Source organism: Chenopodium quinoa, unplaced genomic scaffold (genome assembly GCF_001683475.1).
Source record: "Chenopodium quinoa cultivar QQ74 unplaced genomic scaffold, ASM168347v1, whole genome shotgun sequence".
Lineage (NCBI taxonomy): Eukaryota > Viridiplantae > Streptophyta > Magnoliopsida > Caryophyllales > Amaranthaceae > Chenopodium > Chenopodium quinoa.
This window is the reverse complement of record NW_018742987.1, coordinates 818,499-872,272: the sequence shown is the minus strand read 5'-3', so window position 1 is coordinate 872,272 and position 53,774 is coordinate 818,499. Positions and strand designations below refer to the sequence as shown.

At 34.4% G+C, this 53,774-nt stretch overlaps 8 protein-coding genes across 10 annotated transcripts; 4 read left to right on the top strand and 4 right to left on the bottom strand.

Moving 5' to 3' along the window:
• Positions 1 to 6,138: 6,138 nt before the first annotated feature.
• On the top strand, positions 6,139 to 11,389 carry LOC110729591 (probable polygalacturonase). Its single transcript, XM_021909340.1, has 6 exons — positions 6,139 to 6,408; positions 6,495 to 6,836; positions 9,177 to 9,297; positions 9,931 to 10,105; positions 10,244 to 10,314; positions 10,555 to 11,389. The coding sequence occupies exons 1-6, from the start codon at positions 6,388 to 6,390 to the stop codon at positions 11,253 to 11,255; spliced, it is 1,431 nt and encodes a 476-aa protein (XP_021765032.1). The 5' UTR covers positions 6,139 to 6,387; the 3' UTR covers positions 11,256 to 11,389.
• A 555-nt stretch (positions 11,390 to 11,944) lies between these two features.
• LOC110729479 (protein ALP1-like) lies at positions 11,945 to 13,327 on the bottom strand. Its single transcript, XM_021909213.1, has one exon. It carries the CDS (start codon positions 13,325 to 13,327, stop codon positions 11,945 to 11,947), a length of 1,383 nt encoding a protein of 460 aa, XP_021764905.1.
• A 7,131-nt stretch (positions 13,328 to 20,458) lies between these two features.
• On the top strand, positions 20,459 to 23,531 carry LOC110729589 (probable polygalacturonase). 2 transcript variants are annotated; one of them, XM_021909337.1, is made up of 6 exons: positions 20,459 to 20,582; positions 21,036 to 21,365; positions 21,938 to 22,058; positions 22,165 to 22,339; positions 22,423 to 22,493; positions 22,589 to 23,531. In XM_021909337.1, exons 1-6 carry the CDS (start codon positions 20,550 to 20,552, stop codon positions 23,302 to 23,304), a joined length of 1,446 nt encoding a protein of 481 aa, XP_021765029.1. In that variant the 5' UTR covers positions 20,459 to 20,549; the 3' UTR covers positions 23,305 to 23,531. The 2 variants fall into 2 exon arrangements, with proteins under 2 accessions (XP_021765029.1, XP_021765028.1); XM_021909336.1 differs by having other exon boundaries at positions 22,126 to 22,339.
• Positions 23,532 to 23,676: 145 nt separating this feature from the next.
• Positions 23,677 to 28,043, bottom strand: LOC110729590 (tail-anchored protein insertion receptor WRB-like). Of its 2 annotated transcripts, XM_021909339.1 has the most exons (8): positions 27,779 to 28,043; positions 27,196 to 27,372; positions 26,655 to 26,737; positions 26,346 to 26,416; positions 25,902 to 25,972; positions 25,738 to 25,819; positions 25,468 to 25,517; positions 23,677 to 24,139 (listed from the first exon to the last, which is right to left on the bottom strand). In XM_021909339.1, exons 2-8 carry the CDS (start codon positions 27,289 to 27,291, stop codon positions 24,071 to 24,073), a joined length of 522 nt encoding a protein of 173 aa, XP_021765031.1. In that variant the 5' UTR covers positions 27,292 to 27,372; positions 27,779 to 28,043; the 3' UTR covers positions 23,677 to 24,070. The 2 variants fall into 2 exon arrangements, with proteins under 2 accessions (XP_021765031.1, XP_021765030.1); XM_021909338.1 differs by lacking the exons at positions 27,196 to 27,372; positions 27,779 to 28,043 and having other exon boundaries at positions 26,655 to 27,184.
• An 860-nt stretch (positions 28,044 to 28,903) lies between these two features.
• LOC110729588 (glutaminyl-peptide cyclotransferase-like) lies at positions 28,904 to 36,598 on the bottom strand. Its single transcript, XM_021909335.1, has 11 exons — positions 36,235 to 36,598; positions 35,426 to 35,482; positions 34,840 to 34,875; positions 34,114 to 34,178; positions 33,369 to 33,432; positions 32,038 to 32,155; positions 31,419 to 31,516; positions 30,687 to 30,757; positions 30,568 to 30,595; positions 30,244 to 30,298; positions 28,904 to 29,491 (listed from the first exon to the last, which is right to left on the bottom strand). Exons 1-11 carry the CDS (start codon positions 36,511 to 36,513, stop codon positions 29,388 to 29,390), a joined length of 975 nt encoding a protein of 324 aa, XP_021765027.1. The 5' UTR covers positions 36,514 to 36,598; the 3' UTR covers positions 28,904 to 29,387.
• A 2,949-nt stretch (positions 36,599 to 39,547) lies between these two features.
• LOC110729587 (heat shock protein 83-like) lies at positions 39,548 to 43,005 on the top strand. The gene is made up of 4 exons (XM_021909333.1): positions 39,548 to 39,847; positions 39,950 to 40,091; positions 40,706 to 40,986; positions 41,212 to 43,005. The coding sequence occupies exons 1-4, from the start codon at positions 39,710 to 39,712 to the stop codon at positions 42,760 to 42,762; spliced, it is 2,112 nt and encodes a 703-aa protein (XP_021765025.1). The 5' UTR covers positions 39,548 to 39,709; the 3' UTR covers positions 42,763 to 43,005.
• A 1,430-nt stretch (positions 43,006 to 44,435) lies between these two features.
• LOC110729585 lies at positions 44,436 to 51,638 on the top strand. The gene is made up of 10 exons (XM_021909331.1): positions 44,436 to 44,951; positions 45,045 to 45,143; positions 46,279 to 46,433; positions 47,393 to 47,616; positions 47,761 to 47,869; positions 48,139 to 48,311; positions 48,807 to 48,965; positions 49,981 to 50,056; positions 50,179 to 51,030; positions 51,115 to 51,638. The coding sequence occupies exons 1-10, from the start codon at positions 44,878 to 44,880 to the stop codon at positions 51,246 to 51,248; spliced, it is 2,055 nt and encodes a 684-aa protein (XP_021765023.1). The 5' UTR covers positions 44,436 to 44,877; the 3' UTR covers positions 51,249 to 51,638.
• A 189-nt stretch (positions 51,639 to 51,827) lies between these two features.
• Positions 51,828 to 52,881, bottom strand: LOC110729586 (heavy metal-associated isoprenylated plant protein 39-like). The gene is made up of 3 exons (XM_021909332.1): positions 52,736 to 52,881; positions 52,528 to 52,603; positions 51,828 to 52,416 (listed from the first exon to the last, which is right to left on the bottom strand). Exons 1-3 carry the CDS (start codon positions 52,739 to 52,741, stop codon positions 52,103 to 52,105), a joined length of 396 nt encoding a protein of 131 aa, XP_021765024.1. The 5' UTR covers positions 52,742 to 52,881; the 3' UTR covers positions 51,828 to 52,102.
• Positions 52,882 to 53,774: the final 893 nt, after the last annotated feature.

The window sequence follows — 53,774 nt, the reverse complement described above, 5'->3', positions numbered from 1 at the left end:
ATACTTCAATATATTTGAGAAATCAGTGATCAATTTTATAAGTTGCGTGAATTGATAAATGAAAGAGTTATAAAAGTCGACATTACAAGGAAATAAAGAAAAGGTAATAATAATTCATAGATCAATTTATATAAAACTTTATATATTTATATTTGGGTGTACATAAAGGTAGGTGCGTGATTGTGCACCATATCTTATGTTATGATTTAACAAAATGTTAAATATTTAGTTAAAAGAGAGTTCATTTCACAAATCCAAAGGATGCTCCATCCTAAAATCATTTGGCGATAGAAGGAGTAGCCTTAAAAGTGTTTTAACTTTTTCTTATATTCTCAATGTGGAACACTTACCTGTGTTATTTGGTAGAATATAATGCAACACTTGATGATCGTTTATTTTAGTTAGGTTAAATAGAATAATATCTAAGACTGAAATCAAATATCGTCTACGACATTATTTGTCTTCTTGACGCTCTTTACACCAACCAAAAAAAAAAATTGGTTTGAGTATAAGGAAACGAAAGAGAAGATGAAACTGCCACGTTGGGCAATTATGGGATGTTATTATAGTTGAGAGTTTGCGACATGAGTCAAATTTGAGTGGAAGGTGAGACCAGAAAATTCAGTTCACATTTTTTGGTTACAAGGATTCGATGTTAGGACCTCCACCAATAATAACAATATAACATGCACCTTCAACTTCTTTTCCACCTCCACCACTCTCTATAGTCCTATACGCCTTGTTTGTATAAAACGGTTTCTACGACCCCTACACCTCCACGTGTCCATTCTACACTACACTAAAGTAATGCCTATCCCATTGTCACTACCCATTGGCCCTCTCGGCCACCCCCACCATTTTATTTGCTCACATGAAATTCTAATCAATACCCGATTTGATTAAACTTTGACCATATTTATATTTTACGAGTACGCTGTATTTTGTAACAAGTAGTAAGAAAAAATTATTATTAAGGGTTTGTACTAATTTATTAAATTGAACCAATCTGAAATAAATTATTTATGAGAGAAGGAAAGTAAAAACTGAACTTAATAAAATTTTGTCGAATTATCTTTGTTTCTGGAAACAGAATACTCCTCGGGGCTAAGGTAATCAAAATGTCCTAGAAGTATGTCCAAAGTATGTCCGAATTTCCCTCCGCTATGCCTTGCTGTCCGAGAGCTAGGCCTGCAAAAGAGAAAGAAGGTTAACTGCCCCGGGGGTGTGACCCGGAAAAGCCCCTCCGATGCTTAAGTCAATGAATACACTTTCTAGAGATAAAAAGTAGAGAGAGAAAGAGTTCTTTAGAGAGAGAAAGTAGAGAGAGAAGGTTAGAGAATTAGGAAAAAGTTACCATCATTAATGATTAATGATTGGAGAGCTATTTATAGATGTACTTTCAGGTGGCAGAAGTTGTACTTGTTTGGACAGATTAGGGGTAAATCCGTACTTTACTCTGATTAATGATGAGCTGGATCATGGAGGGGTATTTTCGTAATTTCAAGTCAATGGGCTTAGGACAATGGACTTGGCCCAAACATTCTTATTTTGATGTTTAATGTATCGTTAAGTTTTAAGTATTTGATATGAGATAATAAGCAAAGGTTAATAAAATATTGGGTATGATGGTGATTAATGGGCAAATAAGAGGCCAATACATTGAACCACCTATAAGGAATTAAGGATCAACATAATAATAATCATTTTAATTAATTAATAGTTTTTTTAAACCTAATTGGATGTTCCCCAAAGTCGCGCACAGGAGTTTGATGTGTAAGTTTCGATGGCAAAGGTTTTATTTTAATATATATAATAAGGTTACAGATAGCTATTGGCTACTAGAAATTGGATTAAAATTAAGATTTGGGGTGACAAAAGGATGAATTGATTTTGCAATAAACATTACCTAATTCTCTCGGAATTTCGACCTACTATAATTATGTCAAAATTGTCAAATGTCAACACTACTTTTTAACTTTAAATGAGAATTAAAGTGTATATTTTGTTGGTGAAAAAAATTTGGGGTAACGATAACAAATTTGTATGTAATTCCATTAATAAAGGCTAGTGTCAATGTCCTTGATAACGATGCTATATCTTCAAATGTCATACCTAATCTTGTGTATTTCATTTTAGATTTCCAAAGATTTAAATAATTAGGAATTTCCAATTTGATATACCAAATACGTACTGTAGTATTGGTCATCTTTAACCCTATTCACATACACTTTGATTGTGTTGGTCATCTACAAAACATATCAAACAAATTGGTGCAAATTAGTAAGGAAACAATGAATACCGGAGTATAAATTAGTTTTCTGAATAATTATTAGATGGTACCTAGAACTAGCAAGCAAAAAATTATTTTAATTATTTAAAAATAATTAATATTATCAATAATTTTTTTACATAATTAAATCAACATACATATGGCATATAATATGGAATATTACGTTAATAAAACTAATACTTTCACCAAAAAATAAAAATAATACGAAGTACTTTTCTCTCCTAAGTCCTACCGTAAAAATACATACAAGTAGTCTAATAAAATAAGAGTAGCCACCTCAAGTGTATGTACGTTTTTTTTTTGGTTCCATCCGGTTCACCCTTTGGGCTAATTCGGATTCAAGAATCAGTTCTGAATACTTAAGTTTCATTGCTCTCTCAATTATTGTTCTGAGGGATCGAACGCATAATCTTCTCTACCAAGTGCAGTCCCACTCACCACTACACTAATAGTCAATTGGTTGTACGATTCATTTTACGTACAGACATACAGTACATAGTTACGTATAAGATATACTCTTAGCTTACATTCGAATTGGTAAAATTTAATAATGCTCCTTTGTACCCCTACCATAGTACCATAGTATCCTTTTAGATTGGCATGCATGGTCTGTGCAGGCGGATGCACGATCCACATGGTGCATCTTTTCCAAAAAAAAAGAGGAAAAAACATTGCATAGAAATATAAAGAACATTTAGTTTAAGTGAAAAGAACATATTATAGAATTGTAAAGAACATTGTATAGAAATGTAAAGAACATTCAGTTAAAGTGCAAAGAACTTGTTATAAAATTGTAATGAACATAATGTGCAGTTAAATAATGTTCTTTATTATCTTCATGTTCTTTGATTGTAGAATAATGTACTTTTATTTGTGACATATGTTAATTGTTTATTTTGAAATATTCTTTGAAATTTGTCTTTAGATTATGGTGGTTGAATAAAAATAATGTTTATTACAATTATCATTAGAGATGATAAAAAATTCGGGTCTGGCTGGGCCTTAACATAATATCTCGTGTCAAACCGGGAAAATGTAGTGGGCTTTTCGGGCCGAGTTTGGATTTTTTTTAACTAAAAATGCACTTTTAGGCTTTGTCTAAACCCACCCTATTTTCGGGCCGGGTCGGGCCAAAGTTGATCACCTCTAATTATGTTTTTAATTAATATTACGGATGTTCTTTAGATATACATATAAAGAATATGAAGTTGGATGTTTTTTTTTTACAAAATAGGTATATGTTCTTTATAAAACAACTATATGTTTTCTACAATACAACTATATGTGATGTTTTTTATGAAATAGCTATATGTTCTTTATAAAACAAATGTATGTTCTTTACTGAACAACAGAATGTTCATTCCGCGTTTTTAAAGAGAAAATGGATGCACGGAGCATCGTGCATCCGCCTCCATAGAAAAAATTTCATTTAGATTGCCTTGGTGTGGACCAATCCATATAATGAGCAAAGTATAGCATGGACTTCATGTCTTCATATGAATAATGGTTCAATTGTGGAAATAGACATCACTTACCCTCAAATTTTGTGTAGGATTGTGCCTAAATGTGCATGTCTAAGGTTTGCATGTGGAGAATTGTGGCTCGATGCATTTTGTCAACAGTCCTACGCAAGCAAAATTTTCACAACAATTGACACTATAATACTATATACGAAGTATCAATTTACTCTGTATATCATAGATCACAGATTGACAGCTGAAATAGTTTCATACAAATCTATTTTCATCATTTTTCGGGATATCCTTCGGTTTACCCTTTCGGGCTTAGATCCGACACCCTAATTTATTTTTGGTGTAGGATATCTTTAATTCTTTATAACCCTAGCTCTTTAAATATCCAATGATGTGGGATAATTTATATTTTTAGTTTTCTTAATGCTTTCCTAGATCTTGGACGTCAATATAATACAAAGTACAAAGCAATCCAAATTCATAACTATAGGTCTAAATTTCATACATTCGAGTATTTAATTTGTTCATCATTTACAAGTGACATATTATGATTGCATTCATGATGAGTGAGTATTGGTTGCATGACTTGCATCCAAATCTCATACTACAAAGGTATGTTAGTATTAGGTCATCTTATGAAATTAATATTTTTTCGTCATAATAAGAATTCATATGGTACTCCGGAGTGCTTTTACATGGGGATTTGTGATTTAATCACAAAATGTGCATTTCTTTGATTTTTTTTTTCTTGTTTGTAACACAAATAAAATAAGAGCATGTTTTGATTTACTAAACTGAGCTGAAGTGATTAGAACTAAACTGAATTATTTATGAGAGAAAGAATTTAGAAACTGAATTGAATTGAACTGAGCTGAACTGAAATTAAGCTAAAGAGAATAGGTCTTAAGGGGTGGACAAACATTACTAGTAGAGCATTAACCTTGATTTCATGATACAAAATTTTCTACAAACTCATTATATATATAAAAACGTGGTTTGAGATGATATCTTAATACTTCTTCCGTTTTTTTTTTAATAGTTGGACTTTTACACTATGTATGTGTTCCATTTTAAGTAGATTTGATGATTTATAACTATGCAAAAATATAATTGTGTAGTATTTTATTAGATTCGTCTCGATTTACATTATTTTAATATCAAATGTTAATAATTTTTTTACACATTGGTAATTAAAGATACTAACGATTGAAATCATACATCGACAAGTGTGAAAAGAAGTGTTGCAATTACAAAGAAACAACGGAAGTATATATAATTCAAATTTACGGAGTACAAAATTATGCAGTTATGACTATCATGATTTATGAGTGAATAGAGTGATGGATTCACTTCATGTCTTAAGTCACATGTTGAAGAATGCTGGAGATGGACCATACAATTTGAAAACGGGAAGCTAAAGTGGGCCTATACTCTGATTTTGGACTGCGATCCGAACTATAAATATGCGGCCCATATTATTATAAATTTTATTTGGGCTAAATATACTTTTCATTTCTCACACACAGTACTTAACAAACTACGTGGTCTTTTTATTTTGTGGAGCTTGGCTTGAAGTCTTGAACAATAGACCAACTCTGCCAAAATTTGAAGTCAAATGAAATTACAATTGTTTGTGTTTTCAATCGAAATTCATGATGGTAGATAATACTTGAAAGATGTGATTATAGCTTGATCTTGCGGTGAGGGGTTCAACTTTCATACCCTCTTGCCTAAGTCATCTAACTTTCAAGACAGTTTCGAAATTATAACTGCTGAAAGATTGGTCGCATAACCTCCCAAAAACGATTAGTTGGTCTTTCTTAATCCCTTATATATTACTTGTAATAATATATTTCGCTAGTCTTGATTCCAAATATAGTTGTCACTTAAGGCTTGTTCAGTTAATTTCAGTTCACCTCTAATCAGTTTAGCTTAGTTCCTAATTCCTTCTCTCATAAACAATTCATTTCAGCTCTATTCAGTTCAGCCCAATCAGTTCAGGTCAGTTCAATTGTTTTCAATAAATCAGAATATAAGCCTTTAGTTTTGAATGGCCTAATGAGAATATAATACTGTTATAGATTTGATGCAAAAAGTGTCACAAATTTACAACAGGTGTATTTTACACCATCAACTATAATGTTAGGTATAATGATGCATGTAATGATATACTATGACTAGTATCTGACATTATTAATTGTATATTCCTCATTATCTTGTACATAGTAATTTTTTTTTCCAAAGGATCCTTTTGTTTATTATCACATCTCTCTTCATTTTTTTTTCCCAAACTTTTTAATTTTTTAAAATCTTCGTTGATATAAAAGCAGCAATATTTTTGAATAATTTTGAAAAATAATTGGTACCACATTCGTTCCCAATCTATCAAAAACAGTATACACCTGCTTCTAGACTTTAATCACTTGGGCCCTCCAGTCTCCACTGCCTCTATCTAAAATTACTCCATAAATTCACCCTTCTCTTCATCTTTCTTTCTTCATTCTACTCGACTTCACTCCAAACCAAACAAAAAAACACCACAATCCAATTACTTTTTTTTCTTGTTTTTGTTTTTTTTGTTGTTTTTAAATAAAGCCGAAATTTTTATTCAGTGACATCAAAATCATGTCACCCAAATATCCTCTTGTAAGTTTCCTTACTCTCTTATTTATTTTATTTTTCAAAAAAAAATTACAATCTAATTTTAATTTTTATTTTTTGGAAAAAAACAGGTGAAAGCAGGGTTGCTATACAATGTAGCAATTTGGGTGGTTTTGATGAGCACAATAAGAGGAAGTGAGGGCAAATTGGTAAAAAGACATCCAACAATATCATACAGAGCAGTAAACTGCAGAAAACACAGTGCATTTATAACTGAATTTGGTGCCAAAGGAGATGGAAAGACTCTGAATACCAAATCATTTAAATCAGCAATTAATCATCTTTCCAAATTTGCCCCTGATGGTGGAGCCCAGTTGATCATCCCTCCTGGAAGATGGTTAACTGGCAGTTTCTCTCTTATCAGCCATTTTACTCTTTACCTTCACAAAGATGCTGTTCTTCTTGCTTCTCAGGTTTCTTTCTCTTTACTTTTTTTTAGCTGTTTATGATGATCACTATCTATGTGTCAAATTGTATGCTTTATTGCGTTACGTTTTGTTTCAATTTATTCTCGTTACCATCATTTATTAGTGCCCGACATAAGGGTAAGGGCTGAATGAGTTTTTGTGAATGTATGAAACGAAATAGAAAAGAAACAAATAAGAAAACCACGGTACTCCTTTCGTCCCATTAAAATTGTCCCATGACTATTTTTGTGAGACTTGTTTTGGGTTAAATGGGGCTATTAAGATATAGATTCTATATATCAAATTATGGATTGATTGAGGGTGGTAACATTTGTAAGCTTGGGAAGGGAATGGTATAACATAGGAAATGAAGTTTGTTATTCATGGTCGAAGTGTTGACTCTTTAATCGAGATATTTAAAATGAGACAATATTTTAGGAGCGAAAGGAGTGCAAAATAATGGTTTGTAATAGACTCCGCATGTACCTACAAGGTGCTATTAAGTAATAGTGTGATAAAGATTTGTTCCTAATAATTGTTATTGTAAATTCAAGCAGTTAGTTGAGGTCTTTTGACCCACAAATTAAATCTTAGGTAGAAGTAGTAGACTAGATATACTAAACTCTACTGTTGCTTAATTGCTCATCCCAACAGTACTAGGACTTAGGAGTGTTCATTTGTTGAAAAAAGGGGTCCATTGACCATTGCATCTACTCTTTAAGACTTTAATTCCTTTCTTAATCAACCTATAAAGTGAAAGAAATTGAAATAGTTTCCTTAATTTGCTCCATTAACAAAGGGATACAAATTCTAGTAAAGAAAGAAAGGTATCCCCTGCCTCTTTTTCTTTTCTTTTTTCTCCAAGAGGATTTGGACATTCGTGTTACATCCACGACTACACATACGTGCCTACGTGTAGTCGTGTAGTGTTGTACACATATTAATACATGTGAGTGTGCACCACGCCAACATATTATATGTTTTTTCACACACATTAATGTAATGTACGCGTCTTTACTATACTCCAAAGTGCGCCTCATAATAAGAACTATAGAGGATCATACTAAAACCTTATACCTAGATCAAATCCAGTTGATAAACATAATATAAACTTTTAGATTATTGAAAAATACTTTAGCATCGTAAGCTGCTGGGATAATGGTACACATTGGATATGGTACCAAGGAATCCTAGTCAAAAAGGAAAGAAAACAACACTCTTTTTGACTTCAAGTATAAAACAAGCAGGAAATAAAGGAAAGATGCCACAACTTTGGGAGTTGGGGAAGTTTTGCATCTTAGATCAGCAGTATGGATGACCCCTATACTGATGATGGGCAAAAGGGACAAATTACAGAAAACGTTAAGCATTTCAAACACAAGGCTTAAGGTTGAATCTAGCTGCCTGATTTCCTGTTCTAGACCGGTGCAATATCGATGAAGTTTGTTATTTTCGATTAATTTTTGCTGGCTTAGTTATGATGTTCCAAAATAATCACTAAATAGACCATATTTAATTCATCAATCGATAATTGTCATATTGTTCCAACCTCTTATATATACACGTACCTTAATACTTCGTGTATGAGATTTTTAATAATGCTCAACATCAATGTATCATTATCCAGATTATGTTGATAGAGTTATGATGAAGCATGTCTCCAATCAAGAAAGGTTTCATTATTGTTACTGACTTTTGCTGCTCATTTATCTCCAAAAATGAGCATGTTGGGCATGAGTCTCATGACTCATGGGTAAGTTGGTCCCAAGGGCCTACATAATTTATGTTTTTGTCTCTAAATTTGTTTTATCCTTGAAGTTGTACCATATTTTTGTAATAATTAGACATCCTTTATTCAATGAATAACTGAATGACAAAAACACTTGTATAATTACTTGGAAAGAAGTTGAAATTAATAACAATTTACTAGGAATGCCTTGCTTTGAACACCTAAGTCTTGCTTAAAAAAATTGTTGTAGCTCTCATCCTGGATAGTTGAAGAGTAATGTTTAGCCCAGCATAACCCTGCTACGTTTTTTTTTTTCTTTTCGAAAATGCACTATGTTGGACTAATCGTGGCTCGATGGCTCAATGCCTATTGCCTTGAGTGTCCTGAGCTTGGTTGTGGATGGGATCATGTCACTAACTTGTCTCAAGATTCGTTTGTCTTACCCCCTTATCTCTTGTATGTTGTACTACCTCGTATTCTTTACATTGTAAAATATCGTTTGTCAATTCACTTGCATTGTTGGTTCAATAATTTGTAGAATATGAGAAAAAAGCAAATATGACATGATTAAGAAAAGTAAATCTGATGATTAAGGTGTATCTATCTGATTATGGCAGGATGAGAAGGACTGGCCGATACTTCCACCATTGCCGTCTTATGGTAAAGGAAGAGACGCCCCTGCTGGTCGTTACCAAGCCCTTATCACAGGAACCAACCTTACTGACGTAGTTATTACAGGTAACTTTTGCAACCCATATTTAAATTTGAAACTTGATCATATTCTCTTACAAACTTACATGAGTAGTCTTAGGTGAGACCATCTTGGATTAAATATAACATAGAACTCATAGTATTACAACGCGTGCCCTCATCTTTGGGACCATCGCGTGCTCTCATCTTTCTTCAACATCCAAAGGCAAAAAGGCGAAACTTCTTAACAAGTCCCCTGTATCATCAGCTAAAAATTTCCTAATAAGTTTTATTCATTTATTGCATTTGAAATTTCTATTGGTTGCCAAATTATTTTTATGTCTCTCTGCTTATGTAACCATAGTAGTTAATCCTTATCATAATTGGTTTCACAATTCAAAATTGATCATTATAATGTACAACAATTGGAAAGATGATTTGCCAGTATAAAATTTTCTTAAGTAGTCATTTTACATCTTGATCGTTGCATTTAGTCTGCATTGAGTGAATAAGTGAGATTTAGAAATTAACTATACAACCTTGTCCTTCCTAATCAACTGGGGAAAAAAAATCAGCATTCAAAATTATATCAAGTTAACCATGCTATAATACTATGTTATAATTGTTTTCTTAGTGATGCCTTAGCAAGTTTATTTCAAATGATCCTATGATTGGTTACAGGCACAAATGGAACAATTGACGGCCAAGGTGAAGCATGGTGGACGAAATTTAGGAGCAACAAGTTAACTGAGACAAGGCCTCACATGATAGAACTCATGTACTCTAATGGAGTCCAAATCTCTGATATCACCTTGCTAAACGCTCCTTTTTGGAACGTTCACCCTGTTTATTGCAGGTACATTCTTGACTCTTTCCTAATTTAATTTGCTTGTAAATTAAAAGATAAAAATGAAAGTACAAAAAATTGGATGATTTCATAATTAGTGAATAATGATGAGTAGGTGATTAAATACTTAATTTTTAAACATTGCAGAGATGTGATTATTAGTGGATTGACCATCCTTGCACCAACTCATTCTCCTAACACTGATGGTATTGATCCAGGTAATTTCTAATTCACCGATCCATTTATTCAATTTGTAAATACTTCGCATATTTTTTTTGGGTGTAAAGAGAACCACAAATGACAAATGGTGTAGACGAAAAATTGATCACAAGTCTTGAGTTTAACCAGTTAAACTAGTTGACATTCACAGTCTTTTGCGTACTTTTTAAAAAATAGTCCCAAGGTTCTTAGGAAAAGTTGTTGCTTAACTAAATGAGCTTTGTATTGTTGTTATACAGATTCTTGTTCAAATGTTAGGATAGAAAACAACTACATAGTCTCAGGAGATGATTGCATAGCAATCAAAAGTGGGTGGGATGAGTATGGAAACCGGTTCAACATGCCAACGCAACACGTGATCATCCGCTACCTCACGTGCATTTCTCCAACAAGCGCCACCATTGCACTCGGGAGTGAGATGTCGGGTGGTATCCGCAATGTACGGGCTGAGCACATCACTGCCATAGACACGGAGTCAGGGATCCGAATCAAGAGCTCCCCGGGCAGGGGAGCCTACGTCAAAGACATCTTTGTAAGGAAAATGACAATGAAAACCATGAAATATGTTTTTTGGATGACAGGTTATTATGGGGCGCACCCTGACCCGTATTTCAACCCGCGGGCCCTACCGACCATCAAGAATATTAACTATATGGATATGGTAGCAGAGAATGTGAGCATGCCAGGATATATGGAAGGGATTAAGGGGGATGTTTTTAAGGGGATATGTATGTCAAATGTTACAATTGGTTTGGCCTCAAAACCTATGGAAATGATGTGGAATTGTACTAATGTTGAAGGGGTTGTGAATCGGGTTTCGCCTCGGCCTTGTGGGTTGTTAAGGGAGGATAAGAAGGTTGTGGAGTGCCCTTTCCCTGAGGATAGGTTGCCAATTGAAGAGGTTGAGTTCAAAAATTGTGTAGCACCTCTCGCGGTTTAAGTTATGTAAGGTGTGCGCTATTTATGGTTATTTGCTACTTATGTAATACTAGTTTTTTTTACTTTATCTAATGCCTATTTATGTATAACTAGTAACATACGACGTTTGATCATAATGAAGACTTTTTACGTTTATATGACTGTTTTTAAATATGTTTTGGTTTACCCTTACCGGTAGTAAGAGCATTGTCACTAATGGGCATTTTTTTGGTTGCCCAATCTCTCTCTAACCACTTTCTCACTCCTCCTCCCCATGGGCATTTTCTTGGTCATTTTTATTCTACACCAATGGTCAAAAATTATAATCCCCACCATTCTCTCTCCTATTTTTAACCCTATACCCCACCAATATTTATCTCTCCTACACATCATTAAATTTGTAATTTAGTATTTCTTAATTTTATTGTTAACAAAATTTTGTATTGATTAAATTATTTATGAGTAGTACAATATTAATTATTTTTAATATTCATTTTTGCAAAATGTATTTTTTAATAAAATAATAATATTTATTCTTAACTAAATTTTTTTATTGATTAAATTATTTATGAGTACAATATTAATTATTTGTGTCATTATTTTATGCGAAATTTCATTTTTCATTAGTACAACATTAACGATTACAACATTGGAACATAATGATCGTACACCAATCATACAAACCAAATAAATAAACGATTACAAAACTATTTATTCATTACGACCGTATTTTTGCCAAATATGCTCAACTAAATCATCTTTCAAAGAAAAATGGGTTTGGCTATCACGCAGGGTAATTCTTCTTTGAATATACGCGTCAAAATCAACGTTTGGTGGTCGGCCAACGTCAAATTCGAAAGGCTCGTTGTTATTCACTGTGACACTTGTACTCGGACCGGACCTTGCTCTATGAAGCTGAGGGCGATCTTCTTCATAATACCTTCTCAAAACTTCGGCACGAGTGTAATTGTGTCGTTCATCCTCGACAATCATGTTGTGCATAATGATACAAGCTTTCATTATGTCGCTCAAAATGTCTTCGTCGAAAGCAAGTGAGGGTTGTCGTAATATGGCAAACCTGGCCTGTAGAACTCCAAACGCACGTTCAACGTCTTTCCGAGCTGCAGCTTGTTTATCTGCAAATAACTTGTCCTTCTGGAGTTGAGGATATGTGATACCTTGTATAAATGTTGCCCAGTTCGGATATATACCATCTGTTAAGTAGTATCCCATGTTGTACTCATGGCCGTTTACCATAAAACTAATTGGTGGTGCCCGACCTTTCAAAACATCGTCAAACACCGGAGAGCAGTATAGGACGTTAAGATCATTACAAGAGCCGGGTATTCCAAAAAATGCATGCCAAATCCATAAATCTTGATCCGCAACAGCTTCGAGGATAAGGGTTGCATTCTTGCTACGACCTGCGTATTGTGCTTTCCAAGCCATAGGACAATTCTTCCACTCCCAGTGCATGCAGTCGATGCTAACGATCATGCCCGGGAATCCACGCATTTCATTTTGGTGAAGGATTCTCCTTAAATCTTCATCTGTTGGACTTCTTAAGTACTCGGCCTCAAAATGCTTGATCACCCCTTGAGTAAAATGTTGCATTGATTTTCTAGATGTTGTTTGACCCATGCGTATGTATTCATCTACGGCATCCGGAGCAACACCGTACGCTAACATTCTTATTGCAGCGGTGCATTTCTGCAGAGGTGATAAGCCAAGCCTACCAGCTGCATTCCTACGCTGCTGGAAGAACGGATCGCCCTCAACCACTTTAATCATAATCCGACAGAATAAAGGTTTGTGCATTCGAAATCGACGACGAAACTGATTTTCGGAATACACAGGATTTATTGCGAAGTAATCATTGTACAATTGCAAATGCCCTTTCTCCCTTTCTCTATCTCCCCTATGCTGCGGGACTGTTTCATCTTCATTTACAATTTCGATCTCGGATGGAGGTGGTTGAGGAAGCATTATGTTAGGTAAGTGATTTGTGACAAATTCGTCAACTAGATTATCAAATTCCGCATATTGATCTGAATCAGAAGAATTTGAGCTAGAGGTTGAGCTTATGGAAAACATTTTCTGTGTTTGGTTTTTGAATGTTTTGGTGTTGTGGATCAATTTATGGTTTCACACCTTTAAATAGGAAATGTTATCAGTGCATGTCCTTCAACTGAGTGTGAACTGACTACTCAATGTATAGTAAAAACAAAATACATGACTACTCAATTCTTAATAATCAATACCAACGCTTGTCATACGGTTGAAGTTATGTATGAAATGACTACTCAATGCTTGTATAAAACAAAAACTACAATTGGACTTGACTACTTTTTGGGATTTGACAGTTCAATGGTTGATAAAACCAACCACTTGACTCATGATTGTATAAGACAAAATCTACACACACTAGCTAGTACTTCACTCATAATTGAACAAAATATATGAAAATGTAATATAATTTGATTAATTTTTGGAACATAATTAATAATAAAAATTAATTCATTGCAACCTAAAATAAACAAAATACTTGAAATCATAATGCATAATAAACTACTCTACTTTCCACCATACACTTCTTGAATTAGTTCCTCCTTCCACGCTTCTTCAGTTGGTGTAAGTGGCATCGTTTTTGACATAATTGCTTGCAACATATCAAATTTCATCTTCTTCTCTTGTAATTCGACCTGTTTGTTTTTCCTCTTTTCCTTTTCCCTTTCAAGCTCCAACCTTTGCTGCCATAAATTTGCCTCAAAGCTTCTAACTTTAGTACAAGCCTGTATCTGTTCACCAATACTTAAAATTGCACTTTCATGAGCAATAGCTTTTCTCTTACGCTTAGCCTTTGCTTTTTTACCCCGTCGGGTCTTTAGTATTAACCTTAATGACTAACGGTGTTAACCTCCGTTGGTCATTAATGGCATGTTGTGACATTTCCATAAAACTGAAGGTTATATGGTGTATTAGAAAGTTTTTGGTGGTATACGGTGAATTAAGCTTAAACTGAGTGGTATATGGTGAAATTTCCGTATTTTTTTTTATTAAACCCCAAAAACTACCCATGGGCATTTTTCTCCCCATTGGTGGCAATGCTCTAATAACTTCATCTAAAGAGCAGATGTTCATGCTGAGCCTGAGCATTATTATGATGATTTGAATAAGGATTCAGGTCGATTTTGGCTTGGAAAAAATGAGCATGAACTAATTTTTGGCCTAAGGCCTAACCATGGTGATCCATGTCTAGTCATATTATTATTATCTTAGAAAATGTCAAAATGATACTTGCTGGTTCAAATGGGATTGACCATCTCACCTAGGGGTGAAAGTGAATCGGTGTAAAACCGAACCGAATCGAAAAACCGAACCGAATAAGGAATGTGGTTCGGTTTTTTGGGAGGGTGGTTCGGTTTCGGTGTCAAAAATAAAAAAATTTCGGTTTTCGGTTCGGTTTCGGTTCGGGAAATTGAAAAACCGAACCAAACCGAATTATAAGCCCAATCCTACAAAACCCCTGCCTGGCCCAAAACTAAATACCCTAGGTATATAATGAAAAATAAAAAAACCCTAATTCCACTAATCCTCTTAGCCTTTCTCCACTCTTTCGTCCCCTCTCCTGTCTGACTGTCTCCTCTGAGTCTCCGACCACCGTCCAGTAGGCACCAGGCGACCACCGTCAACGGTCCACCTGCTTCTCTCTCTCCTGTCTTCTCCTACTAATTAAGGTATGAAATATGCAATTTGCGAATTCAATTTGCGATTTTAATCGTTGCTCTACTTACTTGCTCTCTCCTGTCTTCTCCTACTAAAGTACTAAATACTAATCGTTGCTACTGCATATTCAATTGTGAATTGCGATTTTAATTTGCGATTTTAACTTGCGATTTTACTTGCTACTGCGATTTTAATTTGTGAATTGCGATTTTAGTTTGTGCTAATTTGTGGGAATTAATTTGTGGGAATTTTAGTTTGTACTAATTTGTGGGAATTTTAGTTTGCTTAATTTCTCTGCTACTGCATTTTCAATTTGTGGGAATTAACTTTCTGCTATTCTGCTAGACTGCTACAGTGTTACTGCTTTGCTATTACTCTGCTAGACTGCTATTGCATGTTCATCCTCTTCCTTTATTAACTTTCTGTTCTTATGTTGCTGTTTTTTATGTCCTAGGCCAATGGCAACCAATGTGGGTGTCAATGACCACCCTGAACAATCTGAACCTGAGACTGACCAATCTGACTGTAACAAAAAAGAAGAAGGTGTAAAAAGGAAGAGGATGAAAGAGCGGTCTGAAGTTTGGGAGCATTTTGTGAAAGAAGACTTACCTTCTAGAAGGCAGGCAACTTGCAAGTATTGTGGGATGAGCTACAAGTGCGGGGCAAAGAAAAACGGCACTAGTGTGTTATGGGCTCATATTAACCGTTGTCGTAAGTATCCCTATAACACCCCTAAAGATTCAAAACAAAGTTTACTTTCATTCAAAAGTGCTAAAGTAACAAGTGCTGCTGGTGGTACTAGTGGGTTGACATACCACAAATTTGATGCTGGTTGTATTAGAAAAGCTTTGTCGTATATGGTAATTGTTGATGAACTTCCATATAAGTTTGTTGAAGGTGTAGGTTTTAGACACTTTTGTGGTGTAATGGAACCTAGATTTAATGTTCCTTCTCGAATTACAGTAGCAAAAGATTGTTTTGAAACTTATTTAACTGAGAAAAGAAAGCTGAAAAATCAATTAAAGAAATGTAATTCAAGAGTTTCTTTAACCACTGATACTTGGACCTCTATACAACAAATCAATTACATGTGCTTGACTGTCCACTTCATTGATAATGACTGGAAATTACACAAAAGAATTCTGAAATTTTGTCCTATTTCTAGTCATAGGGGTGATGATATTGGCAAAGAAATTGAAAAATGTTTGCTTGATTGGGGGCTTGAAAAAGTCATGTGTATAACTGTTGATAATGCTAGCTCAAATGATACTGCAATTGGGTATTTGAGAAGGAAAATGAATGGATGGAAAACTGGGGTTCTTAAGGGTCGTTTCATTCACATGCGTTGTGTTGCACACATTGTCAACTTGGTTGTTTCTGATGGGTTGAAAACTGTTAATGAGTCTATTCAACGTGTAAGGCATGCTGTTAGGTTTATAAAAAAATCTCCTGCTAGGTTGCAAAGGTTTAAAAAATGTGTTGTAGATGAAAAAATCTACACTAAAAAGGGATTGTGCCTCGATGTGCCCACTAGGTGGAACTCCACCTATTTGATGTTATCTGCTGCTATTGAACTTGAGGATGCTTTTGAGAGGTATTCTGAGGAAGACCCTCACTATTTACTTGATTTGAGTGAGACAGATGGTAAGGGCAGCCCTGATGCTGATGACTAGAACAATGTGAGAAGATTTTCTGAATTTCTGCAAGCTTTTTATGATTTGACCATGCATATCTCTGGCTCTTTATATGTCACTTCGAATCTGTTTTTTCATGAATTGGTGAGTGTTAGTATACTTTTGAATGATTTGGTGTCAAGTGATGATCCGGATATGTGTCTTATGGCTTGTAGAATGAAAGATAAATATGAAAAGTATTGGGGTGATCCAGAAAAAATAAACCTCTTGATTTTTATTGCCGTTGTCCTTGATCCTCGTTATAAACTTGATTATGTTGAGTGGATGATAAATGAAATCTATAATTCTATTGTTGCATCAAAGTTGGTTAAAAATGTGAAAGAAGCTATGAATGCTTTATATGAGGATTATTGTGTTTCTTCATATGGTGATAGGAATAAGGTGGAAACGGCTTCAAGTAGTGATGATAAAATTCAAATGTCTCCCAAACATAAGAAGATAGAGGTCTTGAAGAATAAGTATAAGAAACACAAATGTGAGAGAGATGGAGATGCAAAAATAGAATAAGACAAATATTTGGAGGAGGATACGGCTGAAGATGTGGATGATTTTGACATTTTGAGCTGGTGGAAGTTCAATAGTTCAAGGTTTCCTACTGTTGCTAAAATTGCACGAGATGTTCTTGTTGTTCCTGTGTCGACAGTAGCTTCCGAGAGTGCTTTCAGCACTGGAGGCAGAGTTCTAGATCAGTTTAGGAGTTCATTAACTCCTTGAGTTGTGGAAGGTTTGGTATGTGCTCAAAATTGGTTACGTGCTGCACCATTCCCAAGTATTGAAGAGTGTTTAGAGGAAGTCGAGCATCTTGAAGAAGGTAAAATATAAGAACATTTAATCAAAGTTAATTATTTTTCATTATGTATATATATTTATTTTGGTTTCTTATCTTGTGAATTTTATTGAATTATGATAGAAATGAAGAATATGGCAATTGGTGATGCTAAAATTGATGAAGTGGTCGAAATACTTGAGTGATTGCTCTGTGCTGCTACTGCTGTGTTGATCTGCTGCCACTGCTGTGTTGATCTGCTGCTACTGGCCTACTGTGTTGTTGTTCTGCTGGCTGTTGCTACTGTTCTGCTGTTCTGTTGCTACTGTTCTGCTGTTCTGTTGCTACTGCTTTGCTGCCTGCTGGATCGATCTGTTCTGCTGGCTGCTGCTATTGTTTTGCTGTTCTGCTGGCTGTAATGTTGTTGAATGTTGATCATGTTATGTTTAACTTAAGTAGTTCTGTTAAAACTTGTTTAATTTGAGTTTGTATGGATTGATTGGTTTGATTTGATACTTTGTTAGTTTGTTATTTAAACTGAAAACTTAAGTTTGTATGATTTGGATTGGTTTGTAGACTTTGTACTTTGTATGAATTGGACTAAATTTGTTTGCTGTTATTTTGTTAATTTGCACTGCTTGCTGTGTTAGTGAGAATAGTGACTTAGTGTGTTGATTAATGAGGCCCAATTTGCAGATTATTGGCCCAAATAAAAGAGGCCCAAAAAAATCGGTTTGGTTCGGTTTTTTTATTCTGAAACCGAAATAAATATGGTTCAATTTGGTTCAGTTTCTAAAGTAAAGTGGTGCGGTGTGGTTTCTAAAATCAAGAAACCGAATTAAGGTGGTTCGGTTTCGGTTTGGGCCAAAAACCAAACCGAACACCGAACTTTCACCCCTAATCTCACCCATGTCCAACTTGATTCTCAACTTGGGCTCATGCAAGACTTGACCAATGGAAAACTCAAAACACTACCTTACCCGATTCTTCACCCTGCAAACATAATGCTATAATATCCGAATATACACCGTACACAATCAAACTACTCCATATTTAAAAAGAAACGGAACGAATACTGATCTGATAGATACCCGAAAAAGATAGAGAATTCCCTAGACAATTGTACTTGGTAGGAAAATATCGTTTCACCAATATCTACTGCTCTACTCGTATTACATTAGACAAATGAAGTAGGAAATCATAAAGAATTAAAGATCAATCAATTAGTCTAAGGTGCACCCTTGTGCACCTAAAATAGGTGTAACAACGTAGCCCAAAAGCCCTAATTACACACATCCAATTAAAAAATGCCCTAAAACTAAAAAAACACGGAAATTGCAATACACCCACCCACACCCAATAAATGTAAAGTCATTTCCAAACTCAAAAATCTTCTTCTTCTATATGATTTTCTCTCTCCTCTTTTTCACTTTCTCTCTCCTCTATTTCATTCTTTCACTAAAAAACTGCAAAAACTTCAATGGACATTAGGAAAGAGATGCAAAATCAAAAGGATCTTCCCCAAAAATGCTATTTTATGTAAATTTCACTTAATTTTGTTTGAATTTATATGATTATCACTTAATTTTGTTTGAATATTGTTCGAAATTTATTATGGAATTGTCAAAAAAAATAGTGAAATCAAACGGATATTTTATGTTCACATTTCGAAATGCATATGTTTATATTTTGAATTCTTATGTTCATATTTTTTTATGTATATGTTCACCTTCTGAAATGCTTAATTATGTTGAACGCATTCAAAAATGAATCAATGCATATGTTCATATTTTGAATTCATATGTTCATATTTTTAATACTTATGAATTGAGATGCATATGTTTCATAATCATATTATTTTTATTTCTTCAATTTTTTATGTTCATAACAAAATGCCTTATATTCATAATAATATTTTATATGTTCATAATGTAAATATTCATAGAAAATATTTGTTGTTCTCATTAAGTTTGTTTATGCATATCTTCTCTCTCTTAAATGCATATGATCATATTTTTTACGCATATGTTCACCTTTTAAATGGTTATATTCACTTTAAGGACACCAATGCTTACGTTCATATTTTGAATTGTTATGTTTACTTTCTGAAATGCATATGGTCATATGTTTTATGCTTATGTTCACTTTCTGAAAAGCTAATATTCACATTTAAGGAAACCTATGCATATGTTCATATTTTGCATGATTATGTTCATTGATAAAAAAAAATGTAGAAAATCAAATGAAAATTCATACACAAATAAAATTGATCGAAGCTAAAAAAATAATCAATTCATATGAATTCAAAAAATCAAATAAACAACCAATTCCATATTGTAAGTAACATATTCAATCGTTAAATCGAAAAAACGAGAAAAATAAAAATAAAAAAAAAAAAAAAAAAAAAAAGAGGAAAAAGGAATTAAAAAAGGAAGGAGAAAATATAGAGTATAATTTGTGAATTCAAAGATTCATATATACCTTAATCAATCGAAATTAAAGCACAAAATCGAAATTCACACAAAAATTCATACTTAATAACTATTTTCATGTTGTAAGAAACAAATTCAATAAAAAAAAGTGTAAAAAGGGGGGGGGGAAATTAAAAAAACAGAGGAGAGAGAAAATTAAAAATGAAGGAGAAAAATAAAGGAGAAGAAACCTAAAGTTCACTTTCTGAAAAGTTAATGTTCATATTGTGCTGTTGTTACACCTATTTCTAGGTGCATGAGTGTGCACCTAAGAATATACGTCTGACGCCTCACATCATATGATATGTAGTCTGTAGCATGCAAGCCCCATGAATTGAAGGGCGACAAACCAAACGAACATCATTTCGCCTGCTCACTTTGGCCTTTTGCTGATCTCATTATTCGCTGCGTTACGAAATCTTAATTTTTTATCAGATTAGATACATTTATTTCATTGATAACAATCTATTATTACCATTTAACCAATTTAATGTAATTGTACTCCTTAATGATTTCTTTCCATTTTTATAAATCAAATAAAATCTTTGAGTTTCCTCTAATACTGATATTTATTTATTTTCTTCTGCCTATAAAATTCTTCATATGACAGTCTTTATTTCATTTTTTATTATTTCACAAAATAAAGTACTTCTCCAATAATGTCTTCTTCTCTACTGTTCAAAACATACCATGTAAAGTCTCAACCTTTGTGTGTCATTCTTCATGTAGTTCTTTGATGCATCAATTTATAGGGGTTCCATTTTTTTTTTTTTTTTAATTCGAATTTTTAGTGAAAATTTAAACATTTTCAAAGTTTAGTATAGCTAAATTGATAGGTACGGAGTAAAATCTTTGCTAATGCTCCGTAAATAATTTCGAAGGGGAGATGATTTTCCTTGATTAATGAATTGAGACTTGAGAGTGGGAACTCCTTTCAGTGACGGGATCCTTACTAGAGAGGATCCCGTCCTGAGATCTGGTCCTAAAGGACTAATTGTATGTTTTTCACAACTTTTTATTAATTAAAAAAAACTTCGTAATTTGTAATTTTTATGTAATCTTTCGAATATGATGAGAATATCGACTATAATTGTTTCATGAATTTTACCAATTGTCTTGATTCTAACATTTTAAAATTGGAACAGGCTTATGAAGTGGTTTTGGCCTTGTTATCAGTTATCCTACTACTAAGCATCAACTTAGTGGAATGTCGAACGGTTAGAGTGTTGGAGGGCGGAGTTCCGAAAGGGTGTCGAAAGCATGGTGCATTTTTGACGGATTTTGGTGGCGTAGGAGATGGAAAGACGTCGAACACCAAGGCGTTTCGATCAGCCATTGCTAGCCTAAGCAAGTATGCATCCGATGGCGGGGCGGAACTTATTGTTCCACCAGGGAAATGGCTGACTGGCAGCTTCAATCTCACTAGTAGCTTTACTCTTTACCTTGACAAAGATGCCGTTCTTATTGCTTCCGAGGTAATAAAACTCAATTCTAAACATGATTAATAGTTGAAATGTTGTCACTATAATGCCCCTATTTAAAGTTTAGTCAAATACTATAATGCCCCTATTTAAAGTTTAGTCAAATTATATCGTGCACTTGAGAGTATGGAGAACTGTACTTTTAAAGTTGTTACATACAAGGCCACTCGTTAAGAGTATGGAGAACCGTGCTTTTAAAGTTGTTACATACACGGCCTCTCATACTCTCACTCGTTAAACATAACACTTGGATGGACAAAGGGAGGCATGAGATCCTCTATTGTGTATTTGTGTGTATACAACATACAAGTATATAAATCCAATTCGAACTTATCAAATTTATGTATCGATAAATGGGAGGACGAGGGTTTTTAATATTCCCTCGGTCCAACAATTGGCAACAATTTTGTTTTAGGATGTCCCAAATAATTGGCGATTTTATAAATCTTGGAATTAAAACTTTTAGTATACCAATATGACCATATTACACCTAATATTGGATTTATAAACCATAGGATTTCATTTCCTATTCATTAGTTTCTTGGTCATTCTTATATGTCAAACAGGATGAATCAGAATGGCCTGTTCTTCCTCCCTTGCCTTCCTATGGAAAAGGCAGGGACGCTCCGGCCGGGAGATATGCTAGTCTCATCTTTGGAACCAACCTTACTGATGTTGTAATTACTGGTAATATTCTTAACACCTTAATCATCCTATAACCAATTTCTCTAGCTAATCTGTCTTTACTAAACAGACTCTGTCATCATCAAAAACTTATGCATTAAATCAATAGGAGGCAATGCAACAATTGATGGCCAAGGGGCTTACTGGTGGGACAAGTTTAAGAAGCAAGAGCTTAATCTGACGCGTCCTTACTTAATCGAGATTATGTTCTCTGATCAAGTTCAAATCTTTAATCTCACTTTACTGAACTCTCCTTCATGGAATGTGCATCCTATTTACAGCAGGTTGATTAGTCTTTATATAATTCATTTTGACCTGAATATATACTTTTGTTCCTATGAAATTAATCTTTAGAGTTTTATTGCAGCAATGTTATAGTCCAAGGCCTAACCATCTTAGCTCCTGTGGATTCTCCTAATACAGATGGGATCAATCCAGGTGATTTATAGAATTTCAGTAACATTGTGGATGTGTGTACAAACTTATATCGCCAAAAGCCTAAACTCTTCAACCTATTTCTTATAATCATGCAGATTCTTGCTCGAATGTTAGGATTGAGGATAGCTATATAGTCTCAGGAGATGACTGTATCGCGATCAAGAGTGGTTGGGATCAATATGGGATCAAATTCGGAATGCCAACACAACATGTAAACATTCGAAGAATAACCTGCATTTCCCCTGATAGTGCAACAATTGCCTTAGGCAGTGAAATGTCAGGTGGAATCCAAGATGTAAGGGCAGAACAAATCACAGCAATTAACACAGAATCAGGGGTCAGAATTAAGACAGCCCCAGGAAGGGGTGCCTTTGTTAAGGACATATTTGTCAAGGGCATGACCTTGAGTACAATGAAGTATGTGTTTTGGATGACTGGCGACTACGGATCCCACCCTGATCCAGGTTTCGATCCCAAGGCGCTGCCTATAATCAGCGGGATCAATTACCAGGATGTGACAGCTGAGGATGTTCAGATGTCAGGAAATCTTGCAGGAATCGAGAATGATAAGTTCACCGGGATCTGTCTCTCTAATGTTACTATTTCTTTGGCTGAGAAACATAAGAAAGTTCAGTGGAATTGCACAAACATTGAAGGGACTACTAGTGGAGTTAATCCTCAAGCTTGTGATTTGTTGCCTGATAAGCAGCCTGGTAAAGTAGTGCCTTGTCCTTTCCCTACTGATAAACTTCCTATTGATGATGTTGAGTTGAAGATTTGTACAGTTAGGCCAAAACCTCCTAGATATTAGGTTAATCAGATGTAATTCTAGTTTTTTTAACTTCGCGGTTTTGGTAATAAGATGATCAGTTTTTAACTTAAGGACTGTAAAATATTTTCTACTCCGACTATATTTTCCCCTGTTTTCTAGCATTCTAGGCATAAAGCTCTTATTCTTTGTAATCTAGTCCCAAGACTGTCATTTAAAAAAACAATTTTTTTTAAAAAAAGAAAAAGAAAAAGAAAAGTACATTAAACTCTATAAGCCAACTTGAAGGAGATCTTCAATTTTTCATTCAATTTCCAGTAAACACAATAATTGGAATGCCATCCTTAAGGAGATATAGTGACAAACTCTGTTGATATATCTCAAACGGAGTATAAATGAATCTAGACAGAAGCGAATTCAGAATCCATGTATTCAGCAAAATATGTGAGAATGAAATGATACTTGTCCATTGAACCCAATTACAAAGCACATAATAAAGATTTACTTTGTATTAGGAACCAGCAAGAGACATGTATTCTTCAAAGAATCCAAAAAGAAAAAAAAAGAACATAAAAAGATCAGTTATAATTCGTATGAGATATCTGCATAAGACCAAGCAAGATAAAGTTTCAAAGCCTTCCAGCGTGCTATATACGTTGATCCTTTTCTATTGATTTACGCTTGCTTTATAAGTTTGTGCCAGTGCGACAAAAACAGCAACATGAACCCATATATTTCAAATGCTCACTCAGACTTCAGAAATCTGAATTAAACAGCTAGCTGCTGACCACAAAACACCAGTAAAATCTTACATGACCTTCCGACAGATGAGCTTACTAACCCTGGAGCATAATATTAGCCAAGGTACAATACCAATCTGCGTACACAGGATTAGCAAGAATTTTTTGTTATAATTTATTTTTATATTGAAGTGAGATCACTAACTGTATCAAAATCAAAATATGAACATCAGAACATGATAACCAAAAAACAAAGAAGACACTTGCATGTTCGGTGTAATTGTGAGATGAATATGGGATCTTTAGTTAACTTAAATAAAAAAAATATCATAAAAAGATCAGCACGTAGAGTAAATTCAGCAGCTGAAAGCCTGAAAATGGAGACACTTCAGAGTTCAGGCCATCCACTTAAGAAACCCAATGGAAGGGTAAGTGGCTCTGACCTGCTCATCCCAAATACTTTGTACAAGGGTGAAATCTGTTTCAATGACAGAAGGCATTCATTTTGGAGGGCCAACTATCACATCTCAGATTCCATGTAGGATACAAATATAGGATCGCTAGGAGCCTCATTCAGTAACCTAGCTGCATCTGAAGATGCTTTTTTTAAAGAAAATTCATTGTTGTGTGATATGGCTATGAAGACAGGACAAAAATACATAAAGGATAGTTTCACTGATGTCAGGGAAAAATAATTATTCCATAAAGGGTTTTATGAAGAGCATGCTGAGGATGCTCAAGATTTCTTGCACATAGGTCAGATTCATAGGAGTAATAAAATCACAAGACATAGCACACTGAACAGGATAAAAAAGATACTTTCTACAACGTGAGCAAGCTACATATGCCATACCATCTAGCAAGCACCCTGGCTGACTGGCAAATAGATGAATAAGGATAAAATCTCAAGGGTCTTGAATGAAAGACATCAGCTATGACTCCTATCAGTCCTATGAAGCCCGTGAAAGTGTCAGTCTGAAGTTAGACTAGAAGACCCCATTTAAGATCATGGAAACTGATATCTTACAGAAGGCTGGTGACTGATGTGGGAGAAGTTGTTGGGGAATCCAACCCAATGTATACAATGTGATATAAATAAGCATGGGGTGGATGGAATCTGACAAAAGTCCAACGGTTAGTAGTGTAGGTAGCTACAATGCATGCCATGCAAGATTGCTTCTGGGTATAAGGCAGATTTGGCATGAAGCAGGATAAAGACTCAAGACTTGAGGTATGTGCATTGGCAGATCATTATCAAGATTGAAGCTCGTAAATTATTTCAAACACTTAACACAACAAATACATTTTTTTTTTTAATGAAAATTCAACTTTGCATCCAACAAATCTTCTAAAACCTTAACAACCATAGCCTTGATAGGTAAGTAGTCAACTTGCAAAATGAGAGGTGTAGGAATCGACCAGTCATGCAAAAATTAAAGAGAAAAGAACCATATCACACTCATACCATTACTTTGTCCTCTGAACCACCACCAGATTTCCAAGATAGCATCCTTCCTGCGCCAAGAAAATATATAATTACAAGACTGTAGGCAGTAAATTGTATCATGAGCTAACACCCAAACACCATCTCTGATTCTTCCAAAGATTAGTGTAGGTAGTTTCAAAAATGGGTTAGTTGCTAATGTAAAAACCATACACACTAAATTTTTAGAAGCTTAATAAAGAAACAAAAACATTGCAATAAAATGACTTGCAAGTGGTTGAAGTTCCTCACCAAATGGTTGTACAAGCTCCTTAGATATTGATCCAACAGGGTATTTCCAAAACCAAACTCCCAGCAAAAGATAGGTTAATGCCTGAAACACAGACAAATTAATTTAAAACCTGAAATGTACAAGCACAAAAGAATTAGCACAAGCAGAGTCTGCAAATAGGCACCTTTACAGGAGTCACATACTTCATATATGGATCGTATAATGATTTCCTATCTAGAATTTGTTGTTCTTGCCCTACAAGTGATGTCAAACACAAGACCAAAATCAATATTATGTATCAACAAATTCAAGATCCCACAGGAATTCTCCATTTGCTAATACAGCTGTATAGTACTGCGTCAAATTACCAAATACTAATCCAACAGCACATATGGAAATTAGTAAAAGCCAAAAGAAAAAAATACATCCAAAGTTAAATTTTGGACACAATATACAATATCAAAACCATCACTTTGGTCTCAACAAAGAAAAAAGGACACACATTAAACCAGCTATAGACCAACTCGGTAATAAATAATAAGTCGCATTACATGACCAACAAGTCAAGATGATTTATTAATGCTTGTTAATCTGACAAAATGACAAGCTATGGTTTCCTTTCACTTACATTTTATAAGCTCTTTTTCCTTAGCTGCTGCTGTTCTCCTAAGTTTTGCTGCTTGTGCAAACGTCGATGGTCTATTGTCAACAATATACGCGAAGGTAAGAAGACACGAATCACACGATATTGCCAAGGGAGGTATAATATATAGGGAAAGCAGAAAAGTCAATAATATTTTCCTTGTGATAGTTACATGAAGGTCTGTATACAGAAAATGGCAGGCAGCACTAATTCGCTTCAATCAGTCCTGGGTGAAGAGTTCAACTTAAATGCATTAATTTGATCTAACTATAACAGGAAATAACAAGACTCAACTGTGACAATGTGCTAGCTTCTTTCAAAAGCTGTTTAATTTCTGCGCGCAGCTCCTTTTCCTCATCACTCGGAGCTCCTCCACTCTTGAGAGAAAAATAAACAAATAAGCCAATAAAGTCTCGGTTAGTGCTACAAATCATAAAGATTAAGCATATTGCGGGATAACCCCCCCCCCCCCAAAAAAAAAAAAAAAAAAAAAAAAGAAAATCAAAGAAATCCACAATCATATAAATCTTAATCATCAGAATTCATGGTACCATTCTAAAAGAATCCGAAGTCAAAGTGTGCACAATTTTTCGTAGAAGACAATAACAGTATAGAGCTATATGACATCTTTTCTGATACCATAACTGATTTGTACGACGACAGCTTCTGTAACAGGAAATGATAAGTTTCCAATACACTCCTTAAACCGTAAAACATCAAAATGTGATCTACTCGTCGTATTTTTCAATTCTTGAGCTCATAGGAATTTATTACACTCTTTATTCATACATACTAGCGTGTGCACTATACTCAAGTAGAGAGAATAATGCATTACCTTAATTTGGTGCTCTAAGTATCTAGGAATAAACTGAAGCAAGGCAACGAGGATAAAGATCGTCGGAGCTGCCAAACTACTTCCATCATCATCCATTTTCTCTCCTGCTTAATCAAATTACAATAAAACCGGCAACAATTCGAGAGTCACGAATGCACCGTACTTCGGGACAACAACCTGTTAAAGACATTCAGTTGATAAATTCTACAGCATTGGTACAAATGATGACATAGTTAGCAACTAAACAAGCAGACATTTATTTATAATTCTACTACAGGTGAAACAACTAAATTGGATTCGTGAATTTAGGATCACTAACTCTCACAAAAATAAATTAAAAGCATTAAGACATGAAGATTTACAATTCATAACAACTAGTTTGTCAATAAGTGATTGAATTAATTGAAATAAATCATATTATCGATCAAGCAATATTCAAATCGACAATTAAATACAACAAATCATCATAAATGAATGAACAAATGACCGATAAAAACAAATCACAGGTAAATATCAGTAGTATAAGCTAAAATTAACTAGAAATACAGCTCAAAATAAGAAGTGAAGAATGAAGAGCACTTACCAAAATTATTTAGGAATCTCCAAACTAGAGATAAATCACGAACCCTAATTTTTGGAAATAAAAGTCAAATCAGCCCTTAAAATTGACGGATTGATGAAGGATATAGAAATTAAAAGTATGAATCATGAAGTATTGAAGATGGAAGAGGTGGATGTTGCGTTTTTCAGCAAAATTAATGGTGGGACGTGGGTTTGTTCTTTCTTCTATTTGTTGGGCAGGAGAAAACTGGAGAAGGTGAACCGTTTTTTTATTTATTCGTTTATTTTAATGACTTCTAACGTTTCAGATTAGATGACATGTTTCCACTTTAACATATTTTATAAACCTTTTTTTTTTTCGAGGACACAATTCATAAGCTTGGTTTTGATTAATCTTGATTTATTTTAATTAACTTTCACTTTAAAAACGTTACTGCTTTGCCAATTTTACTCCTCAATTGATTTTTTTTTTACTTAAAAATAAAATTAGAAAATGAAGTAAATGGTTACCTATATTAATGAAGTTATTTGAAGATTTAGGGTGAGTTTATCCCCAGACCCGGATCCAGATTTCGAACTCTACCACATCAGCTTTTCACTAACTTTAAAATATTTTTATATTATTCTGATTCATACAAGACTTTCTCCAAATTTACACATTATCCCAAAACTCACTCCAAACTCATTTAATCCTCTTCAAAATATATTTATTTTTTTTGTAAAATACTATTTTTTTTAAAAAAAAAATTATTGTAAACTTTTGGTTGGTGAGGTGGCTAATTTTCATTGGCCTTGCAAAGTCTTGACATGAGTTAGGATTTTCCAAACTCCATGTAAGACTCACATGAGTCTTAGATGAGTTTATTGCAAGAATCTTGAGTAAGACTCATGTTGAGACTTTGATTAAGACTTGTAATAAACTTACCCTTAGTTTTTAAAGCTTTCTCTTTAAATCTTACTCCGTATTCCGAAGTAAATACCGGGGGCGGAGACCGGTAAATACTCCGTATATTTCATCAAAGTAAAAATGTAGCTCAAGATAAATTTCACAAAACCCCATATGACTCTATATTTTCTTATACATAAATCACATTATGTTTTTAAAGAGTTGAAGATCGTGTGAAACAAGTAACAATACTGTAGTATGTAAATTTCAAAATTGACCAGGCAAATTTTGATCAACCCAAAGACGGATCAGAATTCGAAACCAAAAGCCTAAAACAATATTCCAAAATATACAAAGTATAAAGGAATAAATGGAAAAGTAACCAAATCCGACTCGAAACCGGAAGGAGTAACCTATCTTTGTTCAAATAAAAAAGAGTTGGACATCATGATAATTACAAGCTTTTACCAGAAGTCCCCAAAGCTTTTCTAATGATTTGTATTCTATGTATAGCAAAATAAATAGAGTTACAAGTATTAAGATGGAGGAGAGAGCTCGCAGGTGTCAAATTCATTGGCACCCTGCAAACGCTTACTACCAGAGCTTTGCTTAACATTCCAACTTAGCTGACCAGTAGGAACTATCAACCAGATCCGACGGGGACTGTATATACAAACCCAGCTCCATTTGTATCAAGAACAAAAAAATAACTAATTTAGTATCTTTGTTGGCATGGCCTGCTGCTCTAGAAATGAAATTGCTCTCGGATACATAGCTGCTTAATATCTACACTTTCCTTCACTGGTTGCAACTTGATCTCATACAGCTTCGGCCAAAGTTTACCAGTCACTGCAAGGAAAGAATGTTATAAACCCAACTAGGTCATGATGGACTTAAAGACCTTTTTGTACTCTATTAGTCTTCTCCTTAATCTAAAATTTTTACCTTTTACTGTAATACACATGAGGCACAAACGAAAGGGGCAATTGAATCTAGGACCTAATAAACCTAGGAGGCTAAGGCCTTAATCAGATCCAGTATCTTGTACGGGGTAATACAGATGTTTATAAGTCTGGCCATTACAAATTAGACAGGCAGCCAAAAAAAAAAGCATTTGATCTACAACTATCAAGCAGACTAGCAGAGAGCTTGCTTAATTATGTTCCCTGCGCACGTTAAAGAACCAATATTTACTCTTCTGTTATACAGATACTAAACATCTATTAACTGTTATTTATAGCAGCTTAAAATTATTACGAGTAATAATTTACATCATAGAAGGAATGGTCCAATTAGGTTTAGAAATATATCAGAACAGAAAACTTACAATGGAGACGAAGCTAATTAAGGAATGTTGATATTAGGCTAAGAACAAAGAACGAATTTAGAGACCTTGAGGTAAATCACCCAGCTAAGTCGCATTGGGCTAAAAAGTTATGTGGGAAAGGGCATAGGAAGAGCAAAAAAAAACATTTACTAGTATTTAACTCATCATTTAAAGCACTGTGGCTTGTGAATGAAAGTTTCAAAATATCTCTGCTTATGCATTGCTAAAATTGATTGATTCCTCATGCAGGTAACATGCAAAAGAAATAGCTTACCAAAGATGCGCTGTTTACTGCTGTCCCAAGCTATGCCATTCAAAACGTCAATACTCTACAGAAATGTAAAATGTCATATATGAGAATTTAGAACCTTTTTCCCTCTAAAGGATACCCTATTGCAGGGCTCACAACAAAACCAGTAGTCCAGTACCCACCCCCCAGGCCCCCATCATGTGCTAACTATAACACTGAGGCAATCACAGCAGGCAACATAAGAAAACTTTCAAGAATATCACTTGTAAAAAGACTCATTAAAAAATTACGTAATAATAATAATAGAAAAATAAAATCATGGGCCATCTGATAGAGTCGAATTATTACCTTTTCACCAGAAGCTATCAATCCTTCCCTGAAAATTTGGGCAAAAGAAAAAGGTGTCAATATGATATTAGGAAGAAAAAATAAAAAGATGAGATTAGTTGCATAAATTCAGTGAGCACCTCAAATTGGGAAGAAGAATCCACCCAACCACAATGCCATCTCCAGGTGATATTTTAGCAATGCAATCAGTCTGCCCACGAAGAACGAATCAACTTTAGAAGGCTCACATGGCCCCAAGAAAAACACGTGCTACCAAGCCCCATTACAAGCAACCTTCAGGCCTCATATTTACCCACCCACCCAACCACCCCCCCCCCAAAAAAAAAAAAAAAAAAAAAAAAAAACACACACACACACACACACTCTTTAGGCTTCCTAGGAAGCATAGAAAAACTTTCTAAAAATGGAGTTATTACCCATAGAAATCATGAATTAAAATTATCTAATGTAAAAGAAGACTTTCAAAGTGATATGAAACAAGTTGCTCAATAAGCACTAGTAATTAGCCCATTTATAAAAGATATTACAAAAGCTGCTGTCAGCACTAAAATAACGCCCTCTCATAACATAACCAGACTCTTGGCTAAATTATAGAGAAAATTGTCAACTGCCAATATATAATAAGTATAACTTTTTGGAACTGAAGTAAAGTTGGCCTCAGATTTTGAAAGGAAAAAGATGAAATATTTCACATGAGTTGGCACTGCCAGGCTGCAAGCTCAATATGCAAACACAGATGCTTCAAAAAGATTCAAGCAAAAGTTTACTGACTCAGTGAACTTCTCCGTAGGTTTGAAAACACAAGCAACAGAGCAGAAAGCCACAGTATTACAATTATACAAATGTATTACCATCCAAACATTTGCCCACACTTCACCATTCACAAACTCTAATTCATTCAGGTTGTGTACTTCAAGACCTTGATATCTAATGGTTTGCCTTTGAATTTCTGTAAACAAGTGCTAACATAAGTAAGGTTAAGTATGTCATTAACTAAAAGAAAACAGCAGAGCAGAAAAATATTCTTCTAAAGAACCAAGGGTATATGAGAAATGTTATGTGCACCCACAACTGAGCTGAGATTACATTCAAATTACATAAGTTTCAGAAAAGATAGCAACGAGTAGAAAAGTAGACAAAAGACAGACATTGAAGTTGAAGGTGCAGTATTGCACAATAACAGTTCGTGCACATACTTACTCCCACTGTACAACAGCAAGTGAATGACATCTTGGCATGCAAGTTTTATGTATATGAAACCTAAGATCTCATCTATTCCACCTTTTTCCTATTGAATTTATCTTTGGGAGGGGGAGGGGGAGGGGAATAGAGAGGTGGAGAATATTCTAAATGTCAGACTGAGGAAAGATAATACACCAAATAGCAATGTGGGGAAATAGCAAATGAACTTTGAGACCAGGGATGTTTCGAATACTAAATGAGAAGAGCAGTGAAATCATAAACAGGTACCTTTCATAGTTTGGGGATCATATTGATATAATGTTGAAGAGCCATCACTTCCAAACAAGATTTTACCATCAGTAGCAAGTCCCCAACCATCATTCATTTGATGCGTAAATGATGCTAGCTGCAAGAAGCATGTAGGCATAAATAAGTAAAGCATCTAAACTAATCAATCAAAGGCATTAAAAAAGAACACAAAACAGGAGTCCATGAATTAGATCAGCTATAACCAATTGACCTAATATTTGTTTTAAAAATTTGTCAAACAAACAAAAGATACACATAACATCCACGGCAGGTGCTTTCAATACAAGTCTACAACAATCTTTTGATATGGTGTTGGTGAATGAATCAGCAAAAACAAGCTGTGAGGCTTACTATTGAAATATGAAGAATGAATACTATGATCAAAGAAAAGCATAAATTATGTACAGCAAGCTCAAGTAAGGTGCAAGGAAAGAAGACATGGGAAAATAAGAAAAAGAAATGGAAGAAACAAGGAATGAAGTGCATACAAAACATGTTCACTTTGGACATCATATACCCTATTTGATTCCATCTCATACCCACAATCAAGATAATTTCACAAGTCACAGAACAAGTTTAGCAGTCTTCACCACACTTGAACAAATTGGAGTTTTAGTTGAAGACTATGAGCAGTCAATTGCATGCCAAATATTTAAAATATTGTATCACAGATAAAACCAGACATACATCAAAACTATGATTGAAGTTTACTTAACAGTTATAAAGCTTTAAGTATCAAAAATCCAAAATGCAACAAATCTCATAACAGCAGTCAAAAAATCAAAATGCAACAAATCTCATAACAGCAGTCAAAAAATCAAAATGCAAGGTATTTACACAGAAGACAGTTCTTTACTTCCTCCGTTCTTTACTACTTGACCCGCTTTGACTTTTACACTATTCACCACCCCTCCTTTGACCGTCTTTTGTGAATAATATGTAAGGAAAAATATATTAATGTATGATATTTTTGGATTCGTCTCAATAAGTACTATCATAATATATAACTTTTATAATTTTTACTTATGGAGAATTTAAGTTATTGATCGTTAAAGTTTTGCATTGGCAAGCGTGATAAAAGAAACAGGTCAAGTAAAAAAGAACAGAGGAAGTATTAACCAGCAAATGAAACCAAAATGGACTTTATTGAAGCAATGTGATGCAAATCCAGAAGATATGGGTAGGCCAGACTTCCAGCGAGATTTAAATCAATATTTTATGGCAAATCAGACAATACATAATACTCTTAAGTCGTAAAAAATTATAAACAATAAAAATAGATCAAGATAGGTAAAGAATGTAACACAGACTCTGTTAAAATTTTGTCTGTCATAGATGTAACCAATTTTCTGCAACCACGTAAGTTGATACAACCTACAAAGGCAATAATCAATGATTTAGAAAACACATCAAAGTACTGTGCCACTGAACATTTTCATTCACTTAAGATGAATAATTAGTGTTAAAGTAAAAGAAAATAGATTAGGTTCTTCAAAGGCATACATAAATTATTATTCTGAGATTCATTGGAGAGGAAGTTATAAATTTCAGAAAACTATAGTATAAAATAGCCGTCTTTTTGCCTTGATATACAAGACCTCTTTCTTTGACATTTATAAATAATGGCCAATAATAGAGCCACAATTATTTGCTTGCTAATTTGAGATTTCTATTTGGCTAATCGAAGGACTTGTTCAGTTACCATTTTTCTAAGTCAATCGTTATGTCCATTAGACAAAGATTTCTCATTTATGGTGCAATTAAATTTCCCTCTATCATAGCCTATGAACTTGTACCAAACTATCAAATGAAGGACAAGAGTGTATGCCGTATATGTGACATAAAAGAAGCTGCTTGTTTGACAACATACCCAAATGTTGAGAGCAAGCCAGCAGAAAACTATGCTAAGAAAAAGAATCATACAATCACAGCCACTCAACTGGACATACATTCACAGCCACTACTAAAAATCTCAAGGACTTTTCTACATACAGCATTAACGAGAGAATGACCAAAAGTAAAAAAGTTATTACTAAAACAATTAGGGATACATACCTTTCACCAAAGAGAGTTAATCCTTCCCCAAAAGAAGAATAATCCATCTTATACTCAGCCTCAACCTGTTAAATCAAGGGATGCAACTATCAGAAGCAGTCAACAAAACTCAATAGATGAAAAGCATAATAAATATGTGCTCACACGTATAACACGAATAATTTTCATCTGGGTATACAGGGGGAAATAGTACAGAAAATTAAAATCTAGAGCCCCTCTACACAAGCAATAAATTGGCACAGTAAAAAATTAAAATAAAATACTAAAAAGAAAAGCGCATGTGGAAGATCTTTCCAATCACCTATGAGAAGGAGAGGAGCAACCGGCAAGAAAATAAAACAGCTAAATTAAATCTTATACTGTTCAAGCGAACTTTGTGGTACCTTATCGAAGCCCCAGATGCTATGCAGGTATAACATAAACACCAGTATAAACTAGCATAGTTAGTCCCGATAATACAATAGCAGGTATATCATTATCACCACTGTTGAATTTAATAGGACACCAACTCTTGGATAGTTTAATACAATGGGAGAGTCTCTAAAATTCCAGATTCATGCAAGATGCAAAAATTTCTATTTAAATATAAAAATAAAAACAAAACCTCACAGGACAAACCGACAAAGATATTAAAACTTCCTAGACCATGTTAGATCATCAAGTTCACAAATTGAAGTGGAAATGAACATAAAGTACTTTAAAAAAAAATTAAAAAAAAAAGTGTACCTTTCCTGTTTGTAGAGCAACTCTCCTCACGGCAGACTGCAAGATTTAAATTGAAGTCAGATTACAAACATTAAAATTATCCAAACACCAACAACACGGATGTATAGTTTAATTTTTTATTTTATTTTTTTATTCTGACAATTTTATTTTATTTAATTTTTTTTATTTTGGATGATAGTGGAAAGAAGGTTAGAGGGAATAGAAAAGAAGAGGAGCTCAGAAAGAAAGAATAGTTTTGAGATGGTTCCATCATAAAGAAACATTGATGAACCCTGATTTCCTTTCTTAAGATTGGAGTGGGAAACAGTATAACAAGGACAGTAACAGTGGCAACAGAAAACCAACAGGTATGGCAAATAACAGTAGTCTAAAGAAGTCAAAAGGTGTGTAGTCTACCTCTAATTATTTTTAACTAGAAGAGAGAGTGTTTTCGAAGGAAGAGTTGCAGAATAACTTGAAGTAGTATCATCAAGCAATGGCCTTGTTATAACTTGTGCACTAAACAGTTAATCATGCTTGATTCATGACATATTGAAGTTCTTACTTCTTCCAAGCATACCAAATCAAAACTCGAGGAAGAACTCACCTGGCCATAAAGACCAATTGATTCATAAAGAGTGTCATTTTTCCAATATAGAAGCCCCTGGAAAGAGACACATATTGATGTTAGTCTCCGGGAACACACACACATGTATAATCGCTTGTTTAGCACAAAACAACACCCACTTGGCACACTCAGAATTGAAACTTCTAAACTCAGCATAAGCACACTCAAATGACCCACCACTCCAAACCTCATTCGATATAATCGGAAAATTTTGGACGGCTCCAGCCACGACATGTAATTTAACAATATACATATTGAAATTTGAAAGCTTTACTTCTTAAATCTAGACTCATTGAACAACCTACAGATAAATTCAAGGGATAAACTATCATCGACAAAGTCACCCAATTGATTTTAATCAGCCTGATATGGCACATTAGCTTGATCATCTAAATCCTACAGTTGACCACTTCTTGTTGTGACAACATCATTACAATCCAATCTAATCAGCACGAACATTAGAACAAAAACTTATGAGCTAAGTCTAAAATCAACAAGTGAAAAACCCTAAATTCAGGAATTCAATGTACTCTTATCACACAATTCTAAACAAAATTATCATCAAATCTGTCATCAATATGCAAATCCCTTTCCCCCCAAGATAAATCATGAACTCATAACAATCAGAAATTCAACGATAAATTAAATTACAACAGAAAAACCCTAATCGCAGCCAACAAATTTCATGTAATTTAGCACAATGAGCATAATTTCTCAAATGTTTAATCAATTGCAACAATCAAAATTCATACATAATAACAGGAAACAACAACTTGAAAAATTCAAACCTGGGTAAAAGCTTTGGGATCATGGGGAAAATCATTAACAACATCAATGGAAAAAATCTGATTAGATTGAAATTTCTGGGAAATGTGAGGGAGTGCAACCCAGGCGTTCGACGAAATGCCAAAAAGAACAAGGACAAAGAGAAGAAGCGCAATTGGGATAACTCGAGTTAGCCATCGATAAGGAGAAGAAGGAGAGGGAGAAGGCATGGACGAGTGAGGAACTGAGTTGGATCGTTCAGTGAGTTTCTTCTTCTTTCTCTGGGTTCCACCACCTGCCATTAACGATCGAGTAGAGAGAAAAGTCCAACAACTTTCTTACATCATTTTTTAGGCAGTATGATGGTGCGTTACTAGACGAGGAATGGTCCATGTCTCTCCCAATAAGGACAAAGGGTGAGCATTTGAGCAAACATAGTTGAAAATTGGGGTCACCATTACCCAATTAGGGTTGGCATTGGTCGAGTCAAATGGAAGACCCATTTTAGGGGCGGGGTGGGATTGGGAGAGACATCTTGTTTGCGGCTAGACACTCTATGTGGTTGCTTATAAAAGAATAAAATAGTTCCTGTGATATTGACCGAATAACTTTTATAATACTGACCTAGTATCCCTTATAACAATGACGAAATAACTCTTGTAATACTTAAGGGTATGTTTTTACTAAATTGAGCTGAGCAGAACTAGATTATTTATGAGAAAAGGAAATTAAGAACTAAACTGAGTTGAGCTAAACTGAATTGTTTATGAAAGAAAAAAATTAAAAACTAAACTGAAATGAAATTAAGCTGAAGAGAACAGGTTTTAACCGAGTAACCCACATAACACAACGAAATAACGTTTGTAACACTAGTCGAGTAACCCCCATAACAAATAACAGTAATGAAGTAATCCTTATGATGGTTGGTCACACGATGTTATGTAAGTTTAAACTAATTTCTAAAATAAAACATTCTTATTACGAAGTATTTTTTTTAAACCACATGAACATTCTTACCGGCAAAGCCTAAAAACAACATTAACAATAATTCAGTTCAATCAAAATAAGTTTAGTTCAGTAAAAATAATTTCATTTAAGTAAAAATAAGTATAGTTCAGTAAAATTTGGTAACTTTTGTTTTTAAGAAAAATTCAGTAACTTTGAAAAAGAAATATAATAGAAATTCAACACAAACAATTTCAGTTTTGTAAAATTAATTTTAATTTAGTTAAATAATTTAAATTCAGCAAAAATAATTTCGGTTCAATAAAGATAATTTTAGTTTAACAAAATAAGATGAAGTGAATGAGTTCTTATAATTCAATCTAATTTTTGTAAATAACTCATCAATAATAATTTTATTATTTTAAATTGATTTTTACTGATACTAGTCTTGTGCCCGTGCGATACCCGAGTTATTTATTGATTTTTAAGATAAATTTTATATCTATATGCCAAATTTTAAAATGTATCATTGATACAAAATTAGTTAGGAAATGACTGCTTTTGTGATGATTTACTATCTAGTATGGATGTAATGACTAATAATAATGTTGGTGTAAATGTTCGATTTAATTTAATACATTAAAAAAATTAGCAAAAAAAAAAATTAAATAAATGTTCAAAGCCCATTGGGTTGACCCGCCAAAACTTTGGGAAAAAGTTGAACATTTATTGATTCGTAACCTGAAGTGACCCAATTCGAGATGACTCATGACCCAAGCTTAATTGACAGGTCTACATAGAAATAATATTCGATGTTTTATGCTTTAAACTACTTCTTTCACTAAAAAAAAATTATGATATAAAAAATAAATTTATATTATAATTTTTGAGCAATATAATTTAACAGTTTTTTTTGAATAAAATTAAAATTCAATTTACATCTGAAATATTGGTATTTTATCGAAAATAAAACTCTAAATTAAAAATTTTATCCTAAAACTTTATCCAAATAGAATTCTAAACTAATTTTTAATCTTTTGAAGTCTATTTAAATATATCAGCGCAACACTTGACGAAAAGTTAAGTGTTGTTATCTCATGACTTGGTTTAAAGTTTAGCTTTTTATATTAACTAGTTTTGTGCCCCGTGCGATGCCCGGGTTGTTTATGAAGTTGATCTAACACTCAAATTTTATTTTATTGAAAATAAAACTCTAAATTAACAATTTTATTCTAAAATTCTATCCAAATTTGATTCATAATAGAATTATAAACTAACTTTTTTATCTTATGAAGTATTTTTAAATCTATCCAACGTGGCGCGACATTTGGCGAAAAGTTAGAATGCCAAATAGTTTTGTGCCCCATGCGATGCTCGGGTTGTTTATTGAAGATAAATTTTCAATATATATGTCAAATTTTTAAATTTATCATTGATACAAATTAGTTAGGAATTGATGTGCTTTTATAACGATTTGCTATATTTTATCAAAAAAAAATTAACAAAATTATAATTTAATGTGCACCTCTAAAATATTGGTATTTTATTGAAAATAAAACTCTAAACTAACAATTTTATCCTAAAATTATATCCAAATAGAATTTTAAATTAACTTTTTAATCGTCTATTTAAATTCATCTAACGTGGCGCGACACTTGGCGAAAACTTGAAACCCCAAGTGTCGATGCCTCGTGACCTGGCTAAAAGTTTAGCTTTATATATTAGTTATATGATATGATATGATTATATAATTATCAAATATAATTTTTTAAAAAAATGTACAGTACAAATAGAGGTGGTTATTGGGTAGAGTAGCCCAATGATAATAAGGTCAGGGCCAAGCTTATAGGGCTTTTAATGGACAGAGCCCTTATTGGGTTGGGTCATATAAGGCCCGCTAATGGCCCGTGACCCGTATTGACCCTATAAAATGTGACCCTCTTTGACCCGACCCGGCCCGCAATCAATCCTGACCCGACCCGCCCAATAACCAGGCCTAAGTACAAAGTACTTCAATATTACGTACATAATATTTGACTATTTGTACGTAGATAAAAAAAAACTTGGTCGAGGAAAAAGTTACTCCGTAAACAAATGAATGATAATCCACAAAAACGTTTGGCTTCCCATTTTTCGTTACCCGTAATCTTTCATGTAAACATTCACGAAAAAACCGGGAACATTCCAGACCCAACTAGCTGGCTCGAACCTTCTCGAATTCCCCTTCTTAAAAAAAACACGATTCCATCAAAAAAGTAAACGCTCAAAACGCTGTCGTTTCACTTCAAAAAATTTCAAAAAAACCCACCAAAAAAACATAAAACACACTTCAAACTCTAGAGAAAGGTAGAACACTCCAGAACCATAAAGGCATAAACACATCCCATTCTCCTATATAAACCTCCCTTCCTCTACCTCTCTCCTCCATCACAAAATCTTCCATTGTTAATCGCAAGCATATCTCAAACCAATTCTCTAAATCGTAACCAATTTTCTCTCTCTTCTAAAAAGCGAAATTCCTAGGGTTTTTTCTGTTCTCTCGAAGGTTCATCAATGGCGGACGTAGCAATGGGTGAAGCAGAGACATTTGCATTCCAGGCTGAAATCAACCAGCTTCTTAGTCTAATAATCAATACTTTTTACTCTAACAAGGAGATCTTCCTTCGTGAACTAATCTCCAATTCTTCTGATGTATGTCATCTTTTTTCCTCTGGTTTTTTTATTTTTATTTGTTTTATGATTTTGATTTTGTGCATTTGATTGATGATGATTTTTGTGGTTTTGATTTTGTAGGCGTTGGATAAAATTAGATTTGAGAGTTTGACTGATAAGAGTAAGCTTGACGCTCAACCAGAGTTGTTCATCAGGCTTGTTCCTGACAAGGCTAACAAGACCCTGTCGATTATTGACAGTGGTATCGGCATGACTAAAGCAGGTAATGTATTTGATTGACATCAATTTATACTCGAATCATATTATGATTTATTTATTTATAATTTGTGTGAGTGTTTAAATCCATGATTTTTATTTTTCTGTAATTTAGCTTGGAAATTTTCGATCATGCGATTCTTAATTTGTTTGCAATGACGATAATTTAGAGCAATTTTGTGTGTTATTGTTTGCATTGTTGTTGGTTCTACATGATTATTCTTCATATTTACCTGAGCCCTGAGGTTGAGTATGTAAATGAAAACGTAGATAAAAATACATGATTGTTAATATGTATTTTAATGGACATATTTTGAAGTTTCGCCTAGATTTTAAAGAAATTTCTCAGTTTTGTTCTTTAGTAATTAGAAGATCTGTATATTGTACCACAGTTGTATTTTTCTCGTAAGCTTCATATGTCAAATGTTATGAGCATAGCCGATTTGTGTTTTTGTGATGTTAGTTGAAACAAAATCATAAAACTGGACTATACATTGCATTATTTACAATGAAAAGTTCATTCCTATGTCAATTGTATGAAATTTCCTGGGTACTATAGTAAGACAAAATATATGTGTGTATACCAAAGATTTGTACTCATCATGAGATGAATTACTGCAGACTTGGTGAACAACTTGGGTACCATTGCCCGATCCGGCACCAAAGAATTCATGGAGGCATTGCAGGCTGGAGCAGATGTAAGCATGATTGGGCAATTTGGTGTTGGTTTCTACTCAGCTTACTTGGTTGCTGAAAAGGTCATTGTGACCACCAAGCACAACGATGACGAGCAGTACGTTTGGGAGTCTCAAGCTGGTGGTTCCTTCACTGTCACAAGGGACACTACCGGCGAACAACTTGGAAGGGGTACTAAGATTACCCTCTTCCTCAAGGAAGATCAGGTAAATTTTTATTGCCCACATATTATTATATTCATTGTTTTACATAATCTTTCTGTCTTGTTGATTAGCTTTGAGTGATGATTGTGTTTTTACAAACTAATATAGTAATTGCAAGCTAGAATGTTAAATTTGAAATCAAGGGTTAGAATAAATTAATGTCAGTAAGAATATGATTGTATGATGTTGTTCTCTGAGTACTAATGAATCTGCTGCTTTTATGTGCAGTTGGAATACTTGGAAGAGAGGAGGATCAAAGATCTTGTGAAGAAGCACTCTGAGTTCATCAGCTACCCAATTTACCTATGGACTGAGAAGACTACAGAGAAGGAGATCAGTGATGACGAGGATGAGGATGAGCCCAAGAAGGAGGAAGAGGGTGAAGTCGAGGATGTCGATGAGGAAAAGGAGAAGGATAAGAAAAAGAAGAAGAAGATCAAGGAGGTGTCGCATGAATGGCAGTTGATCAACAAGCAGAAGCCAATCTGGCTCCGTAAGCCTGAGGAGATTACCAAGGAAGAATATGCTTCCTTCTACAAGAGCTTGACTAATGACTGGGAAGATCACCTTGCTGTCAAGCACTTCTCTGTTGAGGGGCAGCTTGAGTTTAAGGCTATTCTGTTTGTTCCGAAGAGGGCTCCTTTTGATCTCTTCGACACCCGAAAGAAGCCAAACAACATTAAGCTTTATGTCAGGAGGGTGTTCATTATGGACAGCTGTGAGGAGCTCATCCCAGAGTACCTCAGCTTTGTTAAGGGTGTTGTTGACTCTGATGACCTTCCACTCAACATCTCTCGTGAGATGTTGCAACAGAACAAGATTTTGAAGGTGATCAGGAAGAACCTGGTGAAGAAATGCATTGAAATGTTCAATGAAATCGCTGAGAACAAGGATGATTACAACAAGTTCTATGAGGCTTTTTCGAAGAACATCAAGTTGGGTGTCCACGAGGATAGCCAAAACAGGTCTAAGTTGGCTGACCTTCTTCGATACCACTCAACTAAGAGTGGGGAGGAGATGACTAGCCTCAAGGACTATGTCACAAGAATGAAGGAAGGTCAGAAGGACATCTACTACATCACCGGAGAAAGCAAAAAGGCTGTTGAAAACTCCCCGTTTTTGGAGAAGCTCAAGAAGAGGGGCTATGAAGTGCTGTATATGGTTGATGCCATTGATGAGTATGCTGTTGGGCAATTGAAGGAGTATGAAGGCAAGAAACTTGTTTGTGCTACCAAGGAAGGGTTGAAGCTCGACGATGAAACTGAGGAAGAAAAGAAGAAACGTGAAGAAAAGAAGCAGTCATTTGAGAGCTTGTGCAAGGTGATCAAGGACATTTTGGGTGACAAGGTTGAGAAGGTTGTAGTGTCAGACAGAATTGTTGATTCTCCTTGCTGTTTGGTGACCGGTGAATATGGTTGGAGTGCAAACATGGAAAGAATCATGAAGGCGCAAGCTTTGAGGGACAGCAGCATGGGTGCTTACATGTCTAGCAAGAAGACTATGGAAATCAACCCCGACAATGGAATCATGGAGGAGCTTAGGAAACGCGCAGAGGCTGATAAGAACGACAAGTCGGTCAAAGACCTCGTCATGCTGCTATTTGAAACTGCGCTGCTTACCTCTGGTTTCAGTCTTGAGGATCCAAACGCCTTTGCTGCTAGGATCCACAGGATGTTGAAACTCGGGTTGAGCATTGACGAGGAAGAGACTGAGGATGCTGACATGCCTGCTCTGGAGGAAGATGCTGCTGAGGAGAGCAAGATGGAGGAAGTTGATTAAGCTGTTGATTTTCTTACAGAAATGTTTTCTACCATTGTTGATAAAGTGGATATATTCTAGTCTGACAAAGTTATGTTTCTAGTAGTAGTTTCCTAAGGGGAGTTTTTGGTCTGTGGCTTTAAGTGTCTTCTAGTATTGAGTCTGTTCGGTTTTCTATGTTGAACTTGGTTGTGTTGCTCTATATGTAACTTGGTCAAGTTCAATAATCAATAGTGAAGCTCTTTTGGTTGTTAATTCTTTTGATGTGCCTCTTTGCTCCTTAATTTGACAATTCTTGAACGTTTTCTAATCTGCCATTTTGAAACTTGTTTGTCTATTGAAAGCTGAAATTTACACAATCTCCTTGCTTTTAATTTAATGCCATTCTTACCTTACTGCTGCACATTGAGTCAGAATCTAATTGCTTAGATGCTCTGGATTTGGAGTCTTCTGTTCTTTGTTATAAACTTTGGTTTATGCAAACATTGAACTGTAGAAGTTTCAAACGGAAATGTACAACTGATACATGAAAAATTTGTGCTAAGATAAAGTGTCCGTCAAATTGAAATGAATTGCTGATAATCAATCTGTGATGATTTTGTTCCTAATATTGTGAAAGTCTTGTGAACAAAGTTCAGTATCAACATTGAACTAATGAAATCTTTCTACCATTTTAGATTCCTCTTCATTATTCTCGATTTTTAAGTTTCAATCGGGTCACTGGTCTGTCTAGTTGGTTCATTGAGTAGCAAACTTTTTCTCGGTCCAATTTGAGAATTCAATTGTGTCACTACTTTGTTAGTCATTTAGATGTTCTGGTAAAAAGAGCAAGTAATGAAAAAGACAATGCATCAGAATTTTTTTTAGTGTGCCTGATCAAAGTACTGTGTCTCTTTTTGTGTGTGTGGGAGGGGGGAGGGGGAGGGTTTGGTTATTTCCGAAAAATAAAATTATTAAAAAAGAGCCAATAGTAAAAATTCCTACTACTTGTTGTAGTTACACTCAAAATAAGAAGAAAAAAGAAGTAGCATCAGTAATTCATCAAAATAATAAAATTGGCCAGTATAAACTTTTTTTCATAAATTTCAAACAAAATAAGTTTATAATCACAAGTATAACGTTATACAGTATAAGATAATACAATTCCATTAAGTTAATTAGCTAGGTTTAATTAAAAAAGAATAGGTTAATCTTAGTTATACGAAGTTAATTGAATATGAGTGTATGATCGCAGTTTGTAAGTTATCATAATTACTTAGAGCAACCCCTTGATGAACAAAAAGAAGTCATTATCACTTTGTAATTTCGGACATCACTTTTTCATTCTTCCACTTCATTGTAATCATCCAATAAAATTACAATATTTACTCTAATTTTAAATCATATTCGCATATCCAAGTTTATGTGGCTAATAAATAAAACATAAAGAGAGTACAAATTTAGTATCAACAAAGACTAATATTTGCTAAAAATGCAGGAAAAGTTGAAAACTATAATAGCTTTTAATTTGTTTAAAGCTTATATTGAAAAAATATATTGTTTAAGAATAAAGATCCTCTCCCTATTTAGCGGTTTAAATGGTAAAAGGCACACTCTGTATATGTGTTAATAACTACGGAGTACTAATTTATTAAATATATCATCCTAATAGGCTAATATCAACAATGTACGAGTAGTAAGCTAATTGACATTTACAAGACCAAATTACAATAAATTGAGGTAATAAATATTCCGCGCATATCTTACTCATTTACTGATTTGCACTCTCCTTCCCTTCTCTCTCTTTTCCACTCTCCCTGTTTCATTACCAATTTTAGCAATCTCTTCACAAGCACAATTTTACTAAACAATCTTAAACCCTATAAATCTCCCAACACTCTTTCTTCCTTCATTTCTCACCCTAACTTTCAATTTCATCTCTCTTTCTCTTCATTTTTCTCTCAAATTCTACTTTTTCTTCTCCATTTTTCTGCAGAATTCTGTAAATTTACTCTACTTTTAGTTCGATCATCTTCTTCCTTCATTATTTTTTCTGCAATTCTTCAGTAATTCATCATTATTTTTCCAGTTTTTCGATTATTTTAGCTTCTGTAACGTCAAGGTTTTGCGTTTTTGGAGGAGAGAGAATTTCGAAGAATGAGCTGCGAAGGCGAATGTCGGAGCTGTGAAGTAGCTTTGAAATCGAACGAAGTTTCTGGAGGATTCCGGAAGTAAGATTTCTGTAATTTTTTGTGCTTCTGAAATTCTGCTGTACTGTAATTTGTACTGAAATTGATAATGTGTGCAATTTTTTGACGATTCAGAAATTCGAGGATTTCGTATTCAAGAGATTGCTTGTTGTCTTTCGCTGAAGTGAATTATACGAAAGCGTTACCTACTGGATTTGATCGGTCTATTCTCAGGTGAAATTCGCATTTTTTCAGACTAAATTTTGAATTATTTTTGAGCGCTTTTTTTGCTGTAATTATGCTATGACGATTAATTAATGTAATAATTCTGCAATATTATCAGTTATCACTCCAAAAACTTCGAAATTTGATGCAATGTGGCTTGTTGTTTACGCAATCGTTTCGCGCGCTAGTGTTCTAATCATATAGATTTATCTATTGCATGTAACAGTTCAATATGTAGTTATTTTTAGCATCTGTGCAACATTTATGTTTATTTTTAGATTATTTGTAGTTTTATGAAGATTGATGTTAAGTAAGTTTTTGTTTGAATCAAGTTTTACAAGATAACTGTACCTTTCAGTGTTTTTAGTCTTCTTGGAGGTTTTAGCTCTTATATAAGAAACATTTGATGTGCACTACTCCATGATGGCATGATGTGTATGTATTCTATATGTATATATAGAAATTGTATATACTCAACTTATTTGCAACATTCTGGTTAATTTTCGAATGAAATTTTGTTGATTTCGTATTCTATTCGTCATAAAAACTCATAACCGTGGCTGAAAGCATTATAGACTACGGAGTAGCTAGGTTGCAACGTTCTAGTTATAGCATGTTAACTGGATTCCACTATATGTAGTGTCCTACACAAAGCATAGATAGATCCAAGTGTAGACATGACCTTTTTATTAAATATTGAATTATTTAGGTCCAAAATGAAGTATTTAAGTATCATATCCAGTACAAGTATCCAAGATGGATCTGGAAGTAAATGAAGAATCAAAAGTAACATAATACTTACCGATTAATCACTTGTTGATTTCTTATTCTATACGTATCATTGCCATATATAGAGATTTTATGTACCCGCTCATTTGCAACATCTGAGTTAAGTTTTCCCATGCATGAATTGTTAATAACTTGTTCTTCATGTTATGGATGTGGCCTAAATCCTGAAACAGCTTGCTTTTTTTTTTTTTTTTTTTTTTTTTTTTTTAACTTGTGCAATCCTAGGAGTCTAATCAGATGGCTGCCTGTTTTTGCTTGTATGATTTTTCTTTTTCAGAGCCTCAACTCATTTCGCACAAGTTTGAGGGCATAGATCTTTCACGTATAATTCCTTATTAAATCTGCTTTTGAACAGTGAGCTGGATGATACTTGCAAGAGTGCACCTGAAAACCAGAAACTACCTGGTCTTGAATCAGTTTATACTAGCAGGACATGGGGTGATTCAAGTCGAGATTCATCAGAAAAGTGGGGCAATTATAATTTGAGCTCAAAGGACTGCAAGTTCACAGGTATTAACGCTATTGCCTCCTTTCTGCAATGTATGTATATGTATACACATATCTTTTGGCTTAATAATAATAGTCTCATTTGTGGTGGCCCTAATTGTAAGAAATTGGGAACAAAAGAAAGCATGAGAAACTATATAAAAATAAAACCTTTTTCTATGGGGAGGTCAGCCATTTATGTGTTAATGAACTTTTTTAATGAGCAACTGACAACTGGCATCTAGTCTGGGATATCGTTGAGCTCTACAATCTTGACCGATTTTATTCTTTGATTTAGATGGATTCTCATCTTTCTTATGGTTAATATTGAGGTAGCTAACTATCCATTTAACTAGCCATCTTAGCACCTCACTTGTAGCTACGCGTTTCTCTTCCATCTTAATAGGATTCAAAGTCAACAGATTTCTTTGCAAGAGTGCACTGTGCACCTGGACACTAGAAACTACAAGGTCATGGCTCAATATTCACTGGCAAGCTATGCAGTGATTTTAGTCAAGATTTATCTCTAAAAATGGGAAGTTTTAAGTTGAGCTCAAAAAACAGCAAGTCCTTATGTCGTATTGCTGTTACCTCCTCTCTGCCACACACAAACACACACGAGTATATCTTTCTACTTAGTAATAATAGTCTCTCTTATCGTGGACCCAAATTTTCATAAAGTGGGAACAAAAGCTAGCATGAGAAAACATAAGAATTTAATACACCTTTCTATTGGAAATTCAGCCATATCGATAAATCCTACAATTTTGATGCTCTTAATGTTGAGGCAGCTAACTAGCCTTCAAAGTGCCTCACTTGCAGCTACATTTTTCTCTTAATTGATAATAGGAAGCAAAATCAACAGGCTTCTTTGGTGCTCTTAATTTGATTGCATTTGATTGATTTTAACTGAATATTGCTTTTTTATGTGATTACTTTAAAAAAAAAAGTCGCTGAAGCATTTGATGTACCATGTACCACAGGTCATGCTCATAGCAATCAATCTCATCATTCCTGGCAAAAACCTGGAAGTACTGCTATTTTGACATCAATTCGAAATCCTGAACTTAATAGCATTCTAGGAAGCTGGTCTACTTCAAAGTTACCATCAGCTGGATCAGAAGGGTCAGTTATAAAACTTCCAGGGACTGATAGTGGTCTGCTGAGCAGGTGCAACGAACCATATCGTCCTCCATCATTTTATAAGGTCTGTTTCTCTTTGTTTATGTACAGAGAGGGGTAATAGGGATGAGGGGAAGCAGTTATTCTTTATTGTAATTTAGTTGCAGATTTGATTGTGGTTTAAAATGTTGATATAGAGATTTTCAAAAACCCTTTGTGCTTTGTTCAGGCAATGAATCATTCAGGTAAACTAAAATATGGCACTTCTAGCAATGGAATATCTGAATGTGCTGAATGGTCAAACAAGGCGAGGTCAATGGAGGGAAATTGGAGGAAAGGTGATTTTTTGTGTACCCTATGCTATGTATAGTGTCTTCTGTATTTATATAGGCTTTCAGGTTAGATATATTCATGATTTTATCTAATGTGGTACCTTAATTGCTGGTTCACTCCTAAGCTTTCATAACTTTTTGCTTATTCACAACATAAGGAGTAACGAGCAATTGTGGGCAATCCTTTATAATTTAACTTGATTTTGCCTTTCAATTTGGGCAATACATGAAAGGCAAAAACAAGTCAAACTAATAGATAGAAAATTCTGATGCAGATACTTGTCTAGTGCTGGAAGACCATTCAGCTGCGCCAGCAGTTACCAGCAACAAAAGTCCTTCACCTATCTCTCCTTCTATTCCTGGATCTGTTGAAAGCGTCTGTTCTATTGGGGAAGCTTCTGAAAAGTACCGTACAGAAGAAAATCCTGACCATCACCCTCTGACACAGGTAAGTATTGTAATTATAAAAAAAAAAAAAATCCCCTTTTCTCCAATCTACAAATTATTGCAATGCAATGAACACAAAGTGTGTGTTAGACTAGATGTCTAACTATTGCAAATATGTATTAAAGGAATGGCTGTTGTAGTGTCATACTGAATGACCAAGTTATACGCTAATTTGTTTTATTGGTGCAAATTGTTCACTAATCTGTTTATAGGAGATATATGATGCCGTAAGCTTCTCATACGTGTGATTGTGTGAATGTGCAATAGTAGATGATAATTTTTAAAATAAAATGACTAGATTTTACTTCAAAAGTTTTATTGCCATATTATTGTGTCAAAAATGAATTTCCTGTATCAATCTGCTATGCAATGATGTCTAAGCCAACTAGTGCTTCAGTTTCAGTTTACAAACCTACAAGCTATGTAATGACCGCACAATTTGCTTAAAATGGCTAAAAGGTGAACTTACTAATCTAGCTGTCCAATGGTGCAACAGTTTACTTCTAAAAACCAATTGATTGAAGTGGATTCTGGAGTGGCTATCAGTAAAGAGCAGTTGCAGCCTTTTCAGGGTCAAATTTTGGATGGAGGTCGGTTCTCTGCCCTTATGAATTTGGAAGAAGCAGAGGATATTGATGCTTACTTTCTCGATGAGGTATGCTTGTTCATCATTTCTGGTTGAACTCAAGGTGAATTTTATTAGTAACTTCAGGTGTTACTTTTGCAATCATGATTCTTGAGAGAGGAGTGATAAATGTCCTTCCCTTGCCATTGCATCCAAGGCCAATAGCCTATGTGAATTCGCTACCTCAAAGATAATCTAAATGAGCTTTAGTGACCAGTTACTCATTCCTATTCAAAATTATATGCCAGTAAATATTTAGTGCCACAGTATGTGCTTAATGTGTTGATTGCAAACTTATTTATTCCGTGCTCCTTGTGTGATTTTTTGTCTTGCTTTGAACTCGGCAGACTTGAAATGTAGCAATAAGTTTCGAGTCTTTGATCCCAGTTTCTCACCTGCTCTTTATTTTGATATAAATGATTTAAAAACCTACATGACATGCATAGTCAATATGTATTTGGATGAGCTGCCATTTATGTAATCCCACTTCAACAATCCAAATCCATCTGTTTCTGTGAATGTATCCATAATTAGGTTTTGTCAATCACCAAGGCACCAGGTTAGTTTTAATGATGAAACAAGAGTGTTTCAATGGGTAGCACTACATAATGCTATATTTGATATTCATGCAATCCAGAAAAAGAACTAGCTTTCTTTGGTATCAAATCAGCAACATAATTTCCTTCTCGTTTCATAAAGGTGACCTTTATATGTCTAAAAACACTTATACAGCACCCTGCAATGATTAGCAACATGAAAATAGCAATTATCTGTTATAAAAGGCTGGTGAATTAAAGAGAGAGCCTGTGAGTTGTCCAAGTATTATATAACAGTTATGTCAATAAACTAGGCCATTTTGTTAAAGTATGTTGCCTAGATCAACATATTATATACATTGCTATTAAGATTGGTTTGTTTGATAGCAAACCATCATTGTAAATTTGTAGTAAAGATCAGACCAGACCATAAATTATGCCAACACAATTATATTAAGAAGAGTACTTAATATATTCATTCTTGACCTTTGAATTTTCATCCTTGGCAGAAATATGATGTCATGGTGAATGGAAGAAACGGCTCCAGAACTAAATCAAAATTTATACACTGGTTTCCAGATAATGGTATGTTGTTACAACAGTGATCTCTCTGTCATAGACCCTCCTCCCTTGGCCTTTTAGTTTTAGCCTTTCGTTTCCTACTCTTTGATACCAGTGTTAATAATTCTTTTGCCATTCCTTACCAGATAATTATGATGGTAACATCTTGTCTGAGGCTGAGAGAGATGGGTGGAAAGTTTGGAGAGAACCTACTGGAATGTCAATGCAGGTGAATCCCTTGGGTCAAAAGAAGTCAAAGGAGGCAACAACGTATGGCCAGAAAGCTTCATTCAGGGAGAAATCAAAGACATGCGTTATTGACTGCCTTGACTCTGACAGTGTTGTGCTAAACTGTTGCTCTCCTGATCGCAAAAATCTTGATTCTCGGATTGTTAAAGAGCCTGAGTTGGAAAAAATAGCTGATGAAGCTGGTTCAAGTTTGGAACTCAATCTGCCAGATGAGGATAGTTTGATTACTGTTGATGGCATCTATATCTTTGAGCAAGAAGAGCCAAATAGTCCTGAGATCCCTATCAGAGGTGAAAGAGGTGTTTCTCCTTTCCGTGGTTCAAACAAGCTGAAAGGATCAGAAAGTGTGCAGGAAAAGTTGAGCTCACCAGATCCACAGTATCATGAACCTCAGATAAATTCCAAGAATCTATTTGTCCATCCTTCTGATTCCCTGGCTTGTGTCAGTACCCCTCCTACTATTCAAGATTCATGGAAGAATCGTTACAATCCCATTCCTTTTGCTCCTCCTCCCTTTGGTCAGCTGCCTTTGAAGCCAAATTATGATTCTGTTGAGAATTTTCTGTCACCCAAAATGCCACGTGCTGATGACTACTGCCCTGACCTCGACAAAATTCTGTCAGCTGATCCTTCAATCTATCATCAGTTTCTTCAGTCTCCAAGATACAATCAGGAGTCTAATGTGTTAAGAAGTCTTCCTCTCAATTATCAGACAAATGTGAAATCAGACATGTATATGGGAAAGAGAGGTAGTAATCGACAAATCACACTGATTCTCTATAAGCTGGTTCTACCTGATACGTGTAAACTTAATGTTCCAATTCTCTTTGTAGGTTTTCATGCTGAAGAGAGCAACAATTCTCCGATCAACCATCACCTCCAGATACAAAGGAAGTTGGCACAGATAAGTCTTGAAGCAGCTGAGCATAGGGCTTACAGTAAAGCAATCAGCAACCGTTTCTGGTAAAGATTCAGTAATACATAATTACTTAATTAGTAGTCTTGTGCTTTGCATGAAAATGAGCTTGTTTGTGAACATAAAAGTCGGGTATAGAATGTTGTTACAGTCAATAGAAGTATCAGTACACAGTCTGTGCTTTTTAGTGAAGTGCAAAATGTGGAAGGAAAGAAGAAAAAAAAATGGATTCATTAAAATTAGTTTCACAAAGTAGAATCTTATCATATGTAAATAAAATTAAGTGCGAATTGTGAATAGCCGAAAAAGGGCAGAGGTAAGGTTTTAGTATAAAGTAAAAATGTAAGTACCCGTTGATGTCTGTAGTCTATGCTACATAACCCCAAAGAATATATATATCCTCAATGAGAAGTATAGTTCACTTTTGGCAAGTTTTTTTAAGTACTCCTTTGCCTTTCTATGCTCTAACTGATCTCATTTTACAAGTAATTTTCGAATGAAACCATGAAACTGCATATTGTCTATGATGATGTGCTTGGTGCAATGGTGCACCATTTTGTGTGGGTATATTTGTAATGTATAGGATTATTTGATGAGCCAAGAGTCACTTTCTCATTTACCACTGCCTGCAAAACAAAATTTCCAGTACTTCTGATGATACAAACAACAAGAACAAAGCCTTAGTCCCAAAAATTCCAAAACTTCTGATGGTACAAAAATCTCTTACAATTTAACATTGATTGGCTATTATAATATTCAATAGTACAACTATGAACTATACTACTCAACCCTATCTCTAATCACACATGAACTTAAGCTTTACACCTAACGGAATAAGTAGACAATTTAACTAATCCAATATGAATAATATTTTTTTTTTCTTCTTTTTTGTAGTAATACTTCAATTAACAAATAACACAACCATTTGGATCTTCTTCAACGCTTCTTGCATAACCATTGTATCTTGAGTAAAGGGGATAATTGTAGTAAGAGTTAGTATAGGAGTTATGGGCCTGCATAGCATGTATAAAGTCAGACACTTGGACCACAGTATTGGGCTCCTCAGGATTCTTGGGCTTTTCGGGCTCTTTTGCTGGCCCAACTGTGACAATGTCAGTGTAATAGTTTTTCCTCAATTTCTTCACCACTGCCAGAGGATCCATGTCACCTATTACTGTCAATTTCTTTTCATTCATATTCATTGAGATTGAATCAATCCCTGCAAAAATAAAAACCTCAATTATTCATATTCAATTCTTTATTTAAAAAACCAATTATTCTTGAAAATATTGCCACAAAATGAAAGGCTATTTTGGGGAAAAAAGTGTACCAGGAATAGAAGAGACCAATTTTATAGCATTTTGCTTGTTATTATCATCTTGGATATCCAATTTCACCACCAACTTCTGAAGCAAAACCCAACGAAAACGAAATAATTAATTACATGAAAATAACAACTAAAAATTCAATAGCAAGATGAGATACTCGGGGTAATTATGTGTATATACGTTGGATCTTAAAGAAGTAGAGAATCTAACCTGCATTCTGTTATCCTTTTCTTGGTTCCTTACAATACTATAGAGGGGGAGATATGAGAGAGGAGATAAAAACAATTACAAGTAAGAGAGTAGAAAGCAATGACAATTAGTGTATTAAGAATGTAGGAAGTGATAAACATGAGTAGTCCTATTTATACGGGGAAGGGAAATGAAATTGACAAGCTTGTCAATGGGCGACAAAGTCCAAGTCTTTTGTATGTCCAAGTCTTCATTAGACTATGTCTTTGTGGATCTGTGAATGCCGCGTGTGTCAGTCGGGTAAGGCTAAAGGCGGCTTCCAATGTCTCCAACTTGTTGATTTTACGTGGATACACAGACACTGTTAAAACTTAATAAGGTGAACACACCTAAAATAAATGTTACGGAGTGAATTTCTTCATGTATGATTTCATTTTTAATCATCATTTCCACTTCTCAAACACCATATTAATTATTTTGTCCTCATTTTTCAATTATTATTTTTTATTTCAAGTGAGATTATCTAATTATGAGTACTTTTCTTAATTTACTTCTCGATTTCAAGTGAGAAGAAAAGTTTTTTCATGTCTAATGAAGCTAGTTTTAAAAAGTTCTAAATATTGATGAAAGATTGAACAGTTATTATCGTATACTATTGAAGTATTGATAATAAAAGTGACGCCTTTGTATTATTTTGTTTATGTGTTTGACTACGGAGTACGAGTAGTACGTATATACTCCCTCCGTGTTGATGAGACTTGAACCCGAAATCTCCTTAAGCGACATTAAATTGTTTATCACGTAAGTTAACTTTTGTTGAAAATATATTACTTGTCATTAGTTAGACTCGTACCAAAATTACAAAGTCGGAACTGACTGTGTCATGTTAATCCAAAATGATCTGCATCATATGGTCAATTTGTCCAAAAAACATCTTGTTGAGAAGTTTCGAACTCTTTGCAATCGTACTTGTCCAGCCGTCAACATAGTAACATGGTCTTTTGGCATTCGCTTTTCCTAACCTTAATAGGCCTTGTTTGGTTGACATTCTAAACTGGAG

What these genes read in the sequence shown, in the direction of transcription:
- LOC110729591 (XM_021909340.1), top strand. Translation starts at nt 6,388, where the DNA reads ATGTCACCCAAATATCCTCTT. An exon ending in TACTGACGTAGTTATTACAG is followed by an intron (nt 9,298 to 9,930) that starts GTAACTTTTGCA and finishes GATTGGTTACAG; the next exon opens with GCACAAATGGAACAATTGAC. An exon ending in GTTCACCCTGTTTATTGCAG is followed by an intron (nt 10,106 to 10,243) that starts GTACATTCTTGA and finishes TAAACATTGCAG; the next exon opens with AGATGTGATTATTAGTGGAT.
- LOC110729479 (XM_021909213.1), bottom strand. Translation starts at nt 13,327, where the DNA reads ATGTTTTCCATAAGCTCAACCTCTAGCTCAAATTCTTCTGATTCAGAT.
- LOC110729589 (XM_021909336.1), top strand. Translation starts at nt 20,550, where the DNA reads ATGTCTTCTTCTCTACTGTTCAAAACATACCAT. An exon ending in CCGTTCTTATTGCTTCCGAG is followed by an intron (nt 21,366 to 21,937) that starts GTAATAAAACTC and finishes TATGTCAAACAG; the next exon opens with GATGAATCAGAATGGCCTGT. An exon ending in TACTGATGTTGTAATTACTG is followed by an intron (nt 22,059 to 22,125) that starts GTAATATTCTTA and finishes TTTACTAAACAG; the next exon opens with ACTCTGTCATCATCAAAAAC.
- LOC110729590 (XM_021909338.1), bottom strand. Translation starts at nt 26,896, where the DNA reads ATGATTAAGATTTATATGATTGTGGATTTCTTTGATTTTCTTTTTTTT. An exon ending in AGTATGTGACTCCTGTAAAG is followed by an intron (nt 25,820 to 25,901) that starts GTGCCTATTTGC and finishes TCTGTGTTTCAG; the next exon opens with GCATTAACCTATCTTTTGCT. An exon ending in GGAGCTTGTACAACCATTTG is followed by an intron (nt 25,518 to 25,737) that starts GTGAGGAACTTC and finishes TTCTTGGCGCAG; the next exon opens with GAAGGATGCTATCTTGGAAA.
- LOC110729588 (XM_021909335.1), bottom strand. Translation starts at nt 36,513, where the DNA reads ATGGCAGGTGGTGGAACCCAGAGAAAGAAGAAGAAACTCACTGAACGA. An exon ending in CAATTGGTCTTTATGGCCAG is followed by an intron (nt 34,876 to 35,425) that starts GTGAGTTCTTCC and finishes TAAATCTTGCAG; the next exon opens with TCTGCCGTGAGGAGAGTTGC. An exon ending in CAGTAAACAGCGCATCTTTG is followed by an intron (nt 29,492 to 30,243) that starts GTAAGCTATTTC and finishes CTTTCCTTGCAG; the next exon opens with TGACTGGTAAACTTTGGCCG.
- LOC110729587 (XM_021909333.1), top strand. Translation starts at nt 39,710, where the DNA reads ATGGCGGACGTAGCAATGGGTGAAGCAGAGACATTTGCATTCCAGGCT. An exon ending in TAATCTCCAATTCTTCTGAT is followed by an intron (nt 39,848 to 39,949) that starts GTATGTCATCTT and finishes TTGATTTTGTAG; the next exon opens with GCGTTGGATAAAATTAGATT. An exon ending in TCTTCCTCAAGGAAGATCAG is followed by an intron (nt 40,987 to 41,211) that starts GTAAATTTTTAT and finishes TTTTATGTGCAG; the next exon opens with TTGGAATACTTGGAAGAGAG.
- LOC110729585 (XM_021909331.1), top strand. Translation starts at nt 44,878, where the DNA reads ATGAGCTGCGAAGGCGAATGTCGGAGCTGTGAAGTAGCTTTGAAATCG. An exon ending in TTTGATCGGTCTATTCTCAG is followed by an intron (nt 45,144 to 46,278) that starts GTGAAATTCGCA and finishes GCTTTTGAACAG; the next exon opens with TGAGCTGGATGATACTTGCA. An exon ending in ATGCTTACTTTCTCGATGAG is followed by an intron (nt 48,966 to 49,980) that starts GTATGCTTGTTC and finishes CATCCTTGGCAG; the next exon opens with AAATATGATGTCATGGTGAA.
- LOC110729586 (XM_021909332.1), bottom strand. An exon ending in ATTGGTCTCTTCTATTCCTG is followed by an intron (nt 52,417 to 52,527) that starts GTACACTTTTTT and finishes TTATTTTTGCAG; the next exon opens with GGATTGATTCAATCTCAATG.